The sequence below is a fragment of the Procambarus clarkii genome, chromosome 43 (genome assembly GCF_040958095.1).
Source record: "Procambarus clarkii isolate CNS0578487 chromosome 43, FALCON_Pclarkii_2.0, whole genome shotgun sequence".
Classification (NCBI taxonomy): domain Eukaryota; kingdom Metazoa; phylum Arthropoda; class Malacostraca; order Decapoda; family Cambaridae; genus Procambarus; species Procambarus clarkii.
The window spans coordinates 8,205,169-8,277,257 of NC_091192.1; the positions used below are offsets into that span (position 1 = coordinate 8,205,169).

Here is a 72,089-nt window from a genome sequence, read left to right on the forward strand (position 1 = left end):
GACGACGCCAAAATTATGAGAAGGATTAAGACAGAGGAGGGCAGCTTGAGGCTTCAAGAAGACCTGGACAAGCTGCAGAAATGGTCGAACAAATGGATGTTAGAGTTTAAGCCAAGCAAATGTAATGTAATGAAGATAGGGATAGGAAGCAGGAGACCAAATACAAGGTATCACTTGGGAGATGAAATACTTCAAGAGTCAGAGAGAGAGAAAGACCTGGGGGTTGATATCACGCCAGACCTGTCCCCCTGAAGCTCATATCAAGAGGATAACATCAGCAGCATATGCCAGGTTGGCTAACATAAGAACGGCCTTTAGAAACTTGTGTAAGGAATCTTTCAGAACATTATATACCACATATGTCAGACCAATCCTGGAGTATGCGGCTCCAGCATGGAGTCCATATCTAGTCAAGCATAAGACTAAACTGGAAAAGGTTCAAAGGTTTGCCACCAGACTAGTACCCGAGCTGAGAGGTATGAGCTACGAGGAGAGACTACGGGAATTGAACCTTACTTCGTTGGAAGACAGAAGAGTTAGGGGGGACATGATCACCACATGCAAGATTCTCAAGGGAATCGACAGGGTTGATAAAGACAGGCTATTTAACACAAGGGGCACACGCACTAGGGGACACAGGTGGAAACTGAGTGCCCAAATGAGCCACAGAGATATTAGAAAGAACTTTTTTAGTGTCAGAGTGGTTGACAAATGGAATGCATTAGGAAGTGATGTGGTGGAGGCTGACTCCATACACATGTTCAAGTGTAGATATGATAGAGCCCAATAGGCTCAGGAACCTGTACACCTATTGATTGACGGTTGAGAGGCGGGACCAAAGAGCCAGAGCTCAACCCCCGCATGCACAACTAGGTGAGTACAACTAGGTGAGTACACACACACACACACACACACACACACACACACACACACACACACACACACACACACACACACACACACACACACACACACACACACACACACACATGATAGAGCCCAATAGGCACAGGAACCTGTACACCTGTTGATTGACGGTTGAGAGGCGGGACCAAAGAGCCAGAGCTCAACCCCCGCAAGCACAACTAGGTGAGTACAACTAGGTGAGTACACACACACACACACACACACACACACACACACACACACACACACACACACACACACACACACACACACACACACACACACACACACACACACACACACACACAGGGCCAGTGTCCTTGACTTGTATTCCATGCAAGGTGATGGAGAAGATCGTGAGAAAAAACCTAGTAACACATCTGGACAGAAGAGACTTCGTGACAAATCGAAAACATGGATTCAGGGAGGGTAAATCTTGGCTGACTGGCTTAATAGAATTCTACGACCAGTTGACAAAGATTAAGCAATTAAGAAAGAGAAGGCTGGGTGGACTGCATTTTCTTGGATTGTCGGAAAGCCTTTGACACAGTACCGCATAAGACGCTGGTACATAAGCTGGAGAGACAAGCAGGTGTAGCTGGTATGGTGCTCCAGTGGATAAGGGAGTACCTAAGCAATAGGAAGCAGAGAGTTATGGTGAGGTGTGAGACCTTGGATTGGCGTGAAGTCACCAGTGGAGTCCCACAGGGCTCTGTACTCGGTCCTATCTTGTTTCTACTATATGTAAATGATCTCCCGGAGAGTATAGATTCATTTCTCTCAATGTTTGCGGACGATGCCAAAATTATGAGAAAGATTAAGACAGAGGAGGACTGTTTGAGGCTTCAAGAAGACCTAGACACGCTGAAGGAATGGTCTAACAAATGGTTGTTAGTTTAACCCAACCAAATATAATTTAATGAAGATAGGTGTAGGGAGCAGGAGGCCAGATACAAGGTATCATCTGGGAGAGGAAATTCTTCATGTGTCAGAGAAAGAAAAAGACTTGGGGGTTGATATCACGCCAGACCTGTCTCCTGCAGCCCATATCAAGAGGATAACATCAGCGGCATATGCCAGGCTGGCCAACATACGAACAACATTCAGAAACTTGTGTAAGGAATCATACAGAACTTTGTATACCACATATGTCAGGCCAATCCTGGAGTATGCAGCCCCAGCATGGAGTCCATATCTTGTCAAGGATAAGACTAAACTGGAAAAGGTTCAAAGGTTTGCCACCAGACTAGTACCCGAGCTGAGAGGTATGAGCTACGAGGAGAGACTACGGGAATTAAACCTCACTTCGCTGGAAGACAGAAGAGTTAGGGGGGACATGAACACCACATTCAAGATTCTGAAGGGAATTGATAGGGTAGATAAAGACAGTCTATTTAACACAAGGGGAACATGCACAAGGGGACACAGGTGGAAACTGAGTGCCCAAATGAGCCACAGAGATATTTGAAAGAACTTTTTTTAGTGTCAGAGTGGTTGACAAATGGAATGCATTAGGAAGTGATGTGGTGGAGGCTGACTCCATACACAGTTTCAAGTGTAGATATGATAGAGCCCAATAGGCTCAGGAACCTGTACACCTGTTGATTGACGGTTGAGAGGCGGGACCAAAGAGCTAAAGCTCAACCCCGGCAAGCACAACTAGGTGAGTACAACTACGTGAGTACACACACACACACACACACACAAATGATATAGCTTACAAAGCCAAGACCGAACCAAAACTACTACACAGTCACATCAGGAGGAAGACAACAGTGAAGGAACAGGTGATGAAACTTAGGGTGGGTGAGGACAGGTACACAGAGAATGACAAAGAGGTGTGTGAAGAACTCAACAAAAGGTTCCAGGAGGTCTTTACAATAGAACAAGGAGAGGTCACGGCGCTAGGAGAGGTGGCAGCAAACCAGTCGACCTTGGAAAGGTTCGAAATTACAAGTGATCAGGTCAAGAAGCACCTATTGGAGCTGAACGTAAGAAAAGCTGCTGGGCCGGGCGGAATCTCACCATGAGTATTGAAAGAGTGTGCAGGAGCACTTTGCCTACCACTCTCCATAGTGTATAGTAGGTCACTGGAAACGGGAGACCTACCAGAAATATGGAAGACTGCTAATGTAGTACCAATATACAAAAAGGGTGACAGACAAGAGGCACTGAACAACAGGCCAGTGTCCTTAACTTGTATACCATGCAAGGTGAAGGAGAAGATTGTGAGAAAAAACCTAGTAACACATCTGGAGAGAAGGGACTTCGTGACAACCCATCAACATGGGTTCAGGGAGGGTAAATCTTGCCTTACAGGCTTGATAGAATTCTACGATCAGGTGACAAAGATTAAGCAAGAAAGAGAAGGATGGGCGGACTGCATTTTGTTGGACTGTCGGAAAGCCTTTGACACAGTACCCCATAAAAGGCTGATGCATAAGCTGGAGAATCAGGCAGGAGTAACTGGTAGGGCGCTCCAGTGGATAAGGGAGTACCTAAGCAATAGGAAGCAGAGAGTTACAATGAGGGGTGAGACCTCAGATTGGCGTGAAGTCACCAGTGGAGTCCCACAGGGCTCTGTACTCGGACCTATCCTGTTTCTGATATACGTAAATGATATCCCAGAGGGTATAGATTCATTTCTCTCAATGTTTGCTGACGACGCCAAAATTATGATTAGGATTAAGACTGAGGAGGACAGCTTGAGGCTTGAAGAAGACCTGGACAAGCTGCAGGAATGGTCGAACAAATGGTTGTTAGAGTTTAAGCCAACCAAATGTAATATAATGAAGATAGGGGTAGGAAGCAGGAGACCAGATACAAGGTATCATTTGGTAGACGAAATACTTCAGGAGTCAGAGAGAGAGAAAGACCTGGGGGTTGATATCACACCAGACCTGTCCCTTGAAGCTCATATCAAGAGGATAACATCAGCGGCATATGCCAGGTTGGCTAACATAAGAACGGCATTTGGAAACTTGTGTAAGGAATCTTTGAGAATATTATATTCAACATAAGTCAGACGAATCCTGGAGTATGCGGCTCCAGCATGGAGTCCATATCTAGTCAAGGATAAGACTAAACTGGAAAAGGTTCAAAGGTTTGCCACCAGACTAGTACCCGAGCTGAGAGGTATGACCTACGAGGAGAGACTACGGGAATTAAACCTCACTTCATTGGAAAACAGAAGAGTTAGGGGGACATGATCACCACATTCAAGATTCTCAAGGGAATCGACAGGGTAGATAAAGACAGGTTATTTAACACAAGGGACACACGCACTAGGGGACACAGGTGGAAACTGAGTGCCCAAATGAGCCACAGAGATATTAGAAAGAACTTTTTTAGTGTCAGAGTGGTTGACAAATGGAATGCATTAGGAAGTGATGTGGTGGAGGCTGACTCCATACACAGTTTCAAGTGTAGATATGATAAAGCCCAATAGGCTCAGGAACCTGTACACCTGTTGATTGACGGTTGAGAAGCAGGACCAAAGAGCCAGAGTTCAACCCCCACAAGCACAACTAGGTAAGTACACCCCAGGAAGCAGCCCGTGACAGCTGACTAACTTCCAGGTACCTATTTACTGCTAGGTAACAGGTGCATCAGGTTGAAAGAAACTCTGCCCACTGTTTCTCGCTGGCACTGGGAATCGAACCCTGGACCACAGGATCATGCGTCCAGCGTGCTGTCCACTCAGCCACCGGCTCCTGTCAAGACCTTGAAAGTGTGTGTGTGGGGGGGGGGAAGTTGATTGACAGTTGAGAGGCGGGCCGAAAGAGCCAGAGCTCAACCTCAGAAAGCACAACTACGTGAATACAGAATATTTATGCTGCGAAATTCGAAATGTCAAATCTTTAGATGTGTGACCTATATAGTGTATATTACAATTTTTACAGGGTATTTTGTAAATGACAGAGTTATCACTACGAGGCCTATTTGTAATTAATAATTGTCCAACTGTAATTTTATAATTAAACAGGATATTTACATGAAAAAGTTTCAAGGTCTTGACAATATTTTTCAACCCAGGAAATTATGGTAAGCATCCATCCTCATTTTACTGGTGAAATGTTCAAAATCAGATTTTCTTACAATATGAACGTTGAGTTTTGTTACGACAAGCTTCAAAGAAAGTTTCTGGATAGCAAAGCTGAAACAAATAGAATCAATATTTTCAAACTCCTTATCAAAGAACTCAGGAATAACAATTCGAAGAACTCTAAGATACATGGACGAAAAATTAGATTGTTTAACATTATATCTTTGCCCTGAGAAATTATGAACATATGGCAGATTGTTAGGAAGTTTTCAGTAAACACTAAACTTGAAGAGAAAAATCTTCCCTATGAATTAGGATATCTAAAAATGGCAGACATTTATCAATTTCAGCTCCCCCCCCCCCCTCCCCTTCAAGCCCGTTGCCGTCGTGAGGGGGCTTAGTGGGCGGCTGCCGGAGTGTGATGTTCTTTGGGACGGCTTGTCTTCTGTCCTTTTGAAACCTTTTGCACCTGCTGCTGTCCTCTCCAATTGCTGGTAGTTTTTTCTCTTCTTCATGTTTCGTTTTTCCTCCTCACCTTTTCTTTCAGATTGTTCCCTTCCTGTCGATTTTTTGTCATTCTTGAATGCTCTTTCTGATGTTTCCTTCTGTTTTGACGCCGGATGTTAGAGGAGGCACACTCTTTCACCCATAAAACTGTGGTACCTGACGTTGTCGAGCGAGGGGACGCTTTTATTGTCAAAAGTTGCCTGCATTGCTATGCCCAATCTCGACGGACTGAGACGCTCCTAAGGTGACGATTGCAGGGTGTATATCCATGACGCGCTCCTGGGGGGAGGGGGGCCTTGTTTTGTCAGGTGTTCTAACCTCTAGTTGTGGCTCCATGGTGGGTATGGGTGCTTATTCGTGGATGGATATTTTTATGTTCGTTTTTAAGCCTTTTTCTGACCCTTCTTTAACTTTTCAGATTCGTGGGGTAGGCGACTAGTCCCCCGAGTCGGACTGTGCTAGAAGGCTGGACTCTGTAGTTCCCCATTACATCAGGCCCTGGCCATGCTATTTCTCTGACTCTCCCGACTGACTCTGCTCCCTTCCACCTCTTTGGCGGGTTGAGCCCCAAGCCCCCAGTGGTGACCGCCTCATTCCCTGGCATGGGTCCGTCTCTCAGAGGCACAACTGTAGCTTTTACCCCTTCTCTTAACAGGGGTGCCCGGCACTATCACTTCCGCACTCGCATGATTCCTTCCCAATCTAATTCTTTCCAGGCTTTGTTTGGTCCTGCTATGTGGACTAAGTATTTTCATCTGAGTCATGTTATACTCGTCCTGATGATTTATTTCTCTCTAAGCACCTTGGTAATTTGGTGGATACATTTGTCACTTTTAACCCCATGTTACGGCCCTATTGGGACGCAACCGGGTTCTTTTCTGGTGTTATTAGAATTCGGGAATCCGGCCCCAAGTTAGTAGAGGCTTTCAAGGGATGTGTTCTGTAACGCAAGTTAGAATTAAAGGGGGAGGGATACAAATGCTCTGATTTTTATATATATTGTCACCACCACCATAAATAAATATATAACAGTCACACGGGGGTTATAAATACACTATAATATACAGAGTTGTCTTCTTCTGAAGACACAGGATGCTCCACGGTGCGCACTTTGGGTAGCCCTGGTTCCTTCCTCAGTGGCCCACGATGAATCCTCTATGATTCTCTCGGCGAATCTACCCTGGCCACAGGCCAGCCAAATCACAGTCGCACTGGGTGCTCCGTCGTGGAGGCCTTCAACCACAATCCAGCCCGTAGCTGGCAGGTTCCGATCAGCTCCGCTGTGTAGGCCACTCCACGACCGATACTAGGGTTGCGAGCCCTAGGCAGTGATCCCGCTGATCACCCTCCTCTCTAAGTACCAAAGTGGCTAGTCTCTTCCACCAGCCAGCCCCGGATAAGGCGATTCCTGATACTGCCACGTCACAGGCAGGCTAACACTCTCAGCAGAGTTCGTCCGGGGGTGACTCACAGCTTCTTCAGAGCAAACTCGTGAAGAGACCTTGGCTGCTTTGGGTAGACTGATCCATCGTCCAATACAGCAGTCCCAGGTCGACTCTGTAATCAGACACGTCATTAGTACTGGGGCTAGGGAACATCACTTACAGGCTTAGACACAAACGTCCACCTATCCACTCCATTGATGGCGTTGCTGTCTAAGTGCCACCTCACCAGAGGTCAGCAGCGGCTATGTTATGAGCTGATTAAGACGGGAAACCAGCCCCTGTGGCCGGTATATCCCGTCCTCGCTAGATGGCGTTGTCCATTTGGAGGGGGTTTCGGGAGCGGACTCACAGATGGCGTTGTCGTCACTGCTCCGTGCTCCGACGATGGACTCGGGTCCGTAACACCCCACCAGTACTGGTACCCATGTTGTTGCAGCCCCTTCTCAGGAAGCAGCTGACCGCTTAGCTTCGTTGTCCTGCATTGGGGAGACCCCTGTTCGGATCAAATGGGCGAAAAATTCCCAGTTGAATGCCTACATTGGCACAGCTATTCTCCCGCACCACGTTGCTACTGGTGACATGGAACTGAAAGACTGCTGCAAGGATATTATATATACTTGAAGCCTAAGGCCATTCTCTCCTCCACATAAATACATTCAATCGACCCCCTCGTTATCGTCGTCGTTAGCCTCTTCGCGTTGTAAAGGTCATGTTTGATAGCAGGTACCTCCCATCTTCCGTCATTCTTGCTGGTGCCAGATGCTCCGTTCAGAAGTACATCCTCTCTCCTCGCCTCTGCAGCAGGTGCTGGAGATTTGGGTATGGTCCCTTCAGGTGCACAAGTGAGGTGTCTCTCTGCCCCCTTGTGTGGATCCTCAGGTCATTCTAAGACGTAGTACCCTTCTTCCCAAACTCTGCATCGGTTGCAGTGACGCCCATCCATGCCTTCTCCCGCGCATGTGTTCACTACAAATATTGAGGAAGCCATCCTCAATTTGAAACACTGTGATCATTTGTCTTTTCCTGAGGTTAGGCGCCAGATTTGCTGTCTTCCCTCTTTCTCTGGCATGTCTTATGCTCGAGTGTTGCGTTCCCTTTCTTCTCGCCTTCTCCCTCTTTTGCAGGAGAACCGTTTCCAGGTCTTGGACCCAAAAAACCTCCACCACCACCTCGTCTGCTCCTTTGCATTCTGGCCAGAGGTTCTTCCTGCTGGTTCTCCCTCTGGCGTTTCCTTCCTTCCTTCTCGGTCTTCCTTGTCTCCTGTGCTCTTTTTCTCTTCTCGTCCCACTCCTTCTTCTTAGCCCTCTGCTCTGTCTCTTGGCCCTCCTCACTGCCTGTCTGTTCGGGCCATTGTTCATCCTCCTCCCAGCGTTCTTCATGTTGACCGTTCCCGTTCTCCTTCTCCAGTTGAAACTGTCGAGACGGTCACTTTGTACATTGCTGATGGTACACCTATCTCTCTACGTCAGAAACGTAAGCCTGGCTCCGCTCCTTCTTCCTCCCCGGCGGGTAAGAAGGTTCATTATATGCCTTACCTTCGGACTCCTACAATATCCCTGTTTCTCTTCCCTTTTCAGTGGCAGAGTCACCTGTCGAACAGGTGTTTCTGTTCACACCCACTATTTCTATCAAGTAGAAATCACGTTCACCTTACGTGACCCTCATGGAGGTTTCCTTGGTCCTTGGTTCTCTTTTTTATGCTGCCCTTGATCCAGTGTTCTCTCCTGTTTCTGTCCTTCCTGCCTCCAATTCCCTAGATTGCCCATCTCCGATGCCTCCTACCACTCGGGACTCTGTCAGTCCGCCTCTGGTCCATTATTCCATTCCAGTGCCTCCATTACCTTTGCTAGCTTTGCCTATGCCCTATCACCCAAATTTCACCTATCCTGGTCCTGATCTTCCTTAGTCTACTGTGTTCTTCTTTCCCTTTAATTCTCCCTTATTATCTCTGTTTCTGTTCTCTCTTTTAAGTCTGTATGTTCTTCAATGGAATATTCGTGGATTTTATGCCAACTTCCATGGACTCCAACATCTGATCGCACAGTTTTCACCGCTATGCGTTTGTCTCCGGGAGCCGATGCTTGGCGCTCGTACTGGTCTCTTCCCTGGTTATTCGTTCCTCTCTTACCCTCCAGCTTTTGGTGGGGCCTATAACTCTACTGCTCTCTTGATCCGTCATAATATTCCCTTCGTCCCTCTACTTTTTCAGTCACCCATTCAGTGTTCTGTGAACCATATCTTTGTGAGTAAATGGTATACAGTCAGTTCCATTTATCTCCCCTAAAATGTCCTGCTTTCTCTTTATGATTTTAAACACCTGTTGGACTCCTTACCAGAGCCCGTGCTCGTTTTGTGTGATTTTAACTCCCAGCATACCCTCTTGGGAGAAGTTCTGAACACCTGGTGACGCCTTCTTGAACCTTTTGTCCTCTTTTCTTCTGTCTCTTCAGAATTCTGATGAACCCACTTATGTTGACTCCCGCATTCGCACGCTTTCACGTCTTGAGCTTTTTCTTTGCTCGTCTTTTCTTTATTTGAACTTCACCTGGCGGGTTCTTAATGACCTACATCACAGTGATCATTTCCCTATTCTTGTCTCCTTCTCTTTTCACCCACCCTTCTCCATCCCTAGGTGGCAGTTTGCCAAGGCTGACTGGAACCTCTTCACCATATGCGCTACTCTTTCCGTCCTCTCTCATCTGCCTCTCCCCTGAGCCCTCCTCCTCTTTCATGACAGTTTTTGATGCTGCCCTCAGCTCTGTTCCTTGCGCTACCTTCTGTGGCATGAGGAAGTGCGTTCCCTAGTGGAATGCAGACTGTGCTCAGGATGCCTGCTGTAAGCGTGCAGCCTGGAAGAAACACCATCGCCGACGGACGCCCAATTCTTTATAGTCCTCTGTACAGCTAAGTGTGAGGGTTGGAGATCTTTTGTTTCCACCATTACGTCTGATACTCCTCTGCCCAAGAACTTGAAGAAAATCTGGAAGATAGCAGGTAAGTTTGTTCCAGATGTCTCGCCAATCCTTCACCTCCGTGGTTCTATTGTGGCGGATCCAGTGTCTGTCGCAACAGAACTGGGTTCACACTTTTCGACTGTTAGCTCCGGTTTTCATCTTCCTCCTTCTTTCCTTGCTCGTAAGCAAGATTTTTGCACTCATCTTCAGCTTCCCGATACCGATTAGTTAAGTAGGATATAAGGTTTTCAAGTGTATCAACTAAGTGGAGTCCTATAGAGTCCTGACCTGAGGGGGTTGGGGTTTATGGAGCCTGAACCTCCAAAGAGCTCTGGTTACTGCACTAGACTGCTCCTCACGTACAGGTGGACAACGTCCTCCATCACTCTCTGCTGGAACAGACAACTGACCTCAGCAGCCACACTCTCGCTAGCGCCGGTCGACCAACAATGAACATTAGAGTGCTTGCAGTTTTCGCAGGAGATCACCCTGTACGCCTCTTGATCTTGGAGAGGGGTTCAGCGTCACCTGTCTTGGGGGTACGGCTCCAACACTGGCCTCGTTGTCCTGTGCACACACCCTACTTGAGCCGTCGTGACTCCCCACTCTCTCCTTGTTTGGAATGATCTCCTCAATCCCCCCTTTTCTGAATTATTTTTCTCTACCACCCTGTCCACAACTGTGATCCTTTCTCTCTCTCTCTCTCTCTCTTCTCTGCTTTCTGGGAAGCCTCACCAGGACAAGGGCAAACACCTGTTAACTATACACATTTAATAAGCAAAGAACATACACAGTACACTACATGAAAGAGATGAAAATATTAACATAAGACACTCTAAGCTACTACAACCTGATTGTAATCCAATACCATACCCTGGCTTCACCAGCCGTCTATATCAAGTGGTTGCCCAACTCCTGGCTAGCCACTTATTAATCCCTCACCAAGTGGAGTTAACTCTTGTCGTAATAATACTATACAATCAGCCCTAATATATATATAACTCAGCCTATGGCTGTAACACTAATAACGTCAATATTACACAATCGGTCCTGAAAGTATATAAAGCTCTGCCTGTGGCTGAGACACTAGAAACATCTGCATAAAATATCCTGAACACAAAAATGATCAACCTCTCACCTTTCACTGAGTCTTACACACCAATGACATTCAAGCACTCTCCTAATACATTATAAATAGTCACCATGAACCTCCATTCTGCACCTAGAGGCTTACTACCCTGTACATCTTCAGGTTCTCCAAAGAATGATCATCAAGGATCCTCTGCAGCCTTCCCAGACTGCTACACAATGGAGTTTTTCTCCGGTACTAGTGATGCTCCACCACTGACTTCACAGAAGCACGTGAAACTTCACTTCACTGCTCCTCCTCACAGATTGAGATTCACCCTTTACTATGGAGTTCTGCTCCTCCACAGAGTTCATGATTCACCCCTACAGCCTTAAAGTTCCATCCATTAACTTCTCCTCTGGTCTCGAAGTTCCATCAACTTCTCCACAGAAACCACAGAATTTCCGATTTGAGGGCGCTCACTCGCTGACGCTCGACAGGGCACTCATACAGGCCGCCTATGAAAATGCTTCAGGACTGCTTCACAACTCTCCCTGCAGTCCACGACTTGAGTCCACACGTTTCCAGACTGATTCCACAACCGAAACGTGTGCTCACTTCCTTCCTCTCGAAGGTATATCAATTAGGGGGGGGAGGGGTCCTTCTCAATCAGGAGGTCAACGGAGCGCGACCTTCCCTCACGATTTCTGCTGCTCAAGTGACCAGCGAGCCTCATACCTTGTCAGCAAAATCTCGACATCTCATGTCAAGTCGTTTATGTACATATTTATCCTCTGCCCATGCTTTTAAACTCTTCATCAACCTCTGCCATGTATTTAATATATATTCACATGTCTATATTTTTTTTGCCCTCACAGTTAGGTTTGGTTTGCTGAATAACTCTCACAAGGGGTAGACTCGTTTCTCTTGCTACCTAGGATCATAACAACAGCCAAATCATTTTAGCATTCCCCGGTTGAGTTGGAATTCCTCATTATTGTCTGTTACTAAAGAGAGCCTAGCTAGGCCTCACTCTAAACCGATCAAGTGGTGTTTCATATGTCTATGACTGTAGTTGGATTTATTTTTATATTTGTATGTTACTGCCTATAATTACATTGGAGATTTGCAGCTCACTTTCCTTAACCTCATTGTCTGTGCCAAGGTATAGAGTGGGGGGGGGGAGGGGAATTGTTACGAATTCATATCAGAGTATCGATTCTCACAGGATAAATAATACTGTATTTACCTACAATGTGAATTATATAAATAATGTATTGAGTGATAAATTAGAATGTATGACAGTATTGTATGTTGATGTTTGTATATATACTGTATAATGTATACTGTATGATGTATGAGGGTGCAAAGCAAAGACTCAACCCAAACTGCTGCATAGCCACATCAGGAGGAAACAACAGTGAAATAACAGGTAATTAAATTGAGGATAGGGACAGAAAGATTCTCTACAAACGACAAGGAAGTGTGTGAGGAACTCAATAAGAAATTCCAGGAAGTCTTCACCTCAGAGCAAGGAGAAATCCCAGAGATAAGGGAGGGAACATCAAACCAAACACCCCTAGAGGAGTTTGTGATTACCAGTGGGGAGGTGAGGAAGCATCTGTTAGATTTGGACGTGGCAAAGGCTATAGGCCCAGATGGAATATCACCATGGATTCTAAAGGAAGGAGCAGAAGCTCTGTGCCTACCACTCTCCATGGTGTACAACAAGTTACTGGTAACAGCTGAACTGCCAAAAATTTGGAAGACGGTCAATGTAGTCCCAATATACAAGAAGGGTGATAGGCAGGAGGCACTGAACTACAGGCCAGTGTCCCTAACTTGCATTCCATGCAAGATGATGGAGAAGATTGTGCGAAAAAAGCAAGTGGAACATTTGGAGCGGAAGAACTTTGTAACACAACTTCAGCATGGGTTTAGAGATGGCAAATCATGCCTAACAGGATTAATTGAGTTCTATGACCAGGCAACAAAAATCAGCAAGAGAAAGAGGGCTGGGCAGACTGCATATTTCTGGACTGCCAGAAAGCTTTTGACACAGTACCACATAAGAGGCTAGTGCACAAACTGGAGATGCAGGCAGGAGTGAAAGGAAGGTACTCCACTGGATAAGAGAGTACCTAAGCAACAGGACACAGCGAGTCACCACGAGGGGTGATATCTCGGAGTGGAGGGGAGTCACCAGTGGAGTCCCACAGGGATCAGTCCTTGGACCTATACTGTTTCTGATATACGTAAATGATCTCCCAGAAGGAATTGACTCGTTCCTCTCGATGTTTGCTGATGATGCAAAAATTATGAGGAGGATCAGGACAGAGGAGGATAGTATAAGGCTACAAGATGACCTAGACAAACTGAAGGAATGGTCCGGCAAATGGCTACTAAAGTTCAACCCAAGTAAATGTAAGGTAATGAAACTAGGAGGAGGAACTAGAAGGCCAGTCACTGGATACCGAATGGGAGATGAAGTCCTTCACGAAACGGACAGAGAGAAAGATCTGGGAGTTGATATCATGCCAAACCTGTGTCTCGAAGCCCACATCAAAAGAATAATATCAGCGGCCTATGTGAGGCTGGCTAACATCAGAACTGCTTTCAGAAACCTGTGTAAGGAATCCTTCAGAACCTTGTATACCACATATGTAAGGCCAATCCTGGAGTATGCAGCCCCAGCATGGAGCCCGTACCTTGTTAAGCACAAGACAAAGCTGGATAAAGTTCAGAGGTATGCCACTAGGCTAGTCCCAGAACTAAGAGGCATGACTTATGAGGACAGACTACATGAACTGCACCTCACGTCGCTGGAAGACACAAGAGTTAGGGGAGACATGATCACCACATACAAAATTCTCAGGGGAATTGACAGGGTGGACAAGGATGGATTATTTAACACGGGTGGCACAAGCACAAGGGGACACAGGTGGAAGCTGAGTACCCAAATGAGCCACAGAGACATTAGAAAGAACTTTTTCAGTGTCAGAGTAGTTAGTAAATGGAATGCACTAGGAAGTGATGTGGTGGAGGCTGACTCCATACACAGTTTCAAATGTAGATATGATAGAGCCCAGTAGGCTTAGGAACCTGTACACCAGTTGATTGACGGTTGAGAGGCGGGGACCAAAGAGCCAAAGCTTAACGCCCGCAAGCACAATTAGGTGAGTACACAGTTGGGGATGCAAACCCCCAGTAATGTAACAAATATGTCTTTGTTGGGTGTGACAGGGTCAACCACTGACACTCGATTTTGTAGTCATTGCAAGAGAAGAGGTCATGTCATAACTTCCTGCTTTCAGAAACGCCCAGAGTTAAGATTTACAGGTCTCATTTTTTGTAAAGTGTGCAGAGTAGATATAATAAACATGTTACTGTAGAGCCCAAATGGATGTCCAATTATCACCCATATATCCTTTCCAGAGAAGTTTTGTGTAATAATGGTAAATGGAAGCCAGTTGTTCTTCTCCATGACACTGGTGCTTCCCAAACATTGATTTCAGCTTATGTACTCTCTAATGTTGCAAAGAGAGATATTGGGGAGTCTGTAGTTCTTCAGAGTGTTGCAGGATGTCAAACTGTACCTCTGATAGATGTTACTTTGAGGTCCAACTTTACCCTAGGCTTGTGCACTGTTGGTGTTAGTAAACAGTTGCCCATTCCAGGTGTGGATGTTATTTTGGGTAATGATGCGGCTATAAATCATGTTATTTAGAAGGTTGATCCTATTTTGTTACCAGAATCAGTTATGTTGAACAAACAGCCAGTTGCAGTGGATGGTGTTAAATACCCTGCTTGTGCTGAGTCTAGTTCTGTGAATGAACAGTCTGTTGTTCTGTTGTAGCAGATGGTGTCATCTACCCTACCTGTGCTGATTCCAGTTCTATTATTGTTCCAGTTGTCAGTTCTGTCACTACCAAAGTAATTGTTCCAGAGACCAGTACCCCTTCAGAGGAGACGTGGGATGTGGATTGTCAGGATTCCTTTGTGGCCAACCTAGTTGTTGACAGCTATAGTCTGGTACTATGACCCTGCTTTATTCTAATCCAGTGGACGGTTTGGAACAGGACGTCCATTTGCCATTGGCTTGCCCGCTCACTACGAATGTTAAGCCAGGAGTTGAGAGAAAATCAGTTGTTGCCACGACTCCGCTTTATTCTAACCAAGCAAGTGAATGGTTTGGGATAGGATGCCGGGTTGACAGAGGTTTTCCCGCTTGCTCCAAAGTTAGAATCAGGTGACGTGAGTGAGTCCGTTGTAGAGGCCCCGCCTCACCTTAGCCTAGAGGATGGTGAAGGGGAGGATTCTAAAGTACCTGATACTTGCCCACTCGCTTCAGATTTTGAGTCCTTAAATTTGTGTAAGTTGAGTAGAACTGACTCCGAGTTATCAGAGGGTAGCAAGGAGACAGTCTGTATTGGAGATCCATTGTTGGAGAGTGTGGGAGATCAGCCAGAGTATCAGCGCCTGACGAGTAGGTGGAGACCCATTGAGCCTCCCTCTTCAGTTGTCTGTAAGGATGTGACCCAGCTTGGTAGAGTTATTGATTGTAAACAGACAGTACTCCAAGCATCTCCAGATTATGTCATGGGAGGGAAATTTGATAAAACTTGTGTGATTATGAATAATGTTATAATTTCTTCTAGGCCTAAGTTGCAGTGTGTTGTGGCCAGTTATTCTTATTCCATGGGGAGTAAGTGTTTATCATTGGGTAAATCGAGTCAGAGTGTTCTTAGGATGTTCTTGCAATCTAATGTTATTCCGCAGTCATTCTCCCTTGTATTAATGGACTGGTTATCTTGAGGTTATCTTGAGATGATTTCGGGGCTTTAGTGTCCCCGCGGCCCGGTCCTCGACCAGGCCTCCACCCCCAGGAAGCAGCCCGTGACAGCTGACTAACACCCAGGTACCTATTTTACTGCTAGGTAACAGGGGCATAGGGTGAAAGAAACTCTGCCCATTGTTTCTCGCCGGCGCTTGGAATCGAACCCAGGACCACAGGATCACAAGTCCAGTGTGCTGTCCGCTCGGCCGACCGGCTCCCAAACTGTGGACTGTGGGACATCTTTGTCCCAGCCTTGTTGTTGAGCAGAGAGAGTTTACTCCAATAAGTTGTACATCTAGTTGTCCTGAGAAAGTTGTCTGTAATTCTAGAGCAGTGTCTCTATCTTTAGATTAATTTATTTTGTTGCAAGACAAGTGAAAAAAATGTATGTTCAGCTCAAGTGTTGTTTTGATTTTCAGAGTCCAAATGGTGTTGGAGGATTTTGTCAGACTTTGGAGCAGATGTTCAAAGTCCCAGGAGTGTGGTTCAAGTTGGAGTGGGACAAGGTTATCCCACCTATTTGTTTTAATGAGTGTGAAGGGTTACAGGTTGTCCTTGGGTGGTTCCCAGGTAAGCTGTTTTTCATCTTCAAGGTGATAAGACCCTTAACACTATTGTTTGATGTCACTAGAAGGAAGTCACTTACTGAGTGAAGTCCATAGTAAGTGTTGTAAAGGTTTCAGAGGAGTTCTGTTATTTTCTTGGGAGACCAGGATGGTTATGAAGGTGTGTTTTGTACTAAAGTTCACCATTAGAGAGTGTGAGCTTGTTCTTGAAGTTATGATTTAGATATTGTGCATAGGAATAATCCTGTTTTCGTTCACTGATCATTCTGACAGAGTTATGAAGCAACTGACTTATGTGTTCACTGATGGTCATCTGAGTCAGTTCAGTCAGGTAGTTCTTGCACTTGTCCTTGTGGTTTGTGTCTGTTGGGCTGGATATCAAAGGTCTTCTGAGTTGTGTTGTGTTTTTGAGGGTTCTACGAGTGAAGAGGTTTCATATGTTTTTGTGTGATTTAACCCGGTTTCTTCTACTTTTAGTACAAATTGGTCAAGGATGTATGTTCCACAAAAGAGCCAGTGTGATGGGAAACAGATGTCCTTGCCGGGACATGCCCAGATCAACCTCATTATCCAAGGAGAGGTCACTAAACCACCCTGCATCCAGTCAGTTTCATCTAAGTGGTTCAACTCCAGAAACAAGGAAAAATAACCAGTGGAACAGTCATAGTAAATATTTACCATGTAGAAATTGGTTACTATGGAAGCATGGGACTAATGTAAATTTAACAATGGAACCAGATGAAAACTCCTAGCATAGACCTTGTTAGTGTGGATGCATTAACTGACATTACTACCCATGTGCATCATGATAACAATTTTGATAGGAAAGGGAAGTATTTCCTCTTATATGTAAATAACCGAATGAGATAGTGCCCTGGATATAAATTTTCATACTCCAGAGGAACAGGTGTGAAACTCCTGATGTATACAGACAGTGATGTAGGACATGATCGCAGGACTGAACTTTTTAATGTTCATGTGAGACATAGTTAGTTCAACTTTGATTGTTGGAGAAATAAAAGATACTTATGTTTTCATTTTTGCCAAAAGGTATTCCCTGTTGTGTTTACATGCATGAGAACTTTCAGAAAAAATGCCATTAATCTTCAATTAATTGCATTCTTCTCTTGGAAGTGTTGGTATGTTACAAATCCATATCAGAGTATCGATTCTCACAGGATAAATAATACTGTATATACCTACAATATGAATTATATAAATAATGTACTGAGTGATATATTAGAATGTTTGATAGTATAGTATGTTGATGTTTGTATGCATACTGTATAATGTATACTGTATGATGTATGAGGGTGTCATGGCTGGCCTGTTAAGTGAACAGGATATGTTCAGGTCTAATACCTGTGAATGGACAGGAAGATAATTGATCGGGTGTTGTGTTGCCAGATGTCACCACCTTTTAGAAGTAAATCTATTATTTAAGCCAATTAAGAATGTTTATACTTTTAGTTATATTATTAGAATGTATAAAACATTATATTAGTATGATTGTGTCTGTTTAAATGTGGTTTCTTTCTTTTGTAATGTGTATATTTGGAGAGTTTATCTGCTTTGTGGTAACTGGAGGAGTTGCCAGGGAGCGATTGAGTTAAGCCAGAGGAGCTTCACTAACTGGCTGGCGTTTGAACTGGTAACATATCACTGGTAACTGGTAACATATCACTGGTAACTGGTAACATATCACTGGTAACTGGTAACATAACTACTTAAAGTTAAGTCTCGTAATTGTTTTCCTGTTCTAGTGTAGGTGATATTTATCTGAGGAGACATACATTGTGTGAGCCATCCTTTAAAGTAGAATTAATGTGCAGTGATTATATTATACTATACTATATTAAGAGGAATTTATATATATATATATATATATATATATATATATATATATATATATATATATATATTATTGTATATGTACATGTGTTTTGCTTATCCATTTTTTATTTTAATTGCGTCTACATAGGAGCATTCTGGTGTATCAAATACATGCACGGTACTGTCCTCCTAGATACGTTTCCAGTGCTGCCAGATACACGAGCTTTGCTGACCTAGATAGATAACAGGAATCAGTGGGATATTGTGCCATTCTTGAGCCGTAGTGACGGAAGTTTATAACAATGACCTCGGCCATCCTCGCCTTACTGGTGCCTAAAGTACCGCGAGATCGACCTATTCCTGCTCTCACTAGGTGAAATTATTGGTTGTGTTCTCAGCCGTCGACGTGCGGCTGTTCTCCTGATCCGCCACAACCTACTACACAAAATCTTTCCATAACCTGACACTTATGACCACAAACAACCCACTTCACCTAGTCTACCGACTTGGAAAACGACGACATTTTGTGAGATGCTATTTGTAATAGTACTTTGTAATTTGAACGTTGAGGGTTATAACGTAGACAATATGAAGTATTAGTTGAAAGGCCGGGCCTGGGTAAACTCCACACAGGCGAAGCTGGTACGGAGATAGAGTAGATTTCTTGTTTTTATTTTCCACCAAAAACTGACATTAAAGATAAGTAAGAAACACGGCAAATAAATATTGGTTGATGTGTTTTATTAGATGACCTTAAAGAACTTATGTCATGTTAATTTACATTATTGAAACATATAACATATCAGAATCTTTAGAAACGTTTCACACAGACGTTTTTCTGGATAAATACAAGCAGCAAGCAAGACTTCATAAAGCTGTACCACCTAACACTGTAATACACGTAGCTGGACTTAGTGCTACCCCTTTTATCTACTAGTCTGGGGTTTTTTTGTTTGTGTACTCTTTAGTTGTGCTTGGAGGGGCGAACCTTTCGACTATCATTAGATCAATGCTGTTACCTTTTTCTTTTATTATACTTAAAGCTATTTATCGAATTACTTCGAAAACTTCCTCGTCTAGTTCGTTCCACTTATTTACCACTTTGAGATTGGAGAAATTATTTCTGACATCCCTGTGACTCATCTGTATTTCCTGTTTCCAATAATGTCCTAGTTGTTTGGCCATAGCGCGCATACGAGCCAAAAGTGACGTTATTTTTAAGAGGACGGGTTGCTTATTCTACCGTTCTCTAATTTTAACATTGTTTCTATATTTGTCAATTGCCCTTATTATCTTTTATGTCGTTATCACTGCTACTGAATTCCTTCTTACCTCCAGTGAACAAGGTCCAGTTCCTTCAATCTTGCTTCATAGCTCTGTTCTCTTAGCTCAGGAACGAGCCTTGTTGCATATTCAGCCCGTCCTCCAAACAAAGACCAAAAAGTGATTCTATGCACCCGCCAACCCCCCCCCCCTGTTTATGAATGAAAAACACATTACATACGACTCTCAATTGATTTTGTTTGAACTCTTCCAGAACAAGCGCTTCACTGACGAATTTTGTTCGTACCACAACGCTGTAAATGCTTCACCCACGTACTACAAATACAAATAATCGCCAACAGAACCTAAACACCTAGCCTAACCTAACCTATGCCTATATTTGCACAATATGCTAATATTTTATATAAATTTATTTTTTTTTAGAAAATCCCGTTTTGAATGAACAGCATGTTAAAACTTATGAATGCATCTTTGGGGGTTGACCACTGGATGTAATGGACGTGAGTCGAGGACAGGTTGGTATATTTTGTAACCTTTTTCTAGTGTTGTATTTTTAGGGTAGGGGGTTCCGTGCTGAGGCAGCTTACTCAATAATAGCCTCACAAAGGGTGTATACAGCGCTCGGAAGGGATCTTTGTCCAAGTTGCTGAAGGATAACTGGACGTCTACTAGTATGGCGAATGCTGCCCTCGGTGTTTTGCTGATGTGTGCTCCTGGTGTTAGATCTACGTGTACTCACCTATTTGTGCTTGCAGGATCGAGGATTAAATCTTGGATCCCACCTTTCTAGACTCCGGTTGTTAAAAACAATGACTCCTATCCTATTTCGTGCCATTTCTTGTTTTAAAATTATAAATAGGGCTTGCTTCCCTTCCACATCCTGCTCCATTAGTTCATTCTATTTTTCCACTACTCTCATGCTACACGAAAGCTTCCTCACATCTCTATGACTCATCTGAGTTTCCAGCTTCCAACCATGTACCTTTGTTCTGTTGGTATTCAGTGTGAACATTTCGTCTATTTTTCTCTGTCAATTCCTAATTATATTCTTTTTTCTATCATATCTCCCCGCTCCCTCCTTTTTTCTAACGTTGTCCGGTTCAGTTCCTTCAATCTCTCTTCATACCCCCATCCGTCATAACACTGGGACAAGCCTCGTCGCATATTTCTGAAACTTTTCCAGTCTCCTTATGTGTTTCTTCAGGTGGGGGCGGCATACTCTAAGACTGGTCTCACGTAGTCAGTGTAGAGCCCCCTAAATTCCACCTTACATGGGTTTGTGAATGACGTTCTAACTTTTACTAGCATAGAATACGCTGCTTTTACAAATGCCTCATGAGTTAGATTTGGTGTTACGTCTACTCCCAGGTCTCTTTCTACAATCGTCACAGGAAGGTAGTTTCCCTTCACTGTGTACTGTCCCTTTGGTCTTTTGTCACCTAATCCCATTTCCATAACTTTACACTTGCTTGCATTGATCTCCAGTAGCCATTTCTCTGACCATTACTGAAGCTTGTTCAAGTTCAATCCTCCAACCCTCATCTATCACATTTCGTCTCATTAATTTCGCGTCATCCGCGAACATTGACATATAAGACTCGACTCCTGTAGACATGTTGTTTAAATATATTAAAAATAGAACTGGTCCCAGCACTGATCCTTGAGGTACTCCACTCGTTACTGTTCGCCAGTCCAACTTCTCACCCTTGACTGTAACACTCTGGCTCCTGCCTCTTAAGTAATTCTTTACCCAAGCTTGGGCTTTTATCCCTTACTCCCGCCTGCCTCTCAAGTTTGAATAGCAGTCTCCTGTGGGATCAAAAGCTTTTTGGCAGTCCAGAAATATGCAGTCTGCCCATTCTTCACTGTCCTGCATTAATTTTAATCTTGTTACTTTATCACAGAACTCTAGCAGGTTTGTGTATTTACTATTTGTGTCTGCAGAGTCGAGCTTTTTGCTCTTGGACCCCAACTTTCTAACCAATCTATTTTTTCCTCTCTTATATCTACTACATATATTTTTTCTAAATATACTACACATGCACGCACACACACAATGTGTGTGTATGCTTGTGTGCATGCGTCTGTGTTCGTGCGTGCGTGCGTGCACTCAGTTGTCGGAACCTTCAGGTCAGTTTAAGAGTGTGGACACCCAATTGGCAAATGAACAAATATTCATTAATGCAGTTAATATCTATGAGACGGAACCTAGTGATGAATTCCGTGACATCATGCATGAGGATACAGTTGTTAACTGTGCTGGACTGCGGCTCGGCGGGAGCCCAGTACGGGGCCAACAGGTTCATAATTCGTCCGTCCACCCAGGTGTAATAACTTTCGTGATTCTGGTCAGTAGCGCCTAGCCAGTAGCTGTTGATCACACCTGAGAGAGAGAGAGGCAAGGCTGATGAGAGTGGAAGCTCTAGCTTGAAGTATTTATTGGTCTGGAGTCTGTATACAATTAAATTCATTAACAACACAAACGTAATATAGTAAATTGTATATATATATATATATATATATATATATATATATATATATATATATATATATATATATATATATATATATGTATATATGCTGTATATATATATATGTATATATGCTGTATATATATATATATATATGTATATATACTGTATATATATATATATATATATATATATATATATATATATATATATATATATATATATATATGTATATATACTGTATATATATATATATATATATATATATATATATATATATATATATATACTGTATATATATATATATATATATATATATATACTGTATATATATATATATATATATATATATATATATATATATATATATATATATATAAATGTATGACTGACAACTCACACCCCAGAAGTGACTCGAACCCATTCTCCCAGGAGCAACGCAACTGGTAACTACAGGACGCCTTAATCCGTTTGACCATCACGACCAGACATAAGGAAGTGATAGCCGAAGCTATTTGAACCACTTCCCCGCCGGCACTCAGATGGTAATCTTGGGCATAACACTTTATCAAATCACCTCATTCTTTGGGGTACACATGAGAAACACAGATGTGAACAGGCCTGAATGGTCCCCAGGACTATATGCAACTGAAAACTCACACCCCAGAAGTGACTCGAACCCATACTCATAGGAGCAACGCAACTGGTAACTACAGGACGCCTTAATCCGCTTGACCATCACAACCGGATATAAGGAAGTGATAGCCAAAGCTATTTGAACCACTTCCCCGCCGGCACTCGGATGGTAATCTTGGGCATAGCATTTTATCCATATCCATTATCCTGGGGACCATTTTGGCTTGTTCACATTTGTGTTCCTCACGTGTGCCCCCAAAGAATGAGGTGATTTGATAAAATGCTATGCCCAAGATTACCATCCGAGTGCCGGCGGGGAAGTGGTTCAAATAGCTTCGGCTATCACTTCCTTATGTCCGGTCGTGATGGTCAAGCGGATTAAGGCGTCCTGCAGTTACCAGTTGCGTTGCTCCTGGGAGTAGGAGTATGGGTTCGAGTCACTTCTGGGGTGTGAGTTTTCAGTCGCATATAGTCCTGGGGACCATTCAGGCTTGTTCACACACATATATATATATATATATATATATATATATATATATGTCGTACCTAGTAGCCAGAACTCACTTCTCAGCCTACTATTCAAGGCCCGATTTGCCTAATAAGCCAAGTTTTCCTGAATTAATATATTTACTATAATTTTTTTCTTATGAAATGATAAAGCAACCCTTTTCTCTATGTATGAGGTCAATTTTTTTTTATTGGAGTTAAAATTAACATAGATATATGACCGAACCTAACCAACCCTACCTAACCTAACCTAACCTATATTTATAGGTAAGGTTAGGTTAGGTAGCCAAAAAAAGCTAGGTTAGGTTAGGTTAGGTTGGTTAGGTAGACGAAAAAACATTAATTCATGAAAACTTGGCTTATTAGGCAAATCGGGCCTTGAATAGTAGGCTGAGAAGTGCGTTCTGGCTATTAGGTACGACATATATATATATATATATATATATATATATATATATATATATATATATATATATATATATATATATATATATATATATATATATATATATATATATATATATATATATATATATATATATATATACATATATATATATATATATATATATATATATATATATATATATATATATATATATATTGGAGCGGAGTCTTGAAGTGGGTAGAATATAGTTGTGCATTAATTGGCTGTTGATTGCTGGTGTTGACTTCTTGATGTGTAGTGCCTCGCAGACGTCAAGCCGCCTGCTATCGCTGTATCTATCGATGATTTCTGTGTTGTTTGCTAAGATTTCTCTGGTGATGGTTTGTTTGTGGGAAGAGATTATATGTTCCTTAATGGAGCCCTGTTGCTTATGCATCGTTAAACGCCTGGAAAGAGATGTTGTTGTCTTGCCTATATACTGTTTTTTTTAGGCTTACAGTCCCCAAGAGGGCATTTGAAGGCATAGACGACGTTGGTCTCTTTTAAAGCGTTCTGCTTTGTGTCTGGAGAGTTTCTCATGAGTAGGCTGGCCGTTTTTCTGGTTTTATAGTAAATCGTCAGTTGTATCTTCTGATTTTTGTCTGTAGGGATAACGTTTCTACTGACAATATCTTTCAGGACCCTTTCCTCCGTTTTATGGGCTGTGGAAAAGAAGTTCCTGTAAAATAGTCTAATAGGGGGTATAGGTGTTGTGTTAGTTGTCTCTTCAGAGGTTGCATGGCGTTTCACTTTCCTTCTTATGATGTCTTCCACGAAACCATTGGAGAAGCCGTTGTTGACTAGGACCTGCCTTACCCTACAGAGTTCCTCGTCGACTTGCTTCCATTCTGAGCTGTGGCTGAGGGCACGGTCGACATACGCGTTAACAACACTCCTCTTGTATCTGTCCGGGCAGTCACTGTTGGCATTCAGGCACATTTCTATGTTCGTTTCCTTAGTGTAGACTGCAGTGTGGAAAACTCCACTCCTTTCCATGACTGTTACATCTAGAAAGGGCAGCTTCCCATCCTTCTCCATCTCGTAAGTGAAACGCAACACAGAATTCTGCTCAAACGCCTCCTTCAGCTCCTGCAGATGTCTGACATCAGGTACCTGTGTAAAAATGTCGTCAACATACCTGCAGTATATGGCCGGTTTCAAGTTCATGTCGACTAAGACTTTTTGCTCGATGGTACCCATGTAGAAGTTTGCAAACAGGACACCTAGGGGAGAACCCATGGCGACCCCATCTACTTGCTTATACATGTGTCCATCCGGGCTCAAGAAGGGTGCCTCTTTAGTACAAGCTTGGAGTAGTTTCCTTTGACTGTTTTCTGGTATGTCAAGAGGAGTACAGGCCGGATCACGGTACACTCTGTCGGCTATCATCCCGATTGTCTCATCCACAGGATCGTTGGTAAACAGAGATTCTACGTCCAACGAGGCTCTTATCCGTGTGGCCCGCGTTCCCCGCAGCAAGTCAACAAATTCCTTTGGAGACTTCAGGCTGAAGGCGCAAGGGACATAAGGGGTCAGCAAGCCGTTGAGTCGTTTCGCCAGTCTGTATGTGGGTGTGGGTATCTGGCTGATGATTGGCCGAAGTGGGTTTCCAGGCTTGTGTGTCTTGACATTTCCATACGCATATCCAGGTTTATATTCCCCAATAATCTTTGGCAGGTGGAGTCCAGATTTCTTGGCGTTCACAGTTTCGATCAATTTGATGTAACAGTCATGGAAAGGAGCGGAGTTTTCCACACTGCAGTCTACACTAAGGAAACGAACATAGGAATGTGCCTGAATGCCAACAGTGACTGCCCGGACAGGTACAAGAGGAGTGTTGTTAACGCTTATGTCGACCGTGCCCTCAGCCACAGCTCAGAATGGAAGCAAGTCGACGAGGAACTCTGTAGGGTAAGGCAGGTCCTAGTCAACAACGGGTTCTCCAATGGTTTCGTCGAAGACATCATAAGAAGGAAAGTGAAACGCCATGCAACCTCTGAAGAGACAACTAACACAACACCTATACCCCCTATTAGACTATTTTACAGGAACTTCTTTTCCACAGCCCATAAAACGGAGGAAAGGGTCCTGAAAGATATTGTCAGTAGAAACGTTATCCCTGCAGACAAAAATCAGAAGATACAACTGACGATTTACTATAAAACCAGAAAAACGGCCAGCCTACTCATGAGAAACTCTCCAGACACAAAGCAGAACGCTTTAAAAGAGACCAACGTCGTCTATGCCTTCAAATGCCCTCTTGGGGACTGTAAGCCTAAAAAAAAAAGTATATAGGCAAGACAACAACATCTCTTTCCAGGCGTTTAACGATGCATAAGCAACAGGGCTCCATTAAGGAACATATAATCTCTTCCCACAAACAAACCATCACCAGAGAAATCTTAGCAAACAACACAGAAATCATCGATAGATACAGCGATAGCAGGCGGCTTGACGTCTGCGAGGCACTACACATCAAGAAGTCAACACCAGCAATCAACAGCCAATTAATGCACAACTATATTCCACCCACTTCAAGACTCTGCTCCAATATAGAAGCATCAAGAAATATGGACCAATAGGCTTTCTACAATTACTTCCATTCAATACCCATTGTTTCGTGTTCTGTCTTGTGTTTGAATTTAATACCCATTCAATACCCATTGTTTCGTGTTCTGTCTTGTGTTGGAATTTAATACCCATTGAATACCCATTGTTGAAAGTTCGTTTTTCACCTCATCCACCTCACCCAAATGTAGATATAAACCTCGAAGATGTGTAAGCTCTATTCAGTTTCAGTTGTGTGTTTGTAAACTAAAGTCTTTGAAAATGTAATAAGTTTTACGAAAAGCGCTCAAGTGTCGCGTCAGACTAGAAATAAAAATGAATTTTGGAGAATTGATCTTTGAATTACCATCAACAGTGAAAAGAAACGTAAGAAAGATAGAGAAAATTCGTGTTAGAATTATTAATCTTACTTTTTCGGTCATATTTAATAATATATGTCTACAGGAAAGACTGCTACCAAAATCTACTAATATATATATATATATATATATATATATATATATATATATATATATATATATATATATATATATATATATATATATATATATATATATATAATCATCCGGTATAAAAATAGGATATAGGGAAGACTCGTTAAATGATCGGAGAGTTCCACTGACTTCTGTAATTATCAAAACACTGGATCCACTTCAAAAAAATATAAAATACATATATAGTAGTATCAGACCAACAAATAGAAGATACAAACAGACGGAGCAGACACAAATACACCCGCCCATCCTACCTGTGTGTATAGCACTTATAGTAACGATGTGGACCATCCTACATATATTGACGTAATGGACAACTTCAAAGTAGAGTTTGATGATATAGAATTTGGACAATCTGAAAAAGTTTTGAATTGATGATTATAAAACCTAGCCTAACCATCCTAGGCCTAATACACGCTATCTGAGGCCTAATATAGTGTAAGTGTGCTATGCTAGGTCTAGGAATGTTTAAATTAAGTCTGTTTTTTAGCTGAATTTTTCTGGACTCTGTAACGTGAATAGCAACAAATTCTACTATGTAATTGTCCATTGTAGATGTACAATGGTCCACAAAGGTACGATAAGTACAATCTAAACAGGAGAATGGGTTGAACCAAACATATTTATTTATTTATTTATATACAAGAAGGTACACTGGGTTGTGAGATTACATAACATTGGTGTTGTTACATTCTGGTAAAGCCACTGAAACTCAATGCGTGTTAGGCATATTTATATAGTAATATAAGTATTGCCAGAATAAGTGAGCATAAATGGAGTATAAACGCTTAGATAACACACAGTGAACCAAGAATGCATCATGAGAACAGTTAACATGTGGAATGAGGTAGAAAGTAGAAAGGTCGAGACAACCTGTACACATAGAATCACAAGTAAATATGAGAAATAAGAGGACTTGAGTCGATGCAACTGACAACCGACCGAGAGCTAATAAGGCGATGCCCTGGAGCTAAAACTCGTCCATTCAAAGCAAACACACAAACTAATGTAGCAAACACAAGTGGCTAAGTACACACAAATACCAAAGCAGTAACACTACCGTTGCTGGTGATGTATGTGATTAAATGCATGTAGTCGTCGCAGTAGTTGTCCAGGACGGCCAAGTCGGCGTCCTGGTCCGGCAGGAGGGTCTGGCAGTAGTCTCGCGCCTCGGCCCATGTCCTCTTCATCTCAGAGAAGTAGTAGCAGCCCTCCCCCACAGGCTCGAAATTTGTAGGACATGTACCTGCGACCACAACACAAGCTCAAGGCAACACTTCCGTCTAGTCAATCACCTCGCCCCTAACTCTTAACTCTTCGCCTTTCTACGGAAGGTAAATTATGCTGTTTAATGTCTTCATATGAGTACCTTCTAATTACAAGGATTAACTTTGTGATCATTCTCTGTCACTTTGTGGAACTGTAAAATATATAGATATAGTACCGTCTAAGTAATCTGATCCTTTCTATATCTTTAAATTATTATTCATTATTATTATTATTATCATCATAGTATGATGCCAGAACCAGAACTGCATAATCTCAATGAGTCCTAACAAAAATAAGGTAAATACACAAATTAACATTTTATATTTGATAAAGATCCCTACTAATAATTACTCCTAGATCTTGTTGTATTCAGATTTAGCAATATCCGTTTGTTAATCTTGTATCCGGTTACACATCATTATTAACATCACCTAGACTCAGAACTCTACATATGTCAGCTTTAAACAGCATCTGCCAGGCTTTATCCATTTAAACAAAATCTAAACCGCCTTGGAGCATTTTTGTATTTTTGTAATATATTTCTCGCCCTATTTATGCATTATCTGCAAATGTGATAATGCTACTGGTCAATGCTGTGTCCATCAATTTGATATATGTCAAATAACAGAGGTCATAGGAAGAATCCCTCGGTCATTCCTCTTGCCAAGGTTTCCACTTGGACTTCAGTCCATTTATGGTAACCCTTTGTTCCTGTGAGGGAATGGGTTTTCACCAGCTCACTTCCACTTGGATTTTCAGGCCAGTGCACTTGCAAAGTGCACAAGTAAGTGCAGGGACCTAGTTTGGCAACCCTTACCCGAAACATCTTGTGTTTGGGCTCATGTGAGAGCCCCTGTCATCAGCATTCCAGATATGTTACTATGGCCGTAGAAGCACGTCTGTGGACAAAGTTAGGGAGAAGAGCATCTTTTCATTTGTATAGCTGGGAGAGAGACAATTTGCGTGGGAACCCTGGAGGCCTGGGAGAGCGTAGTGCGAACGTGGGCCACCACTCACCCACCAGTATAATCTTGCAGGTGTGGAAATCCAGTACTTTTTGTTTATTATTATTATTATTATTTTCTACCACAGACGTGGCCACACATTTACAATGCTAACTAGCATATATACATTTTCTTCTGTCCTCCGTGGACAGGGTGAAAGATTTGTCAGACATACAGTTCAGAGATTTATTGAACAACCACAGAAGGTGATCGTAGTGCTTTTAATATGTTAGGCTAAGCTACATACGTAAATACATAGATACATAGATTTATGAATACATTAATGTGAATTTATAATGGTGAAATGCAATTCTGATCAGCTTTATACTCATACATACACACACACACACATACATACATACACACACATACATACATACACACATACATACATTCATACATACATACATACATACATACATACATACATACATACATACATACATACATACATACATACATACATACATACATACATACATACATACATACATACATACACATATATTTGTCTCTTTTACTCTGACAGGGTGAGATAGCTGACAAGAGAAACTAGTGTGCAATTAAGAACTTAACCACTGAAGGTGAATAAGATGCTTTTACAAGCTCAGGTTATATAGTTACATTACATGGTTAATCTAGGATACAAGTCCAATATATCATCAAGTGTTCCAGTACTCATATAGTAGTTACAGAGTTCAGCATACCTCAGCCCAGGAGGGCGAAAGTCAGTCAATATGGGACATTCTACAATATAATGTTCAAGAGAGTGCATGTTTTCTCTTTCACAAAGTTGACACATTGTGTACTCGACATTTGGGTTTTGAGAAAGCTGCCAGATACGTCTATATCCCAGGCGTATTCTGGCAACTATGACATCGCATTGCCAAGTTCTTGCACTATTAGTCCCATATGTGAATGTCTCCTCACGATATCTATCATAATATTTTTAATACGGCAACTTTCAGGTCTTTGTGTATTTGTTAGGTCGGTGAGATCTTCATTAGATATTTGTTTAAGCATTCTCTTTGCTTGCTAGTGAAACACCCATATCAATTTCTACTACTGGTTTCATACAAGCTGCCTTTGCAAGCATATCAACAGTGTTATGCCTTGAGATACCAACATGTGATGGTATCCATAGGAATTTAACTGCAAATCTGTTTTCTTTAGCAGCTAAAACATTCATTCGAATATCACTGACTATTTTCTGGGTATCACTACTATGTGCATTCAGTGCCAGGAGTGCACTCTGCGAGTCACAGTATATAAGTCCACTGCCTTTGTCTTTTAAAAATTCAGTGGCAAGGTATATGCCTGCAAGTTCGGTTTGAGTTGTACTTGCCCAGTCATTGACGCGCTTCATTGCTGTATGTACGAGAGAAGATTGTTCAAATATATTACATGCACATCCGGTACATCGTCCACCTTCTTCTACAGAGCCGTCGGTATAGCACTGATACACATCGTTACCCATACTCTGAGTACTCTCAGTGATGCTTTTCAGTGTTAACTGTTTTAATAATGTAGAGTGCACACTATCTTTCTTGGGCAATTGAGAATTGAGTAATTGGTTGATTAATCATTAATTGGGTTGGGTACATATTTAAGACTTTGATGGAATTGGCTACCTTTTAGAACCAAAATGCATAATCAGATTTCGCTTCTTCTTCTATTCTTCTATAGACCTCAGGTGAGTGCAGCATATTAGAAAGTTTTTCTTGAAACTTCATGTGTTGCCGAGATCTACTCAATGCCTTCACGCCGAAAACTGTGCGAATGGACAAAATTCTTTCACTTATGGTAGGCAATTTTGACTGCTCACATATTAACTATTCTCGTGGACATTGGAGCCCCAAGGATGAGACGCATAGCTTCATTTTGCAAGGTTTCAAGAGATTTCAACTCTTTGTCTGTATACAGTGTGAGATGTAGAGCATTGTAGTCAAGTACTGGTAGACATAAGTGCACAGGTAATAGTGTCAGTTTGTAACACCGTGGATTTCCTGGCAATTGATTATTGTGGAGTGATAACAGAGTGTGGTTATTTCTATTTTGTTGTGTTCCCCAGGGCTGTGACAAGTTTGATTTGATATATATATATATATATATATATATATATATATATATATATATATATATATATATATATATATATATATATATATATAATATTCAGTTGCATATTGTCCTGGGGACCATTCAGGCTTGTTCGCATATATATATATATATATATATATATATATATATATATATATATATATATATATATACATTATATATATATATATATATTATATATATATATATATATATATATAAATATATATATATATATATATATATATATATATATATATATATATATATATATATATATATATATATATATATATATATATATATATATATATATATATATATAGTGACGTGGCTGAAGTGTTAACGTAATTTTGGTAGAATTGTGGTGAGTGACGAGGCTGTCCTGGAAGTGACAGCCGTCCGCTCAGCCGAGTAACGTAAATTTCTCAGGAGTGATTATCGATCCGTGGGGTCGATAATCATTCACCCAGTTAATTAAGGAGTTGTGTTCTCTTTAGTGTTCCATTAACGTTTGATAGCTTTAGGGTACATGTGTCAGCCGTAACTAAATATATATATATTCGTTGTGTCATGAAGCCCAGTGTGATTAGTGTGTTGTTTACTGTGGTGAGTACAACGTGTGGACCAGTGTTCTGTGTGGTAATTAGAGCACTGTGGTCATTTGCAACAGGACAATAAAGTGTTGGGCAGTGTACTAAGATATTTGATTTAGTGCACATTGCCGTGTGTGTTATTGCAAAGGGGTTGTCATTGATGGTGATTGTTGCTAGTGTTGATCAATCACCGGGGGGTGTTTTGCAGTTCAGTAAATCATTGTGGGACCGTGTTCCAGAGGGTTCATGTCCTGAGTGTTATTTTACTGGGGTTCTGCAGTATTGTCATTGCAACCGGATTGTAACGTAAATCACTGTGTTTTGTTAGTGTGATTTATTCATTGTCGTGGGTGAATTTGGCTGAAACGAGTACTTGGGTTTTATATTCTCCTGTTATTCTGGTGGACATCAAAGTCCAGTATTCAGTGAGGTGATTGCGAGGCAATTAATATAACGTAACCAAGGGACCACCCATTGCTTACAGAGAATTTGTTCTTTTACAATTTGAGTAACGTAGAATGCGTCTGAGTTAATTATTTTCCTGAAAACAGCTACGATAGTCTCGGGGAGCCTAGCCATAAGCCGGACAAGAATTAAAGTATTGTCTCTCGTAATTTTCGGTCAGTGGACAGGTAAGTGACATGTTCCAGAAAGTCAAAGTAATTAACTTTGATCCGTGTTGATCGACTCACACGAAGGCTCCATTGTTCCATTAACGTATTGTCGTTATTGACCTGTCTGGAAGTACAGGTACTTGTCATTGTGAAATAACATAAACATGGTGATTAATGAGCGTTATTAGTCACCTGAATTGGTATGGTATGGAAGGCTAGATGGAATTCATAACTTTAATGAAAATTGCTGAGCCAGTGTGAAAGGTTGCGTATTTAATTGATTAATTATTGATCTTCGGGATAGTAATTAATCGCTCTAGGGTAATCACGAGTGATTACCGTTCTCTAAGCACTTTGGACACTGTAATTGAAGTTCACTATCGTTGAGTGATAGTAATCGATAACGTAAATTAACGTAACTAGTGCAGAGATTACTAGAAGTACAGGGATTAATGGGGATTACTCACTGATTGCTCGACAGGTAGAGTGTTTGTGTAATTTCTGAGTTACTAGTGACAGTTGTAAGATTTATTAAGTTAACACAAATGTTACTTTGTTATTAACGTAATCAATTTGGTATTGATTGTTGATCGTCCGAGGGACGAAGTGTCAACGTAAAGATTTAACTGAGGAGAGTTGCTGGAGTTGCCAGTAACCTCATTAGTCATTGATAGGCTACTAATTTGATTGCATTGGAACCGCTATTGCAGATGAAGGCTGCAAGAAGCGTAGGTTACTGATAGGAGGTTGTTGGAGATGTTTCTCATAGCCTAGCCTATTGTGTCATAGTTGCAAGAGTGATTATAGATTAGAGTGTCTTGCTTGCTTGATTGATTCCTCTGTGTTCACGCTTATGTTCAAGTTAGTTCATTATGCAGTCCGAGGGGCTGGTGTCTAGCTGTCATTGATAGTGTCACAGGAAGGATTTCGAGTAACGTCATTGATATTTCTTTCGTTGTTGTAGTAGTACTTTATTAATAAATTGTTTTGTTATGTTGAACACTGTCTTTTCGTTACATCCCACACATTTATATTGTCCTGCAAGTATTCTGCTACGCTCGACTATTAAATTGAGACTGCTTTGTGAGTCTAGAACTGAATATATAGCACTACACAACAAACAAATTATTTGTTGTGAGAGCCCTTGACCTACTCGTTAGATTCGTTTCGGCGAATGGCGAAGGTCAACGGCCTAAGTGGAGGGGATTTCAACTTTTTGGGGTCTCGGCGTTTGCTCGCACCTAGTTAATTGTTCATATCTGGTCCCAGAGTGAGGAATGAGCTGCTTACTACACTGGTGTGTTAGGTAAGCAAGTCCTTCCTCAGGCGATCTATATGAATATCACGACAGGAATAACGTTAACGGAGCTCAGGAAAATTTTTTTTTTATGAATTATCCAAATTTCAAATACCATTTCAATATTCCACCAATCTTCAAACTCTCACAATTCCTTTAAAATAACTATACTTCTATCTAACTTGGTATAGCAACAGCACCCTATTACGGACCAGAGTCCATCGCCCGAGCACGGAGCTGTGACGACGACGCCATCTGTGAGTCCGCTCCCGAAAACCCCACAACATGGACAACGCCATCTAGTGGTGACAGGATATGCCGGCAACAGATGCTGGATTCCTGTCCTAGTCGACTCGCGACGTAGCCGCTGCTGACCTCTGGTGAGGTAGTGCTTAGACAGTGAACGCCATCTATGGAGTGAAGAGGTGGACGTTTCTGTCTCAGCTTGTAAGTGATGTTTCCTGGTGGTCCCAGGTAGTGTCCCAGTATACTAATGACGTGTCTGGTTTCAGAGCTAACCTGGGACTGCTGTGTTGGACGATGGGGCAGTCTACCCAAGGCAGCCAAAGTCTCTTCACCAGTCTGCTGAAGAAGCTGTGAGCCACCCCTGGACGAACTCTGTCGAGAGTAATAGCCTGCCTGAGGAGTGGCAGTGTTGGGAATTGCCTTATCCGGGGTTGGCTGGTAGAGGAGACCACCCACTGGGGTGCTGTATGAGGAGAGTGACCAGCGAGTCACACGAGGCTCCTGGCTAGGGCACGCAACCCTAAGTATCGGTCGTGGAGTGGCCTACACAGTGTAGCTGATCGGTACCTGCTAGCTACAGGCTGGATTGTGGTTGAAGGCCTCCACGACGAAGCACCCACTGGGACTGTGATTTGGCTGGCCTGTGGCCAGGGTAGATTCGTCGTAGAGTTATCGTGGATGCATCGTGAACCACGGAAGCAGAGACTAAGGCTACCTAGAAGAAGCATCGCAGAGTGTTGAGCGTCTTCAGAGAGGGAGACCTCATTGTACATTATGTAGTTATAATTCCCTTTTATGACTTTAAATTACGGTGGTGGAAATATATATCGGAAAATTGAAATATTTGTATCCCTCCCTTTTTAGCTTTGACTTGCATTATGGAACACACCCCTTGAAAGCCTCTACTGACTTGGGGCCGGATACCCAAAACTCTACTACCATCAGAGAAGAACCCGGTTGCGTCCCAGTAGGGCCGTAACACACCCTGAGTACTATGAGCTTCTGTCTTCCGTGAGGGACCGTCAATAGGCTTTGCTGTAATCATGGTAAACAATGTTGCAAGCCTTCGAACTGCTCATTGATTTAAAATAAAATATAGCCAAAATGCTAGGATTTCTTTTGTTATGAAAAACTAAATGTGAATGCTTCTTTAAAGATGAGGATGATAAAGATGAGGTTAGTGAGCCTTTGTCTTGCATATTTCATTAAATCCTTAGTCGAGCACAGTACTGTAATTATTGAGGGTAGCCAATATGATGCTGATTTTTAAAAAGGAAGGTAGATCATGTGTTGAATTATTTATTGCTCAAGTTACTTAATGTCTATTGTAGGGAAATTGCTTGAATCTATAATTGCGAAAACCATGCATTTACATCTTTGAAAAATATAGATTAATAAAGGTTTAACAACATGGTTTTACTAACGGCCGCTTGTGTGTTACAAACGTGTTATCATCCTTTTGCAGCATATTTCATTCAGTTGAAAGTGGAAAGAATTATTACATTGCATATAGCATAGCTTTTGATACTGTGCTTCACAGAACAAGCTTTAGAAAGGTAGATGCCCTTGGCATGGAAGAAGTTATCTTGAGGAGGATTATGGCGTGGTGATTGTTCAGGAAACACATGGTCAACATAAATCAAATTAAGTCAGAGTTGGAAACCACTGCAAGCGGAGCTCCACAAGTCTGTGTCCTGGGACCTTTGTTCGTTGCCATATATAGAAATTATTAGACACAGGACGGACCAGCAACTTTAGCAAATTTGCAGATAGTACAAAATTAGCGTGGAAAATATATACAAAATAAGACCTAGAATTCCTACATGACGACTGACATAGGCTTTTAAAATAAGGCATTATGTACAAAAGGAAATCCCAATTACGAGATGGGTTATCTTGAGATGATTTCGGGGCTTTAGTGTCCCCGCGGCCCGGTCCTCGACCAGTCCTCCACCCCCAGGAAGCAGCCCGTGACAGCTGACTAACACCCAGGTACCTATTTTACTGCTAGGTAACAGGGGCATAGGGGTATATGAAAAAATCACTGGTAACTTATAGGGATGGTTCCAAAATCACCCTGATGTTCCATTTTACTTCACCCTGAGTATTTGACGAGAACGTTTGGTAGAGAACTCCATTACCTGTGCCAGAATGTATGCAAGTGCACAGTGAAAACGCATTTATCTTTTGTATGCAAACTTGGGTTGTTGCGAGCATGGTGTCCCTAGACTCGGAGTGGATCTAGGCGGATCCCAGGACATATAACATCAGGATGACGTGGCCCTTCGGTTAAAGCGAGCATCTGCAGTTACCCAGGACACGGGTTCGATCCCCGTCCTGCTCCAATGATTTTCTCAAGACATTATTTACTTTAAAATACAACGTGCTGGAGTACAGACCCAAACTAACAAACATTGTATAAATTAGACTTATGGGCTTATCTGAAGGTGATAAAAAAGCGTTACAGTGATACCAGTAATTTCCATGATGCAACAATATTTTCATATAACTTTAATTTAAATTTCTCCACACACTATATAGACCGCAGCATATAAGAACTTTGTTTCAATAAGTTTTTCACAATATTAAGATGTCATCAAGCTGTGGTCACCAGCGCCATATTACTGACAGCCTCATCACTCCGGATGTGATATTGTTAATGTTTACCAGACGCACCTCATCATCAAAGCTTCATCGCTCTAAATTTTATATTTAGTATTATTTTGTATTTTATTAACGTTTGCCAGATACGTTACAACCGCCAAAGAGAACCTTAGTTACACAAATGGATGATGCTTTATTTAGTAACATCACAGGTTAAGGCTAGGCTTAAGATTGCCTATAAAACTGTAACTGGCATTGTGAATCAAAAGTTTGTTAATTAAGGTTAATTTAGAAGCCGCAAAAGCGAATTTATTAACATAAGGGGTTACTGCTTTATTTATATAACCTTATTCGGGATACCCGGCGGTGTCCGGGTCGACATTGGCACCCCCTCACCACATGTGTCTGTGTATTTTGTTATCTCTCTCGCTCTCTCTCTCTTCCTGAAACTCTCTCTGTTTTTGTCTGCTCACTGTCCGTCTTTGTCGTCTGTCTTCCTATGCAATAAAACTTGTCTGGAGAAAACAGCCATGATATCAACATTTCTTCAGATTTTTAAAGGATAGATTTTTTGAGTAAAATGATTAAATTTTAACATGTTCAGCACTTCATATTTAATAATATTGTATAAAAATAATCAAAATCGAGCCAAAACAATCAAGCAAGAGTCGTCATCTGGTTCGCGACAGCACAGTTTTACACTATCCCATTTCAGTAGTACCCACTCTGACCCATTCATGCTGGACATGTACCCAATAGCAGTCATTGTGCAAAATTGGGTGTTGCTAGTCCAAAGCATCTGGTTTCGCATCTTGGACAAGCATTCTATTTCATATATATAGTTTAATGGGTTCTATACTAATAAAACTAAAATTTAACAATTTGTTTAGGGATAAGATGAAATAAGGTGAAAAAGCTCTAGACTAAGCAAAAAAAAAAAATGAGTGGTGTGGAGAGCTAGAATTGGGCTGAAAATCCACCTGGAACGGAACTACACCAGTCAGTGACCTTTGGCAGTCGTCAAAACTAACTCAAGCACTAACCGGCGTCCACTTGTGTCAGGAGGCTGATGACCAACAGCACTGGTATAAACATTGTGACCTCGGGTGGTGGTGGCCTCGGGTGGTGGTGGCCTCGGGTGGTGGTGGCCTCAGATAGTGGTGGCCTCGGGTGGTGGTGGCCTCAGATAGTGGTGGCCTCGGGTGGTGGTGGCCTCGGGTGGTGGTGGTCTCGGGTGGTGGTGGCCTCGGGTGGTGGTGGCCTCAGATGGTGGTGGTCTCAGGATATAATTTCCAAGTGTTGACTTCAACTGTGTGATGAGTCAGTAGTGTGACGGTGGCGTATGTTGCCGCGATATTGGCTTGTTGTGTTATGGTGGGACGAGGGAGCCTGTTTCCCTTATATTCTCCCCTGTGTTATATCATAACCGATGCCACCTGAAAAGTTAGCAGCTGAGGCTTCTCACTGGTGCCGACTACAATTTTCATAACTGTTATGAACATTTTTCCTTATCTGATATTGACTTTTTATTAGAGATAAAAACGAAAATCATCTGGCCTTCAAAGACCCTTGAGTGGAAGATGTGTGTCGTGTTATCTCTCACTCCCAGGCTCTTAGTCAAGCATTCCTGGAACATTCCAGGAATCATATCACCTGCCGATGATATGATATGGAAACGATGTCACCTGCCATAGATATCGATATCCCAACCTAATTTTGGCAATTACAATGTCACACTGTCTAGTGGATGTTTTATTTTGCTCGTTCATATAATTATCGGTTCTAAACATGTCATATGTCTTTATATTTGTGCTTTCTGACCTTTGTGTGTCAGTGACTGCTCTTTTTTTTTTTTTTGAGATATATACAAGAGTTATTACATTCTTGTACACCCACTAGTACGCGTAGCGTTTCGGGCAGGTCCATGGAATACGATCCCCGCCGCGAAGAATCGTTTTTACAACCAAGTACACATTTTACTGTTGCGTTATACAGAGGCTACAGTTAAGGATTGACGCCCAGTAAATCCTCTCCGGCCAGGATACGAACCCATGACAAAGCGCTCGCGGAACGCCAGGCGAGTGTCTTACCACTACACCACGGAGACTGCTATTCTGTCTTCCTTAATTTCCTGAAATATTGCGGCTTTTACAGAAAAGATTGGAATACCCATATCCAATTAAATTTCATGCTTACCACATGCAGTTTTAGCTGCCTTGTCTGTCATCATGTTGGACAACACCTATGTGAGATGGTATCCATACAAATGAGATTGAAGCCCTTGCTCTTTGCATTAACAATGTTGTTTATAATGGATGTTACAATATTCCTATTATCTATTTTGCATGTTGGGTTTTTAAGGGCCTGAAGAGCTGACTTTGAATCACTGAAAATTACTCCTTTACTTCAGTGTGTTAGTGGCAAGTCGTAGTGCAGCTAATTCTGCATGTGTGGAGGTAAACCAGTTAGTTATTCAGTCTCACGCCTGTGGTCTGTGTACATATGTTGTCTTTGTATATTCTACAGGCTGCTGCAGTTGACATTTGAACAGACTTATTAGCGTAAGCATAGTTCTCGTGAGGTCATAAGTTATTTATAAAGGAATCAATGGTTTCAAGTGTTGCTGTTTTCAAAAGTGCTGAGGTTTCCTTGCTCCTGTTGCTGATGGCCGTGTAAGACACTTATATTTCAGGGTACAGATATAATGAAATATCAGATACAATAGGAATATTCAATTTAATGAGATTGGCAACACTTCTACTCAACCAGCTTGAATATTGGTTGCCCGCTGGTGCATTGGCAACACTTTCCCGTGAAACTTATTGGAAAACGAATTGGAATGAAATAAAAAATGAGGCGTAGGGCAGAGGGTGAGGGAGGTAGGTAGAAGGGAGGTGGGAGGAAGAAGGGAGGAGTAAGGAAGGAGTGGTCAGGGAAAAGGGAAAGTTTAGAATGAGAGGGAGAGACTAAGATCAAGGAGGAATTAGAAGAGTAGAAAAGTAAGAGTGCTAGAATAGTAGAAAGGTTAGGGGATGAGAGTGAACATAAAAGTGTAGCTGCTATCACCCATTCAAATTCAGTACAAACAAGACAAGGCAAGAAATGGAACTTGACTGTACTTTAAGCTTTTATCATATGTATCATGTATCAGCTGTATCTGCTGTAAGAATGTACTCATACTCTTTAAACCAGTAAGCTCAGAGTGCTCTACACTCTAGCGTGCAATATATCAGAAAATCTAAGATCTAGGGAACACAATTAAAAACGATTTAAACAACAAGTTTATTAATTATATTTTTAACATTAGATCATCATTCATGTGGATATAATATCTAAATCATAACTTCGGATGCTAATTGACAACAATAATATACAGTATGAGTCACCACACAAGAATTTGAGAACATTACGGCCGACTGCCTCTGAAAATCATACAACATCTGAAAGTTGGAAACACACAGAATTTGTCACCTTAAAGTTAAACTCACCAAATTCTTTGAGTCTAAGTTGGATAGAGAGTCTAAGTTGGATAGAGAGGGGGGGGGTGGCAGGCAGAGACTCACCCAGCCGATAGCCTGGTCTGGCTGTGGCCTCGCGACCAGCGAACTATCTCTCGCTGCGGCTCAATCTTCAATCCACTCTGTGATGTGCTCTCGAGTGTACAGTTCCATGGGTATTTATGAGGAATCAGGAGCAGCTAGGCTCTGCCTACCAGTAAGATAGCCTCAGGCTCTCTACCTACCATGCCAATACAGCAGCTTGTTTGATGGAAAAACACCACCAACTGTCTGCAATTATCGGCTTAGCAGAAAGCCAGGTAAATTCACACGACCTAACCCCTGGTCAACTTGTGGTCATTAACTTCTATAGGTGTGACTTTTTAATTGTTAAAGACCAGACAATCTGGCACCTTTAAATATCCTGTCTGGCTGACTCATGTTATATGTAAAATAAAATATAACTAAACACCTTTATGGTGTTACACCCGTCTACAAACTAAGTAGTAAGAGTGATGTTGAATCTCTCATCACCCTTACACAGAAGGTAGTATTCAGCTGCCTAACTCTTTCACATATGTTTGGGAGTTTCATCTCCTCCCTCATGTTTATGATTCTTATGCATCTGGGAATTATCTCCAGGCATCTCCAAGAATTATCCTAATTGCTTCATTTTGAATTTTCTGTAAAGTTTTCAGCCTATTGCTAGGGAAACTAATAAGGTGCAATGCATGGTAGTCGACTAGTGAACTGATGATCATCATGTAGAACATTCTAGCATATTTGACATTAATACCAATGTACTTTCCAGCAAGCGTTTTAGGAGGTATTGGCCTTTCTTTAGGCTTGAACTGTAGTTAACTTACAGTGTCACTATTAATATTCACACCGAGGTATTTGTACTGCCTGCAGTTTTCAATGTGATAATCACTGACTTTAAAAACAGGAAGATTACTGATTTTTTGTAGGGCATAAGGTCCTAGTTTTATCTATGGAGACGAGAAGCCCACATTCAATACATTTATTTGCAGTATGTCAAGGAAAGTCTGCAGCCGGTTGTCACTGTTTACAATGACATAGCAGATGAGCATAGTCTACATAGTATAGTCTTCATAACAGATGACAGTTTCATCGACTTATTTAGGTATGTCAACTATTAGTCTATGCATCAGCACATTGAAGAGCATAGGACTGAGGACTCCTCCCTGAGGTGTGACTAATTCAAAGGAGGCATTATAACTACTCTTAACGCAGTCATCATATAGATGACTGCGGCAGTTCAGTTACTCAAATAATCCCTAATCCATTTCAACAAATCTTCCCTGACTTCACAAAAAGCTAGTTGCTCTTGGATGAGTTCCCTATTAGGTGTGTCAAAAGCAGCTTGGAGGTCAAGAAAGGCGACGTGAGTGTTTAGTTCCTGTCTGATGAAGTACTCAGTAAAACAAAATTGTGTACTTCTCCCAGGGAGAAAGCCCTGCACGTTAGAAGTGACTTGACTTTTGATTTGCAACATTAGCCTACTGAGAACAATCCTCTCAAGGACCTTGCACACGCAAGAAGTTTATATATCGGCCTAAATGTGTTCGAGTTTGGCTTAGGTACAGGAATTATGAGGCTTTGGGTCCAACAATCAGGTAGGACACCTTGGAGTAGACTTTGTCTGTGCAGTTCTAGCAGCGGACTGTTAGGTATGACGGCAAGAAGCCTCAGGGTATTATACGTTATGCCATCGTTTCCAAGGAGAAGTTGCTCTGTCCTTCTTAAGTGCAGTTTCAAGCTCAAATAGAGAAATGTCATAAGCATCATCTGGATCCCTTTCACTACAGGCAATTTCAATATTGTAACCCCGATCAACATTAGTACTAGCAAGATGTTGATGTATAATTTGGGGGCAGATTCGATATGCAAGCAGTGCTTGCATACTGTTCTAGCAGCATGTCAGCATAAGCTATTGGGGAGTGATGAGCAAGTTGAGGGGTATTAGGTTTGGAGATCTTTTTAACTTTGGCCCACATTTGGGTTGATGATGTTGCGTGATTGTTGCCCAGTAAGAATTGTTTCCAGTATTAACTACGTACACTTTCTTTCAGTTCCCTAAATGCGCGATAGCTTGAAGAAATGCACTGAGCGACTCAGTTGTTTTGTGAGCTCTATAATGCTCAGCAACATGTAGTACATGATCATGTATGGACTTCAGACGTGAGTCACGGAACCACCGCTGTCCTTTAGTCTTAGTTCTTGGCCCTCATAGGGTTCACCCATATAACATAGTACTGTGTTACTTCATTAACAAGGTCCTCATATAAGCCATTGACATTAATAAATGCATATGACTGATACCAATCGAATATTTTGCGCTTGATGTGCATGTGTAGATTATCACGGATGTTAACTGTTGTCCTTTCATAATGTTGTGATTTAATATCTTTGATTATGTGTATGCTAAGTATGGCATGGTAATCACTAACTCTTGCACTAATGATCAGTGGACAACATTGTCTAAGAGACCGTGACCTATTACATAATCAAGCCTTCCACCTGAGAGATGGGGTGACATTAGGTGGGTTTAGATTAAATAGTCATATTGTTTTTCCCTGAGGTATTACACAAACACTGAATATATATTTCTGTTTGTTTTATCATCCCCTAACTTGTGTCTTGTGTTAAAGTCACCCATTATGATGGTTTCAGAGTTGCTATTGATTGAAGGAAGAGATGTCTCAATCATTCTGTCACATTTCACAACTTCTAAAAATAGGTGTCTTCACTCTTATGATTTTCAATATGTTTACAGACCAAACCACTTTTAGCATATGGCAGTATGCCTACATCATGAGATCCTGCGTGGAAAAAATATACGTTCCCTGGGAGTCTAGGTCGTGACTAGTGTAAGGTGTTAGATGTATATGGTTCTTGTAAACAAACTGCAACATTATTATTACCTACATACATAAGACTTTTAGCAAGTCTCTTACATACATTCCAGGACAGGAATGTGAAGGTCCTTGTTGTTGTTGTCTTAGTCACCGTATCTCTTAAAAAAAATCCAAGTACAAATTTGAAAACAATGGAGATTGTGAATTTTCCATTGTCATACCAAAAATTTGTAAATAATACTTATTATTAAAAGTAAATTTACATTCTTTTATACACAGTTTTACAAGATTGATAATAATATCAGAAGCTAGGTAATTTATAGTTCAATAATTCCCGAGCAAGGCAACTAAGAAGATCATCAACAAGAACTTTTATAAACAATGAACATACATCAAAACTGATCACTTTAACATCAGGTTTAATTGAGACATAGTTTAATATGTTAACTAAACCCACGAAATTAGTGAAATGCAAACCTGAAAAGGTGCCTAACAGTGGGATTTTTTTTTATGTCAACTTGGATAGCTTGTAAGTAATGGATCCCACAGAACTGATAACAAGTCTCATGGGATAGTTATGCTATGAGTCTTGTGGGAAATAATTTTCCCATTTAAGAATAAGAAAGCTTTTTACTGTAAACAATCATTAAATATCAACTATTAAATTGAATTTCTATGAGCACTTGTCCTTGTTACGGCCTTATTGGGCCGTAACTGGGGTTCTTCTCTGATGTTATTAGAGTTTGGGTATCCGGCCCCAAGTTAGTAGTGGCTTTCAAGGGGTGTGTTCCGTAACGCAAGTAAATTAAAGGGGAAGGGATACAAATACACTAATTTAAATATATATATTAACCACCACCATAAATAAATATCTCACAGTCACTCGCTGGGGCTATAACTACACTTATATACAATAACTTGTCTTCCTCCGAAGACACTGGATGCTCTACGGTGCTCAAGATGAGTAGCCCTGGTTCTCTTCTCGTGGCCTCATGATGAATCCTTTGATTCTCTAGGCGAATCTACCCTGGCCACCGGCCAGCCAAATCACAGTCCCACTGGGTGCACCGTCGTGGAGGCCTTCAACCACAAATCCAGCCTGTAGCTGGCAGGTTCCAATCAGCTCTGCTGCGTAGGCCACTCCACAACCGATACTAGGGTTGCGAGCCCTAGGCAGGAGCCTCGTGTGATTCCGCTGATCACTCTCCTCTCTATAGCACCACAGTGGCTAGTCTCTTCCACCAGTCAACCCCCGGGTACGACGATTCCTCAACTCTGCCACGTCATAGGCAGGTTAACACTCTCAGCAGTGTTCTTCCGGGAGCCTCTCACAGTTTCTGCAGCAAACACGTGGAGAGACTATGGCTGCCTTGGGTAGACTGCCTCATCGTCCAATACAGCAGTCCCAGGTCGACTCTGTAATCAGACACGTCATCAGTACTAGGGACACTCTAGGGCACCTCACTTACAGACTTAGACACAAACGTCCACCTATCCACTCCATAGATGGCGTTGCTGTCTAAGCGCCACCTCACCAGAGGTCAGCAGCGGCTATGTCACGAGCTGATTAGGACGGGAAACCAGCCCCTGTAGCCGGTGTATCTCGTCCTCACTAGATGGCGTCGTCCATTTGGAGGGGGTTTTGGGAGCTGACCCACAGATGGCGTTGTCGTCGCTGCTCCATGCTCGGACACTGGACTCGGGTCCGTAACAGTCCTCTGTTATTATAATACGAATTTTATAATTATACATTCCTACTGGGCTGATGAAATTCCTCCTCTGGCGTTCGTCAGTTGTTTACACCTCATGATAAGACGAACGAGAAACTGAAGTTGTTCTTTGTAAAGTCTCGTACTTAAATTAGAGTGAGGGAAATATATTACTCTCTGTTAACTTCTGAAAATAATTATATTAGTTTGATTCTCTGATTATTAAATTTCAGAGACAATTCTTCCATAATTATTAATCCTTACATTGATTAAAAGATTCAGGAAGGACTGCGGAGACGCCATTACTCGGGTTGATCGCTTGCTCATAGAAAAGACGGTGTCGAGGTATGAAAATATTGGATATTTACGCCGTAAATACCTACTCACGGTAGTTCTATACCTCCACGTTCAATAAACTAAACTCCGACTCTCACTTAAGAGGGTAAGTGAGTCTTCGATTACCCTCAGAGTATAATAGTCTGGCCAGTTTAGAAATGCAGGGAGTCGAGGAATCTGTGTGTTAGCCGGATATGAGGAAAACAATCGAGTGTCAACCCCTGAGTTCCACTAATTCGGGATCACGAATTTAATTGGAGAAATCATAAATAAATTATGTAAGTCCAATAAAGAGTCTCCAGGCAGGAAGGAGGTGGCTGTGACGAGGCCTGAGATAGGCTGGTTCTCACCAGGCCGTCTAGTCTACTGACGTAATTTGTCCTCTTACAAATTACGTCTGAATTTATCCATTTGCTGATATGGCTGAAAATGGATGTAATTTGAAAACGAAAAATAATTAAAAACAAATTTTGGATTTTTCTTCCAAAACAGCAAGTTAAGGGCCCTCTGGTAGGTTAGGAGGGCAGGAAGTTCTATTGTTTCAAAACTTCATTAAAACCATTAATTGAAAGTTTCCTCTCCTAACCTAACCGAGTAAGCCAGAGGACTCAAACAGAAAATGGGACAGTACGTCACTTTCATGAGCCGATTTAATTTCAAATTACGTCCATTTTAGGCCATAACTCGCATACAAGCATAAAGCGACATAATTTTAAGAGAACGGTTTGACTGAGGATGTTACTCGGTGCATGCTCTGGGCTACAGATCTCCTGAACAGCTAAGCTGTTCCTCGCTTTACTAACTAACCGTTTAGATAATGTAGGGTTTTAACAGTCAATAAAATTAATGATTAATTTAAACAATGTAAATTAAAAACTGAATAATCTGAATTTAATTAACATATAACCCTGTGGGAATTGTGATTAAGAAATAATTAAAATATACAGTCCACTTGCTTTTAAAACAAATAAATAATTAACTTATCAACATAATCCCACGAGGCTTGGCCAGGCCATAAAAATACATCAGGAAAGAAGATGAGGTAGTAAATTGGTAAAAAGATAATCATGATTTCTTAAAAACTTGCTAAAGCTGCTTTGGAGGTCTTGATTTTATTGGTTTCAGGCTTTGCTGTCCTGTAAGTTTCTTCAAAGCGTGTCGTCACAGAGCTAAATGCACATATAACAAATTCAGCATTGAGAAAATCCACCCCAAAAAGGTGTTGTGCTTAATCTGTTTTCCTAGCTTCAAAAATACTGTCAAGACCTTGAAACTTTATGATGTACATGTGATGGTTAATTATGAAAATACTGTTGAAAAGTTGTTAGTAACAACAACTCTTGTAGTGATGACTGTAACATTTACAAAATATACTGTAAAGATTGTGATACATTCGGTACTGCATCGGTATTTTCAACAAAAATATTACTGAATCTGCTTTATTACAAATTACAAAATTATAAATAGCCACTGCTTTTCTCAAAAAGCGGTGGGTTTTCTGTGAGAAGAAAACATAATTCTAAGAGTTGCGTCTAAACATCTTAGCTGCGCGCGCACCGAGCGGGGGTACTTACATTGAGCGCCTGCAGACCCGGCGACCCCTGTTTCGCTGCCCCCGCAGCCGCTCCACACACGAAAACGCTCCTCCGCCATCCTGTTACACGTGGACTACGACGACAAGTACCTTAGAAGCCTACTCACCTTCGACTTATAGCCTTCCACGCCTGCCCACGTTGCCTACAAGGGCGGCCCACACAGGACTTCTGATTGATTGAAGTTGTCGTCGCTCTAAGTGATAGCCAAAGCTATTTGACCCACTTCTGGCGGGGAAGTGGGTCAAATAGCCTTGGCTATCACTTCCTTATGTCCGGTCGTGATGGTCAAGCGGATTAAGGCGTCCTGTAGATACCAGTTGCGTTGCTCCTAGGAGTATGGGTTCGAGTCACTTCTGGGGGTGTGAGTTTTCAGCCGCATATAGTCCTGGGGACCATTCAGGCCTGTTTGCATTTGTGTTCCTCACGTGTGCCCCAAAGAATGAGGTGATTTGATAAAATGCTATGCCCAAGATTACTATCTGAGTGCCGGCGGGGAAGTGGGTCAAATAGCTTCGGCTATCACTTCTTTATGTCCGGTCGTGATGGTCAAGCGGATTAAGGCGTCCTGTAGATACCAGTTGCGTTGCTCCTCGGAGTATGGGTTCGAGTCACTTCTGGGGTGTGAGTTTTCAGTCGCATATAGTCCTGGGGACCATTCAGGCTTGTTTGCATTAGTGTTCCTCACGTGTGCCCCAAAGAATGAGGTGATTTGATAAAATGCTATGCCCAAGATTACCATCAGAGTGCCGGTGGGGAAGTGGGTCAAATACCTTTGGCTATCACTACCTTATGTCCGGTCGTGTTGGTCAAGCAGATTAAGGCGTCCTGTAGATACCAGTTGCATTGCTCCTGGGAGTATGGGTTCGAGTCACTTCTTGGGTGTGAGTTTTCAGTCACATATAGTCCTGGGGACTATTCAGGCTTGTTTGCATATATATATAGCTGTCAATGTAATCAATCAGAGCTTTAATATAACAATGTGCTTTAATATACTTACTTATCTCTCTCATCTCATTTTTCTCTTGTAATGTATCTTTCATTTATCAATTCTGATTGAAATTACCTACTTAAAATTATCTGCTAGATTAAGGACTTGCCCGAAACGCTGCGCGTACTAGTGGCTTTGCAAGAATGTAAATACTGTTCTATCCAATGTATTCTCACAAACCCAATGTACCTTCTTGTATATATATAAATAAATAAATAAGTAAATAAATATATATATATATATATATATATATATATATATATATATATATATATATATATATATATATTTATATATATATATATATATATATATATATATATATATATATTTATATATATATATATATATATATATATATATATATATATATATATATTTATATATATATATATATATATATATATATATATATATATATATATATATATATATATATATATTGTGACGATAATCTCTTTCAAGAGAGATTGAGCCTGCTCTTCTCTACATGAAGTTACGTATTTTACACAAGATTAGATGCTGCCTTCAAGATACGTCTACAAGTAGCACAAAACGTTTTGACCAGGAGGCAAAACGTACCCAAAACTCACCCTCTACTCCACTCCCTCCACACCGGTTCGTCATCAACCAGCCAACTACCCTTCCCAGCCTGCCTACTCCTGATTGGTGACTCGCCGACTGCACACCTGCACACTGCACCTCAGCGCCCTCTACCTGAGTCGATGTCTGGGCTTGATCCAGCCATTGAAGTCAGATTATCCTTGTGCTCTCAAGCAGTGAACAACTAATATTGCTGTATCAGGTGGATGTCTCGCAGCTAGCGCCATATTCTCAGCACCTGATTATTTTTCACCTTTAACTTTATTATTATTGTAGAGTAGCTTCATCCCTATTATTCATTTATATTATATGTTTTTGACTTGTTCATTTGCACTGTACATTACCAAGGGATTGTCTTTGTTTATAATTTATTTTCTATATTAAACTTTCATTGTTCATACTTTGTGTTTTGTGTGTCTTCCCTTATTTTGCCACAGACAGATAGACAACAGGCAAGCAGTCTATCTTTTTTTTTTGTAAGTGTGACTAGGCATTGACACCTGCCATTGGAGGACTTCCGAACATCTACACTCCAACACTTTCCCTTCACATTTAATGGGGGCCTGTCCGGGAGCTTCACTCAGGTACTAGTACCAGAACATCAATTTGGGGTAAGCGTACTTGGCTTTGATACAGTTACTTTTCAATATTTTCATTACTTTTAATATTTATATGGTGCTGTGTGTATTGTACATTCCGAGAGTAGCATATAGTGAGTGCTGGATAACTTTAGATTACGTGGTGACTGGAGGTCTCAGTCATTCTCTTAATTGGTCATCCCTCCCTCCGTGTTATTACTCGTGTTTTCCACCTTTTGTCCCTAGGATATTTTTCAATCTCAGACAGACCATCATTTTGGGTACTCTGGTACTTTGGTTTGTCTTCAGGTCAAAGCACCCTATCTTCTGCAATCCGACCGAAGGAGGATAAAGAGGGCCATAGTTCCTCTAGCACGGACTACGTTGCTGAGTTGGGACCTCAGCAGCAGTTCTCGTCACCAGTTGACACTCGCACCCCTACACGTCGGTCAGAGATGATGATATTTACTTAGGTAGGGAATTAGCTTTCTTTTTTCAAAGCACAAAGTTCGCTAATTCTGTAAATATCATATTTCATTTAGTGGGAAAACCCTTGCTTCTGTCCTATAGAGACTCAGCAAGGTATGCCTACATTCTTGGACTACCTTATTCACTTTTGGAACAATTAAATGTTTCATTTGTTTTAGAAACTCAGTTTCATTTATTTAGTAGGATTTTCTTGCCCTTATTCTCTTACATTGAGTACCGGGTACAAGATTTCCTGCGCTTTTGATTGACTAATCATTTACCATACTAAGATTAACATTAATTGTTAAATATTAAATTCCACAGGATAGTTCCCAGTTGCCACGTTATCCTGTTACTGACACTTGCCATATCACAAGTATTCGTTGTACATTTATTTGCTATTTTTCACCATGTTTCGTCTCCCAGCTTTTCGTAACGATCCAGCAGGTGAAATAGGAATCTTAAGTCGTGCCAAGAGGACCGAATTACAAACTCTTGCACACGAGTATCAACTAGATGTTCCCCATGGAGCCAACAAAAATGAATTGCATAACTTAATAATGGATCACCTTTTAGATGAAGGGAAGATTGACTCTGAAACTCACGAAACTTATTCTATTGCAGATAAACATGATCTGGCAACTATAAAACTCAAGCTCGAACTTGCAAAACTCGAGCGGTAGTAACAGCAAAAGGCTCTCCAGATAAGGAAAAGAGAGGCTGCAATCAGGAAAGAAGAACAGGAACGTGAGATGACCCTATTCAGAGAGCGTGAGCGAGTACAGCTTGAAGCAAAACAACGCCACCTGGAGATACAACGCGAGCATGACAAACAGCAAGCGGATATAGCTATAGAATGTCGTCAACGAGAACTCACGTTGGAAACTACACACCACACTCAGCGCCAACAAGCTACCGCTAGTCTTTCCGTAAGTTTCAATGTCTCCCATGCAAGTAAGTTAATGCCACCATTCGTTGAGACAGAGATTGATGTCTTTTTCACCACTTTTGAGATCCTAGCTAATAAACTTAGCTGGCCTGCAGATCAATGGTCTACCCTTCTCAGAGTGCATCTTACAGGTAGAGCTGCAGTTACTCTCAGTACCTTAGCGTCTGAGAATGACTACCAGACCCTGAAGCAAGCAGTTCTGGACGCCTACCTTCTCTCCACTGAAAGCTACAGACGAAAATTCCGTGACTATCTAAAGGCAAGTGACACCACCTTTTTAGAATTTGTCAATACCAAGAAAAGATATTTCATGAAATGGCTGGAAGCAGCACATGTCTCTACATTTTCAGAGCTCATCAACCTCATGCTAGTTGAGGAATTCTTGAGACGTGTTCCCCCTTCCGTCCGTTTATATTTAGCAGATAAAGAAGAAACCGACTACATCAAATGTGCGAAATCAGCTGACACCTACAGTCTCATCCACCGGCTTATACCAGAACCACCTTCCAGTAAGAAGTCTTGGTATAGTTATGATAAAGTAGATACAGATCAAGTAAGCTCTCAATTGTATTGTAAGAATTGCAAACTCTATGGACATACCATAGATAGATGTGGGAAAGCTCAATACAAAGGCAATGAAACAACTAAACCCAAACCGACTCCTCCTAAGTCCGGTAAGCCTGTGATGAATGTTTGTGTTCCTATTAATGATCTTTCTCTCTTCAGCAAACACCTGTATCCTGGAACTGTCTCTACCAACGGTACAGATTCGGAGGGACGTTTCAAATTGAAGATCTTGAGGGACACAGCGGTTCTTCAGTCCATAATATTAAAATCAGCTGTGCCTAACATCACCTACACTGTGGAAACCGTCCTTATCACTGACCTCACTGCTACCACTCCGTATCCACTCGCCAGAGTCCACCTGGATTGTCCTTTTGTGACCGGTGAAGTCCAAGTCGCCATCAGGGAGAAGCCTTTTCCCATGTCTGGAGTGCAACTTCTCCTGGGCAACGACTTGGCAGAAGATCTGCAACCGTCCAACCTGATCATCATGGACAAACCCCAGGTGTGTAACTCTGTAGTGGACAATCCCATCTTTGAGTATGTTTCAGCAGAGGTCCAAGAAAGTGATCAAGTTTCTCCTCCGGTTTTGGTGACCACCCGTGCACAAGCTGCACGCCCGCAACCAGCTGACTCTATTGCTACCGCTGTCCCTCAAGACCCTCAGAATCTACCACCAAATCTTACCAGTTTGGAGTTCCGTAAGTTACAGAGGGAAGATCAATCATTAACACCATTATTCTTCCAGGCTGAGACTCAACCTGACAGTATCCCTGGGTTCTTCCTAGAGAATCAGTTGCTCTATCGCAGGTACAGACCCAGTAAGCTGAAGGAGGACGACGATTGGGCAAATGTCGAACAACTAGTGGTTCCCACCAGCCTACGGCTCGATATTCTACACCTGGCCCACGGAGCTCTTTCTCACTATAGTTTTAACAAAACCTACCACGGAATCAGACAAGACTACTACTGGCCAGGTATGGTTAAGGACGTCAAAATGTACGTGCAACAGTGTCATACATGTCAGATGGCAGGTAAACCTAACATCTCTATTCCCCAGGCCCCATTGACTCCTATTCAGGTGCCTGCAGAACCTTTCCAGACTTATCATAGACTGTGTTGGTCCTTTAGCCCTGACCAGTTCTGGCAACGCCTATATACTAACTATCTTGTGTCCTACCACCAGATTCCCCATAGCAGTTCCAGTAAAGAACATTACGGCTGCTACTGTGGTGAAACAACTAATGAAGATCTTCACCCAGTATGGATTTCCAAGAGAGGTTCAAAGTGACTGTGGCACCAACTTCACCAGTGATCTCTTCAAGAAGACACTAGAAGAATTCAACATCACACAGGTACTGTCCAGCCCCTATCATCCTGCTTCACAGGGTTCTCTTGAACGTAGTCATCAGACTATTAAAGCACTCCTAAAGAAATTTTGCAATGAAACCTTGAAGGACTGGGATAAACAACTTGATCTCATTATGTGCATTTTCAGAAGTCTCCCCAATGAGTCTCTAGGAGTATCTCCTTATGAGATGCTCTCCGGACGTAGGAGCCGTACTCCTCTCAAAGCTTTCAAACACTCTCTACGTAATGCCACCTTCAGTGACCCTCAGAATGTGCCCAGTTTCTTCAAAACTTAAAACACATTCTAGAGAGAGTACGTAAATTCGCTAATGACAATCTAATGAAAGCTCAGGAGAGGATGAAGACTAATTTTGACCAACGCAGGAAACTAAGGAAATTTAAACCAGGAGACTTCGTGTTGGCATATTTTCCTATCCCAGGTTCTCCATTACAAAACAAGTTTTCAGGACCTTACCGCATCAAGGAGTGCAGGAACAATCACAACTACGTTCTTGAAACTCCAAATAGGTGGTGGAAGACCCAGTTGTGCCACGTCAACCTCCTGAAGCAGTATCAAGGTACTCCCCCTACTGTGTTGGTATCATTATCCACCTTTAAAGGTCCATACCTCCACAGTGAGACCTTCCCTGCTTCTCCTCCCGAAAGCACTAACACTGAGTCAGTGCCTTCCAACTGGGAAATCCTTAATGATCTTCATACCTATTTGCAGGACAGTAATAGTGCTCCTCTCATCAGAATCTTCAAGGAACTTCAGAAGTTGTTCAGCGATGATCCACAGGAGTGTAATGTGGTTCAGCACGACATCCAGCTACTCCCTGACACCCGGCCGATTCGTCAACCTTTCTACAGAATCAGCCCGAGCAAAAAGGAAGTCATGCGTGCTGAGGTACAGTACCTCCTGGATCATGGGCTGGCCACCCCTTGTGAGTCCCCTTGGGCCTCACCCTGCATCTTGGTGCCGAAACCGCAAGGTAAAGTGAGGTTGTGTACTGATTACCGGAAATTGAATCTTGTGACTATCAAGGATGCTTATCCATTACCTAGAATAGATGACATCCTTGACGCCATTGGTACTGCTCGGTATCTATCAAAGTTAGACTTACTCAAGGGATACTTCCAAGTGTGTTTGACGGAGCGAGCTAAGGAAATATCTGCCTTTACCACTCCCTTTGGCCTTTACAGATATGAACGCCTTCCATTTGGACTATGTAATGCCCCGGCCACCTTCCAGCGAGCTGTCAACCGCGTCATCCAGGGCTTAGATAACACCTACGCCTACTTGGATGACATCGTTGTGGCAACCAACACCTGGAGCGAACATCTGCTCCAGCTGCAACGATTGTTTGCCAAGCTCCTGACAGCCGGCCTCACCATCAACTTGGGCAAGTCCACCTTTGCCAAAGGTAAAGTGCGTTATCTTGGTCATGAGATAGGGAGTGGCAGCATAGCTCCGTTAAACATACATACCCAAGCCATCCAGCATTACCCACAACCTACCACCAGGAAGCAGCTCTTGCGCTTCCTTGGTCTTGCCTCCTACTACCGTAGGTTTGTGAAGAATTTTAGTACGGTGGTGACACCTTTGATCACTTTAACCAGCCCCAAGCAACTGTATAATTGGACCATTCAGCAGACCATTGCTTTTGAACACTTAAATTCCTGCTCTGTTCTAATCCTATTCTCGCCTTGCCAGATATCACGAAGCCTTTCATCCTCCATGTCGACGCCAGTGGTACCGGCATCGGGGGTGTCCTGATGCAACAACGAGGCGAGGATGTTTTACCTGTTAGCTACTACAGCTACAAGATAAAACCACACCAGAAGAATTACAGCACAATCGAAAAGGAGCTACTCTCCATCGTCCTGAACTTGCAGCACTTTGAATCATACCTGCAAGGTGCTCGGTCTACCACCATCTACTCGGACCACAATCCCCTACGCTTCCTGCAGCAAGCCCAATTCAACAATCAACGGCTTCTACGATGGGCTTTGTATCTGCAGAATTTCAACCTGGAGATCTTCTACATCAAAGGTTCTGACAACATCGTAGCAGACGCACTCTCCAGAGTTTATGAAGTAGAGACAACTTCACCTACTACTCTACCACCTGAAGACGTAACTTCACCCGTAAGTGCAGGCTTCGGGGGAGAGTTGTGACGATAATCTCTTTCAAGAGAGATTGAGCCTGCTCTTCTCTACATGAAGTTACGTATTTTACACAAGAATAGATGCTACCTTCAAGATACATCTACCAGTAGCACAAAACGTTTTGACCAGGAGGCAAAACGTACCCAAAACTCACCCCCTACTCCACTCCCTTCACGCTGGCTCGTCATCAACCAGCCAACTACGCTTCCCAGCCTGCCTGCTCCTGATTGGTGACTCACCGACTGCACACCTGCACACTGCACCTCAGCGCCCTCTACCTGAGTAGAGCTTGGGCTTGATCCAGCCATTGAAGTCAGATTATCCTTGTGCTCTCAAGCAGTGAACAACTAATATTGCTGTATCAGGTGGATGTCTCGCAGCTAGCGCCATATTCTCAGCACCTGATTATTTTTCACCTTTAACTTTATTATTATTGTAGAGTAACTTCATCCCTATTATTCATTTATATTATATGTTTTTGACTTGTTCATTTGCACTATACATTGCCAAGGGATTGTCTTTGTTTATAATTTATTTTCTATAATAATTAAAGTTTCAGTGTTCATACTTTGTGTTTTGTGTGTCTTCCCTTACTTTGCCACAGACAGATAGACAACAGGCAAGCAGTCTATCTTTTTTTTTTGTAAGTGTGACTAGGCATTGACACCTGCCATTGGAGGACTTCCGAACATCTACACTCCAACACTTTCCCGTCACAATATATATATATATATATATATATATATATATATATATATATATATATATATATATATATATATATATATATATATATATATATATATATATATATATATATATGTCGTTCCTAGTAGCCAGAACGCACTTCTCAGCCTACTATGCAAGGCCCGATTTGCCTAATAAGCCAAGTTTTCCTGAATTAATATATTTTCTCTAATTTTTTTCTCATGGAATGATAAAGCTACCCATTTCATTATGTATGAGGTTATTTTTTTTTTATTGGAGTTAAAATTAACGTAGATATATGACCGAACCTAACCAACCCTATCTAACCTAACCTAACCTATCTTTATAGGTTAGGTTAGGTAACCAAAAAAGTTTGGTTAGGTTAGGTTAGGTAGTCGAAAAACAAGTAATTCATGAAAACTTGGCTTATTAGGCAAATCGGGCCTTGCATAGTAGGCTGAGAAGTGCGTTCTGGCTACTAGATACGACATATATATATATATATATATATATATATATATATATATATATATATATATATATATATATATATATATATATATATATATATATATATATATATATATATATCTACACGCCATGCAACCTCTGAAGAGACAACCAACACAACACCTATACCCCCTATTAGACTATTTTACAGGAACTTCTTTTCCACAGCTCATAAAACGGAGAAAAGGGTCCTGAAAGATATTGTTAATAGAAACGTTATCCCTACAGACAAAAATCAGAGGATACAACTGACGATTTACTATAAAACCAGAAAAACGGCCAGCCTACTCATGAGAAACTCTTCAGACACAAAACAGAACGCTTTAAAAGAGACCAACGTCGTCTATGCCTTCAAATGCCCTCTTGGGGACTGTAAGCTCCAAAAAACCCAGTATATAGGCAAGACAACAACATCTCTTTCTAGGCGTTTAACGATGCATAAGCAACAGGGCTCCATTAATGAACATATAATCTCTTCCCACAACCAAACCATCGCCAGAGAAATCCTAGTAAACAACACAGAAATCATCGATAGATACAGCGATAGCAGGCGGCTTGACGTTTGCGAGGCACTACACATCAAGAAGTCAACACCAGCAATCAACAGCCAATTATTGCACAACTATATTCTACCCACCTCAAGACTCCGCTCCAATATAGAAACATCAAGAAATATGGACCAATAGGCTTTCTACAATCACTTCTATTCAATACCCATTGTTTCGTGTTCTGTCTTGTGTTGATGAAATTAATACCCTATTAAATACCACTCACCCCATCCACCTCACTCAAATGTAGATATAAACAAATCGGAGATGTGTAAGTTCTATTCAGTTGTGTATGTTTAAACTAAAGTCTTTGAAAATGTAATAAGTTTTACGAAACGCGCTCAAGTGTCGCGTCAGACTAGAAATAAAAATGAATTTTGGAGAATTGATTTTTGAATTACCACCAACAGTGAAAAGAAATGTACGAAAGATTGAGAAAATTTGTGTTAGAATTATTAATCTTACTTTTTCGGTCATATTTAATAATATTTGTCTACAGGAAAGACTGCTACCAAAATACACTAATATATATATATATATATTAGTGCCAACAAAACAACACAAACAGTCCGGCTGGGACCACCCTCTAGTGGAAAAAGTAGCTGATGCCATGCTAAGCGTCGCAACATTAGACAAGGAGAAAGCCCGCCTCAGAGCAGTGCGTGCCCCCCATGCAGGAGACTTCCTCCTGGCAGTACCCATGTCTGCAGTGGGCACGCGCCTAGATCCAGAATCCCTTCGTGTAGCAGTGGCCCTCCGCCTTGGTGCCCCAATTCACACTGAATACAAGTGTATTTGCAACAGGGTGGAAGCAGACCAATACGGACTGCATGGGTTGCATTGCGGAAGCACAAAGGGCTGGCATGCAAGACACAACGAGGTCAATGACATCATCAAGAGAAGCCTCGTCTCAGCTGGGTGCCCAGCGGAGAGAGAACCTCGCATCCTAGGGGTCCAAAACCCGGATTTCCCAGCACTTCGCCCTGATGGCATCACCATATACTCATGGAAGGAGGGTAGACAGTTGGTGTGGGAGTACACATGTGTATCCACCCTGGCTGACACCTATGTACACTTCGGAGCTGATCAAGCAGGTGGGGCGGCCAACCACAGGGAAACAGCAAAATCACTCAAGTACAGGCGACTGGAAGGTCAATACCTCTTTGTTCCCATAGCGTCTGAGACGCATGGCCCCTGGGGCAAGAGTGCCTTGGGATTTCTCAAGGAATTGGGGTCCAAGCTCATTGACGTCACCAGAGACCCAAGGGCTTCCAGTTTTTTATTTCAGCGTCTCAGTGTGGCGATCCAGAGGGGAAATGCTTGCTGCGTCCTCGGTTCCTGTCCAGAAGCGGAGGAGCTTCAAGAGATCCATAACCTTTAGGCATTTGTCTTGTATGTTTTGTAACCTTTAAATACACAATAAAGGAAAAAAAAGGGAAGGGGGTGGTAGGAGAAAAGCACACAGAAACTGTATTGGAGGGGACCCACATTCCCTCCAATGCGTTATGTGTGGTTTCCTCCGAGGCTATGGGTCCCCCTTCTTCCAGCCAGAGGTGGTACTCCCTTCCCTATTTTTTATTATATAAAAAAAAAAATATATATATATATATATATATATATATATATATATATATATATATATATATATATATATATATATATATATATATATATATATATATATATATATATACTAGGGCGCAACTCCATAGTCTCCCGAGACTGAAGGATGCCTACTACTATATATATATTGGTGTATACTGGCAGCAGGTTTTCTTTCAAACATGTTTCATTGAATATGACCGCATATTCTGTATTTATTATTTTCTGGTTTAGGGCTTCTATCCCTCAAACTATTTTCTTAGCATCAGGGCTTAATTGAAATAGGAGTTCTCCAAAACTCATTTTCGTACTTTTAAGGTGAAGAAAAGAAGTGATTTACTATAGAGTGTATTACACTTATTTGTATAATTTGCACGACGTTTTGAACCTCCATGGTTCATTCTCAAGTGAACAGATCTTACAATACTAGTTGATTTTATACCCGCATTAGGTCAGGTGATAATACAATGAAGGTGAAAACATGGGGGGATACATAAGGGATAAACATAGGGGCTGCAGAAGGCTTATTGGCCCATACGAGGCATCTCCTATCTAAACACAAAGATTAATCCAGTGTAATTGGCCTGTTATGTTGGACATTGTCTTCTGTGTTGGCGTCGATATATATATATCGATATATATATATATATATATATATATATATATATATATATATATATGCGAACAAGCCTGAATGGTCCCCAGGACATATGCAACTGAAAACTCACACCCCAGAAGTGACTCGAACCCATACTCCCAGAAGCAACGCATCTGGTATGTACAAGACGCCTTAATCCACTTGACCATCACGACCGGACAAAATGAGGTGATAGCCGAGGCTATTTGAACCACCCCACCGCCGGCACTCGGATAGTTATCTTGGGCATAGCATTTTACCAAATCACCTCATTCTTTGGGGCAACACGTGAGGAACACAAATGCGAACAAGCCTGAATGGTCCCCAGGACATATGCAACTGAAAACTCACACCCCAGAAGTGACTCGAACCCATACTCCCAGAAGCAACGCATCTGGTATGTACAAGACGCCTTAATCCACTTGACCATCACGACCGGACAAAATGAGGTGATAGCCGAGGCTATTTGAACCACCCCACCGCCGGCACTCGGATAGTTATCTTGGGCATAGCATTTTACCAAATCACCTCATTCTTTGGGGCAACACGTGAGGAACACAAATGCGAACAAGCCTGAATGGTCCCCAGGACATATGCAACTGAAAACTCACACCCCAGAAGTGACTCGAACCCATACTCCCAGAAGCAACGCATCTGGTATGTACAAGACGCCTTAATCCACTTGACCATCACGACCGGACAAAATGAGGTGATAGCCGAGGCTATTTGAACCACCCCACCGCCGGCACTCGGATAGTTATCTTGGGCATAGCATTTTACCAAATCACCTCATTCTTTGGGGCAACACGTGAGGAACACAAATGCGAACAAGCCTGAATGGTCCCCAGGACATATGCAACTGAAAACTCACACCCCAGAAGTGACTCGAACCCATACTCCCAGAAGCAACGCATCTGGTATGTACAAGACGCCTTAATCCACTTGACCATCACGACCGGACAAAATGAGGTGATAGCCGAGGCTATTTGAACCACCCCACCGCCGGCACTCGGATAGTTATCTTGGGCATAGCATTTTACCAAATCACCTCATTCTTTGGGGCAACACGTGAGGAACACAAATGCGAACAAGCCTGAATGGTCCCCAGGACATATGCAACTGAAAACTCACACCCCAGAAGTGACTCGAACCCATACTCCCAGAAGCAACGCATCTGGTATGTACAAGACGCCTTAATCCACTTGACCATCACGACCGGACAAAATGAGGTGATAGCCGAGGCTATTATGTCCTGGGGACCATTCAGGCTTGTTCGCATTTGTGTTCCTCACGTGTTGCCCCAAAGAATTAGGTGATTTGGTAAAATGCTATGCCCAAGATAACTATCCGAGTGCCGGCGGTGGGGTGGTTCAAATAGCCTCGGCTATCACCTCATTTTGTCCGGTCGTGATGGTCAAGTGGATTAAGGCGTCTTGTACATACCAGATGCGTTGCTTCTGGGAGTATGGGTTCGAGTCACTTCTGGGGTGTGAGTTTTCAGTTGCATATGTCCTGGGGACCATTCAGGCTTGTTCGCATTTGTGTTCCTCACGTGTTGCCCCAAAGAATGAGGTGATTTGGTAAAATGCTATGCCCAAGATAACTATCCGAGTGCCGGCGGTGGGGTGGTTCAAATAGCCTCGGCTATCACCTCATTTTGTCCGGTCGTGATGGTCAAGTGGATTAAGGCGTCTTGTACATACCAGATGCGTTGCTTCTGGGAGTATGGGTTCGAGTCACTTCTGGGGTGTGAGTTTTCAGTTGCATATGTCCTGGGGACCATTCAGGCTTGTTCGCATTTGTGTTCCTCACGTGTTGCCCCAAAGAATGAGGTGATTTGGTAAAATGCTATGCCCAAGATAACTATCCGAGTGCCGGCGGTGGGGTGGTTCAAATAGCCTCGGCTATCACCTCATTTTGTCCGGTCGTGATGGTCAAGTGGATTAAGGCGTCTTGTACATACCAGATGCGTTGCTTCTGGGAGTATGGGTTCGAGTCACTTCTGGGGTGTGAGTTTTCAGTTGCATATGTCCTGGGGACCATTCAGGCTTGTTCGCATTTGTGTTCCTCACGTGTTGCCCCAAAGAATGAGGTGATTTGGTAAAATGCTATGCCCAAGATAACTATCCGAGTGCCGGCGGTGGGGTGGTTCAAATAGCCTCGGCTATCACCTCATTTTGTCCGGTCGTGATGGTCAAGTGGATTAAGGCGTCTTGTACATACCAGATGCGTTGCTTCTGGGAGTATGGGTTCGAGTCACTTCTGGGGTGTGAGTTTTCAGTTGCATATGTCCTGGGGACCATTCAGGCTTGTTCGCATTTGTGTTCCTCACGTGTTGCCCCAAAGAATGAGGTGATTTGGTAAAATGCTATGCCCAAGATAACTATCCGAGTGCCGGCGGTGGGGTGGTTCAAATAGCCTCGGCTATCACCTCATTTTGTCCGGTCGTGATGGTCAAGTGGATTAAGGCGTCTTGTACATACCAGATGCGTTGCTTCTGGGAGTATGGGTTCGAGTCACTTCTGGGGTGTGAGTTTTCAGTTGCATATGTCCTGGGGACCATTCAGGCTTGTTCGCATTTGTGTTCCTCACGTGTTGCCCCAAAGAATGAGGTGATTTGGTAAAATGCTATGCCCAAGATAACTATCCGAGTGCCGGCGGTGGGGTGGTTCAAATAGCCTCGGCTATCACCTCATTTTGTCCGGTCGTGATGGTCAAGTGGATTAAGGCGTCTTGTACATACCAGATGCGTTGCTTCTGGGAGTATGGGTTCGAGTCACTTCTGGGGTGTGAGTTTTCAGTTTGATATATATATATATATATATATATATATATATATATATATATATATATATATATATATATATGTATATATATATATATATATATATATATATATATATATGACAATGTCAGACCACGGAGGAAAAATGAAACAGGAAATTTCCTTAAGTACTTTCGTATATTAAATACATCTTCAGAAGGTCAAATTTCCTTAAGTACTTTCGTATATTAAATACATCTTCAGAAGGTCTTCTGAAGATGTATTTAATATACGAAAGTACTTAAGGAAATTTCCTGTTTCATTTTTCCTCCGTGGTCTGACATTGTCACATTCTTAATCACGTGTTTATTTTCGTGATATACACACATATATATATATATATATATATATATGTATATATATATATATATATATATATATATATATATATGTATATATATATATATATATATATATATATATATATATATATATATATATATATATGTATATATATATATATATATATATATATATATATATATATATATATATATATATATATATATATATATATATATATATATTATTAAATATGACCGTAAAAGTATGATTAATAATTCTAACACGAATTTTCTCAATATTTCTTATGTTTCTTTTCACTGTCGATGGTAATTGAAAGATCAATTCTCCAAAATTCATTTTTATTTCTAGTCTGACGCGACACTTGAACTCGTTTCTTAATAACTTATTACATTTTCAAAGACTTTAGTTTACACACACACAACTATAACCTGCAAACACTGAACAGAGTTCTACTATGCTATAATTTAAACAGCTTTCTTTTTATATGCCTGCATTTGGATGAGGTGATATGTTACAACAGTTTTGGATGAGGTGAAAACATACTTTCAATACAAGACAGAACACGAAACAATGGGTATAATATTGGGTAAGTTAAAGGGAAGAATGGAAGTAACTGCAGCGTGCCTATTGGCCCATATTTCTTGATGCTTCTATATTGGTGCGGAGTCTTGGAGTGGGTAGAATATAGTTGTGCATTAATTGGCTGTTGATGGCTGTTAATGCACAACTATATTCTACCCATTTCAAGACTCCGCACCAATATAGAAGCATCAAGAAATATGGGTCAATAGGCCCTCTGCAGTTACTTCCATTCTTCCCTTTAACTTACCCAATATTATACCCATTGTTTCGTGATATCATATTCTGTCCCAACTTCATTCTTTTGGCCATCGTGGTCATCTTCCTCTCTTTCTCCAAGGCTTCCTCTCTCGTCGTTCCTTTTGGGTGAGGCTTGGTACCACTCTCTCTGCCTCTTTTCAGCAATACGACGGTGTGCCCCAAGGTAGTGTTCTGAGCACTACTCTTTTTCTGGGTGCCCTAAATGGTCTTCTTTCCTCTCTTCCTTCTGGCGTCTTCTCCGCCCTCTATGTTGACAATCTTACCCTTCGCTGACGGGGTGAGGATTCGCCTCTCCTTCACCGGCGGCTTCAACTTGCGATTGATGCCGTATCGTCTTGGGCCACCGATCATGGCTTCAGATTCTTTTCGTCTAATACTTGTACTATGACTTTTACTCGGAAGCATGTCGTTCTTCGTCCCACTTTGTCGCTTTATGGCCATCCCCGTGTTTACAAGGATTCCGCTAAGCTTTTGCGGTTAATCTTTGACACTCGTTTGTCTTGGTCAGCCCATATCTCTTACCTCCGAGTTGAATGCTCTAAAGCCCTTGCCCTCCATAAGGTTTATTCCCATATTTTTGGGGGAGCAGATAGGCGCACTCTCCATGCTTTTCATTCCTCTCTCGTCTTGTCTAAACTCGATTATGGTTGCCCTGCTTACTCGTCTGCTTCTCCTTCTACTCTTTGCCGTCTTGATGCTTTGCACCATACTGGATTGCGCCTCAGCTCTGGTGCCTTTCGTTCGACTCCCATCCTCACCTTGTATGTTGACACTGGCTTCCTGTCTCTCCAGGACCGCCGTGATCGCTACTGTCTTCGCTATCTTGCGTGGTCTTTGCAACATCCTTCCTCTCGCCTCTGTCGTGCTTTAACTTTTACCCCTCCTGTGGTTCCTGTTCCTCTTCACCACTTCCCTCTTTCTGTCCGGTTATCTCACTTACAGGATTCTCTTTCAGTTCGTATTGTTTCTCCTCGTATTGTTCTTTCCTTGCCCCCGTGGAGAGTTCCCCTTCCGAAGTTTTGTACATCCCTGACCCTCATCACTAAAGCTTTTACTCCTCCTACGGTTCTGAAACGCACTTGAGCACTTTTCTTCACACTCCCGCTCCGTTTCCATCTTCACCGATGGGTCTAAGTCTGTGGACGGTGTAGGCTACTCTGTTGTTTTTCCTGACCCCACTTATATGTGTCGCCTACATCCGGAGACTAGCATCTTCACAGTTGAACTTTATGCTATTCTCTATGCCCTTCGTCTCCTGCTTTCTCGTTGTCAATCTTCCTTTGTGGTTGTCGTTGACTCTCGTAGTGCCCTCATAAGTCTCGGTTCCTTTAATCTGGTCCATCCAGTGGTCGTCGAGATTCAGCATTGGCTGTTTCTTATTTCCAGTAAATATAAGTCAGTTGAGTTTTTCTGGGTTCCCAGGCATATTGGTGTCTCTCTCAATGAGGATGCGCACCCTGCCGCTAGGGAAGCTGTCCGCTCTAGTCCCATCTCCCGTAAAGGTATTCCTTATTCCGACTTTTACCCAGTTATTCTTTCCTTCATCCTTACCCGTTGGCAGGATTGTTGGTCTTCTGTTACTGGTAACAAACTGCGTTCTCTTAAGAGTAGTGTGTCTTCATGGCCTTCCTCCTACCACCGTAACCGGCAGTGGGAAATGACTCTGGCGAGGTTGCATATTGGCCATACATACTTAACTCACAGTCACTTAATGGAGCGCCGCCCTGCTCCTTATTGTCCAAATTGCATTGTCCCTCTTACGGTTGTGCATATCGTTGTTGAATGTCTGACTTCCAGGACGAGCGTGTGTCTTGCTTTCAGACCGCCCCTCGAGGTCGCTTGTCCTTCGATAGAATTCCTGGTGAATCAGATACTTTTGATATCGTTTGCCTTATGCGTTTCTGTTCTCGTATTGGCATCCTTGGTGATATTTAGCACTCTCTGATTATTCCACACATGATGGTGCTACATAGCCTTCCCGGTTTGGTGCCTACTTTTGATAATTACTTACTTATTTACTGTGCACAGCTGTATGTGTATGTATATACTCTGCACACCTAACTGTGTGTGTGTATTTACTCTGCACAATTAACTGTGTGTGTATTTACTGTGCACACCTAACTGCGTGTACTTACTTAGTTGTACTTGCCTAGTTGTGCTTGCAGGGGTTGAGCTCTGGCTCTTTGGGCCCGCCTCTCAACGGTCAATCAACTAATGTATAGGTTCCTGAGCCTACTGGGCTCTATCATATCTACACTTAAAGCTGTGTATGGAGTCAGCCTCCACCACATCACTTCCTAATGCATTCCATTTATCTACTACTCTGACACTAAAAAAATTCTTTCTAACGTCTCTATGGGTCATTTGGGCACTCAATTTCTACCTGTGTAACCTAGTGCGTGTTCCCCTTGTGTTAAAAAGTCTGTCTTTATCCACCCTATCAATTCCCTTGAGAATCTTGTATATGGTGATCATGTCCCATCTATGTCTTCTGTCTTCCAACGAAGTGAGGTTTAATTCCCGTAGTCTCTCCTCGTAGCTCACACATCTCAGCTCGGGTACTAGTCTGGTGGCAAACCTTTGTACCTTTTCCAGTTTAGTCTTAGTCCAGCTTGACTAGATATGGACTCCATGCTGGAGCCGCATACTCCAGGATTGGTCTGACATATGTGGTATATAATGTTCTGAAAGATTCCTTACACAAGTTTCTAAAGGCCGTTCTTATGTTAGCCATCCTGGCATATGCCGCTGACGTTATCCTCTTTATATGAGCTTCAGAGAACAGGTCTGGCGTGATATCAACCCCCAGGTCTTTCTCTCTCTCTCTCTGACTCTTGAAGTATTTCATCTCCCAAATGATACCTTATATCTGGTCTCCTGCTCCCTACACCTATCTTCATTACATTACATTTGCTTTGGTTAAACTCTAACAACCATTTGTTCGACCATTCCTACAGCTTGTCCAGGTCTTCTTGAAGCCTCAAGCTGTCCTCCTCTGTCTTAATTCTTCTCATAATTTTGGCGTCGTCAGCAAACATTGAGAGGAATGAGTCTATACCCTCTGGGAGATCATTTACTTATATCAGAAACAGGATAGGTCCGATTACAGAGCCCTGTGGGACTCCACTGGTGACTTCACGCCAATCTCAGATCTCACCCCTCACTGTAACTCTCTGCTTCCTATTGCTTAGGTACTCCCTTATCCACTGGAGTGCCCTACCAGTTACTCCTGCCTGTTTCTCCAGCTTATGCATCAGCCTTTTATGAGGTACTGTGTCAAAGGTTTTCTGTCTGTCCAAAAAATGCAGTCCGCCCGTCCATCTCTTTCTCACTTAATCTTTGTCACCTGATTGTAGAATTCTATTAAGCCTGTAAGGCAAGATTTACCCTCCCTGAACCCATGTTGATGGGTTGTCACAAAGTCCCTTCTCTCCAGATGTGTTACTAGGTTTTTTCTCACACTCTTCCCTATCACCTTGCATGGTATACAAGTTAAGGACACTGGCCTGTAGTTCAATGCCTCTTGCCTGTCGCTCTTTTTTATATTGGGACTACATTAGCCGTCTTCCATATTTCTGGTAGGTCTCCTGGCCGTTTCCAGTGACCTACTATATACTTTGGAGAGTGGTAAACAAAGTGCTCCTGCACACTCTTTCAATACACATGGTGAGATTCCGTCTGGCCCAACAGCCTTTCTCACGCCCAGCTCCAATAGGTGCCTCTTGACCTCATCTCTTGTAATTTCGAACCCTTCCAAGGTCGTCTGTTTTGCTGCCACCTCTCCTAGCGCCGTGACCTCTCCTTGTTTTATTGTAAAGACCTCCTGGAACCTCTTGTTGAGTTCTTCACATTCCTCCTTGTCATTCTTTGTGTACCTGTCCTCACCCGTTCTAAGTTTCATCACCTGTTACTTCACTGTTGTCTTCCTCCTGATGTGACTGTGTAGTAGCTTTGGTTCGGTCTTGGCTTTATTAGCTATACCATTTTCATACCTTTTCTCAGCGGCTCTTCTCACACTAAAATATTCGTTCCTGGTTCTCTGGTATCTCTCACTACTTTCTGGTGTTCTGTTATTACTGAAATTCCTCCACGCCCTTTTGTTCAGCTCCTTTGCTTTCATACATTCCTTATTAAACCACGGATTCTTCTTTTGCTTCTCGGTTTTTTCCTGTCGGGCCGGGATAAACCTGTTTACCGCCTCCTGACACTTTTGTGTGACATAGTCCATCATGTCATATATGAACTTAGTTCTGAGTTCTGTGTTCCATGGTATATGCAAATTAGGAATTCATTCATCTCCTCATAGTTTCTCTTTTGGTACGCATGCCCTCTGTTTCCCAGTTCTTTTTGGGGGGAGATAATTCCTAGCTCAACCAGGTACTCAAAGCTCAATACTCTATGATCACTCATTCCCAAGGGGGCTTCCAACTTAACTTCCCTTATATCCGACTCATTTAGGGTAAATATCAGATCAAGTAAAGCTGGTTCATCCTTTCCTCTCATTCTTGTTGGTCCCTTAATTGACGTGTTGACTTGGAAAGTTTCTTGTTGCCACGCCCAGCAGCTTAGCTCTCCATGTGTCTGGTCCTCCTTGTGGGTCTCTGTTCTCCCAATCTATCTTCCCGTGATTGAAGTCGCCCATTATTAGTAGACTGGATCCGTTCCTGCTAGGCACATAAGCTGCTCTCTCTATTATGTTGATGATGGCCATGTGGTTTCAATCATATTCCTGTCTGGGTCTTCTGTCGTTAGGTGGGGGGTTATATATGACTACTACTATAATTTTTTGTCCTCCAGTTGCTATGGTGCCTGATATGTAGTCACTGAAACCTTCACAGCTCTGATTAACCATCTCTTCAAAACTCCAACCTTTTTTATCAGCAAAGCTACACCACCTCCTCCTCCTCTCCCTTATTTTTCTTTCCACACTACATAGTAGTCCTGTGGAAACACTGCATTTGTTATGGTTTTCGTTAGCTTTGTTTCTGTGAGTGCTATTATGTCTGGGTTTTCTTCTAGTGCCCATTTTCCGAGTTCACTTGTTTTATTTGCAATCCCATCTATGTTAGAGTACATTGCCTTGAAGCTCACTTTCTTCTGTTCATTTTCTTGTCACCTTCTTGGTGAGCTGGTGGGGAAAGCTGTTCCCTGGGTGTGAAGATCTGTGAGGTGGTTTGCAGGGTCTCAGAGGATTTTGGGGTGGGGGTTCAAGGGAAGGGGGGGGGGCAGGTAGGGTATGGGGTAAGGAGATAGGGAGTGAGGGATATGGAGGATATGGGGTGAGGAGGGAGGAGGAATAGGGAGGGTATGAGATGAAGGGAGAGGGGGGAAGGCAGGAGAGGGGGGGGGCATAGTGGGAATGGGGGAGGGGTGACAGGGGTTGGAATGGGGTGGGTGGGAGGGAGGGTTGGGTGAACATTTGAGTGGGGGCAGGTAGGGTGAGGGGAAGGGAGGGTTTCTATGCAGAGGGGGGTGGTGGTGTTGCCCTCCCCTCTAGTGTTGCTGGGATGATGGTTGTGGGTTCCTCTCTTGTCTCTGGGACTGTTGTGTTGGGGGCTGTGATTTCCTGGTTTACTCCACTCTCCCTGCGCTTCCTCCTTGCCTCTGCTGCCCTGGCTCTCTCCTCCTTCGCCCTGTCCCTCTGCAGGTATACTTTTTTGAATTCATCCACTTACTGTAGATGACTAATCCTTTCTAGAATAACCTCCTTCGTGGTCTCGTTTGTAAAAACCACCTTTACCAGTCGGTTTCTGTCCTTGTTGTACCAGCCCAACCTGAGAACCTTCTCAATGTTTTATTCAGACCCTTCCATCTGTAACCCCTTCAGTATCCCATGTACTTCCTCTCTGTTCTTGCTATTCCATTCCTGCCTATTGGATCCTTCCTGTTCTTTGATGCCTACAACTACCACTGATCTTTTTCTTTCGAGCAGCTGACTGGTGCACCTTACTGCTTCCTGTGAGGTAGCTGCTTGCATGGCTACCTACGTCACTGTGTCCATTGCTTCTGAGCTCTTTCTCAGTATTTCCACAAATGTTTCAGATACAGAGGTATTTCCTTCCAATGCACAATTTCCATCTTCCCTCTGGATGATTATTTGATGCTCAGTCTTATTATTTTTCTCCGTGAGGGATTTGATCTCCTCTGCTACTGTCAGCTCACTTTGCAGGTTATTAATTGTTTTCTTTATTTCATGCGTCTCCTTCCTGAATTCCTCCCAAACTTGAGCTAACATTTCCTTCATTGGGTCACTTTGACTTTTCCTTGTGTCCCTGGTGTGTCCTCCATCCAAATGATACCATCTAACAAATGATATCATCTCCCAAATGATACCGTGTAACGAAGATCAGTTACAAGGTATCATTTGGGAGATGAAATACTTCAAGAGTAAGAGAGAGAGAGAGAAAGACCTGGGGGTTGATATCATGCCAGACCTGTTCCCTAAAGCCCATATCAAGAAGATAACATCAGCGGCATATGCCTGGTTGGCCAACATAAGAACGGCCTTTAGAAACTAGTGTAAGGAATAATTCAGAACTTTGTATACCACATATGTCAGACCAATTCTGGAATATGTGGCTCCAGCATGGAGTCCATATCTAGTCAAGCATTAGACTAAGCTGGAAAATTTTCAAAGGTTTGCCACTAGACTGGTACCCGAATAGAGGCGTATGAGCTATGAGAGACTACGGGAATTAAACCTCACGTCACTGGGAGACATAAGAGTTAGAGGGGTCATGATCACCACATACAAGATTCTCAGAGGAACTGATAAGGTAGATAAAGACAGACTATTTAACACCAGAGACACACACACTAGGGAACACAGGTGGAAACTGAGTGCCCAAATAAGCCATAGAGACATAAGAAAGAATTTTTTCAGTGTCAGAGTAGAAGACATATGGAATTTATTAGGAAGTGATGTGGTGGAGGCTGACTCCATACACAGTTTCAAATGTAGATATGATAGAGCCCAGTAGGCTCAGGAACCTGTACACCAGTTGATTGACAGTTGAGAGGCGGAACCAGAAAGCCGAAGCTCAACCCCCAAAAGCACAACTAGGTAAGTACACATACACACACACACACATCCCTCCCCAGGATGTAGGCAGTCATAACAGGGTCATCAAGTGAAATAAAACTTTGCCAGTTTGTTTCTGCCTCGGATGGGAATCGTAACCGAACCCTTAGGCCTATGACCTCCTAGCGCTGTCCACTAGGCCTCGCATGTGTATGTGTGTGTGTGTGTGTGTGTGTGTGTGTGTGTGTGTGTGTGTGTGTGTGTGGACACCACAACAACACCAATGCCATGCTTAAATAGCCGGAGTGACACCCTGCTGACACACGAAGTAATAAGTCGCAGAGCAACTAATATTTACAAGGCGCATTCTATCAGTAACCTCGCTCACACGATAAAGTTGGACACAGTCATATGAGGTAGATCTAGGTGAGGCGGGATCCCAGTAAGAGGCTTCCAGACGCATTGGTGTTCCATCTACCCATGTCCAGTAATCTTGGTGGTTCTGGTCAGTGCCGCCCACCCAGAGGAAGTTTAGTCCTGTTGAAGTTAAAGTTAATATAGAAGGCGGCTGTACCGTGAAAGGGTGGGGTAGGAGACATTATGGGAGATCAGTAGATAATATATGATAGCATACCTATAGGAGAAGGACGAGTAACCCTAATAATAGACATGCACTGTAGATGTGAAGAGATTAAAGCTCTTAACTGCAGTGGGTTCACCGGCTACGTCAGAGGAGTCATAATAGTGATCTGAGTAATTGTTGTGGCAGTAATTCATGACCCGCCTACAACAGCAAGGGATATAGGCAGAATATTTTGGTAAAAATATATCTTATCATTTGAGTGGGGGAATTTATTAGCAGCCAGGATGAGTAGAAAATGCATAATTGTGGTGTATTTCAGTCACTGTAGAATGGAATGGAAGACTGCAGAGTGGAGTTTGGACACCAAGGCTACTGAATACCATTGCAAGAAACTTTCCTATTAAGCTTGTTGGATGAGTAGAGATAAATAGCCCATGCTTAGTTAAATATTCACCAGAATAAATGTAATATTAGAGCGGTTGAATATGACAACCCTTCAGTAGACAATAATGACAGCATTCTTAAATTTTAGTACAATGTGTAAAAAACTAAAGGACAGGGGAAGGAGAGTGATATATTTAGACACAACACAAGTGAGTATGAGAATAAGATCATTTTCACCAAGACTAAAATGTTCAGCACAACAGACAATAAACCACAATATTGAGGAGAGCATATTAAAGGGGGTTGGATATGTTGAACGAAAGGACGATAGTAGAGTGGCTGTAACGGTCTAAACTGTAAACAGCTCTCTCTCTCATTTCTTCTTATTTTTCCCCCTCCCTTCTCCCCCCTCCCCACCGGGTATCCAATGTCTTGGGACAGGATGAAGCCTAGGGTCTCATCTATCAATTCTTGAGTCAGGTGCCAGTCTTGTTGTGCTGGCACTCTCCCATCCCTCTCCCCCCGTCCAACATCTACCCATAGATCTCATATATCCTACGGGTGTTGTCACAAAGAGGCCTAGTTAAAATGATTGGCTTTAAACCTTGTTACGGACTCGTCGCTCTTGTCAGGGTGTTGAGTGGCAGTTCCAGTGCCATTTATGAGTCCGCACCCGAACTGCCCGGGAATCGTACGTAATATGGACAATGCCATCTGGTGGTGGCGGTCTAAAACTTGCAAATGGCTAAAGATTCCTGCCTTGGTTAGCCAGAAGGGTCGTTGTGAATGACCTCTGGTGAGGTGACGCATCAAGACCAGCGCCACCTAGTGCACAATGTCAACTCCCTAGTGGGTTAGTGGTATTTCCTAGTTCACCAGTATCGGCAAGGTCATTGATGACGTTTTTGTGTCCACAGAGGTGACGTCTGGGGGCAGCGGTACTGGAGACGGCAGTTCATCTTGGGCAGTCCACAGTCTCCCTACAGGGTCCTGGAAACGACCAAGTAAGCCGCCGCCGATGAAGCAGTGTGGTAGCTGCTAGTGATTTAGTGTTGAAAAGATCGGCGTACCTTTGGGACTGGCTTAGGGGAGAGACTGACGACAGGGAGTTGCCTGTTGAATAGTGGTGCTAGCTGGTCGCTAGAGACTGCTGCCAGGGGATCGCTACCCCTGTATTGTGACCCCGCTCAGCGTGTGGCTGAGGTACTCTGCCAGCGAGTAGCTGGAGAGCGGTCGTGGGGGTACAGGCACCTCATGACACTCTCGGTGGGCTGGCCCACGTACACGTGAACTCGCCGGTGTTCTTCCCAGTAAGGTTGGATACGCTACTGGACAGTGAAGAAATACTGGGGATTGATGAACTCTGCACGTGAACACGTTTGATATCCTGAGCGAAAGGATTGTACATAGGTTTAGTAATAGCCTATCTGTTCTATATATATTATTTATGGTGACGGTGTACATATATATACTTAACGGTGGTGGAAAGATATTAAATACATTGACGAAAGGAACAGTGTTTTGTTCATCCCCTCTTTTTTTATGCACTACATAGCCACTTTCTTGAAAGCATACTACCAACTTGGGGTCGGATACTATCATTTTGGTTCTACCATCAAAGAACCCGGTTGCGACCCATAGTGGCCGTAACAAACCTAGATAGGCGGAGTTTGGAGAGCCAGAGAAAATGTGCGGGGTGGGGTCACGAGGCCTACCTTGGGACAGTTAACCAAATTTTGAGTTAGTGTGATCTGGAGTGAGGAAGTGGTAACAACAGGTCTGCGAGGCCAACACCATCGCGCTGTAGGTTGCAGGGAGAAGGTAACGTTGCTTGTCAGTTATGTACACAGTGATATCCCCCAACCATTGCCTCTAGAAATAGGAACTTATACTAGGATTTTTAATTTTCCATGTGAAGTAATTATAAAATAAAGAAGTTTAAGTGTTTCCGGTTTTTAGTAAATTTTTCCCCGCCATATTATTTTAAATTCTAAAGAACCTAACATGCTGTTCGAACCTTTCCCTGTAATCCTGCATTTTCCTATTGGATCATAGTATACTCCATTGTCTTTAGTAATTAATGAAATAGTTTCTAGAATTATTCCCAAGTAATTAAATTCCAAAGTTTCTAAGTCATTAAGGATTAAATATTACTGGACTCT

At 42.3% G+C, this 72,089-nt stretch overlaps 1 protein-coding gene and 1 long non-coding RNA gene across 2 annotated transcripts in view; both read right to left on the minus strand.

The window, feature by feature from the left end:
* Positions 1 to 18,886: 18,886 nt before the first annotated feature.
* Positions 18,887 to 37,676, minus strand: LOC123755753 (uncharacterized). Its single transcript, XR_011221966.1, has 3 exons — positions 37,323 to 37,676; positions 27,610 to 27,795; positions 18,887 to 21,829 (listed from the first exon to the last, which is right to left on the minus strand). It is a non-coding gene; the product is annotated as an uncharacterized lncRNA (long non-coding RNA).
* Positions 37,677 to 69,237: 31,561 nt separating this feature from the next.
* LOC138349997 (hepatic lectin-like) overlaps positions 69,238 to 72,089 on the minus strand; it is a 79,558-nt gene continuing 76,706 nt past the window's right edge. Inside the window, exon 3 of the mRNA XM_069300027.1 lies at positions 69,238 to 69,497. Coding sequence (XP_069156128.1) covers positions 69,253 to 69,497 — 245 coding nt within the window. The 3' untranslated portion in view covers positions 69,238 to 69,252. The remainder of the gene's footprint in view (positions 69,498 to 72,089) is intronic.